General features: G+C 50.7%; 4 protein-coding genes, 1 long non-coding RNA gene, 2 other non-coding genes and 1 pseudogene across 20 annotated transcripts; 2 read left to right on the top strand and 6 right to left on the bottom strand.

The window, feature by feature from the left end:
- Positions 1 to 73: 73 nt before the first annotated feature.
- On the bottom strand, positions 74 to 9,649 carry LOC101604918 (annotated as a pseudogene).
- Dipk1b (divergent protein kinase domain 1B) lies at positions 9,623 to 18,670 on the top strand. Of its 4 annotated transcripts, none has more exons than XM_045161097.1 (5): positions 9,623 to 9,710; positions 13,620 to 13,757; positions 16,719 to 16,826; positions 16,916 to 17,092; positions 17,757 to 18,670. In XM_045161097.1, exons 1-5 carry the CDS (start codon positions 9,648 to 9,650, stop codon positions 18,405 to 18,407), a joined length of 1,137 nt encoding a protein of 378 aa, XP_045017032.1. In that variant the 5' UTR covers positions 9,623 to 9,647; the 3' UTR covers positions 18,408 to 18,670. The 4 variants fall into 4 exon arrangements, with proteins under 4 accessions (XP_045017032.1, XP_045017019.1, XP_045017030.1 ...); XM_045161084.1 differs by having other exon boundaries at positions 17,601 to 18,670; XM_045161095.1 differs by having other exon boundaries at positions 9,624 to 9,710; positions 13,607 to 13,757; positions 17,601 to 18,670.
- Positions 18,671 to 19,631: 961 nt separating this feature from the next.
- LOC123463461 lies at positions 19,632 to 22,933 on the bottom strand. The gene is made up of 4 exons (XR_006638954.1): positions 22,736 to 22,933; positions 22,160 to 22,213; positions 20,719 to 20,789; positions 19,632 to 20,050 (listed from the first exon to the last, which is right to left on the bottom strand). It is a non-coding gene; the product is annotated as an uncharacterized LOC123463461 (long non-coding RNA).
- Positions 20,496 to 20,633, bottom strand: LOC123457857. Its single transcript, XR_006635217.1, has one exon. It is a non-coding gene; the product is annotated as a small nucleolar RNA SNORA43 (small nucleolar RNA).
- On the bottom strand, positions 21,973 to 22,103 carry LOC123457907. Its single transcript, XR_006635260.1, has one exon. It is a non-coding gene; the product is annotated as a small nucleolar RNA SNORA17 (small nucleolar RNA).
- A 5,961-nt stretch (positions 22,934 to 28,894) lies between the features above and the next one.
- On the bottom strand, positions 28,895 to 33,065 carry Mrps2 (mitochondrial ribosomal protein S2). Its single transcript, XM_045142217.1, has 4 exons — positions 32,976 to 33,065; positions 32,786 to 32,896; positions 31,340 to 31,469; positions 28,895 to 30,042 (listed from the first exon to the last, which is right to left on the bottom strand). The coding sequence occupies exons 1-4, from the start codon at positions 33,016 to 33,018 to the stop codon at positions 29,448 to 29,450; spliced, it is 879 nt and encodes a 292-aa protein (XP_044998152.1). The 5' UTR covers positions 33,019 to 33,065; the 3' UTR covers positions 28,895 to 29,447.
- A 4,399-nt stretch (positions 33,066 to 37,464) lies between these two features.
- C1H9orf116 (chromosome 1 C9orf116 homolog) lies at positions 37,465 to 42,213 on the top strand. Of its 2 annotated transcripts, none has more exons than XM_045141636.1 (3): positions 37,465 to 37,611; positions 38,868 to 38,946; positions 41,830 to 42,213. In XM_045141636.1, the coding sequence occupies exons 1-3, from the start codon at positions 37,502 to 37,504 to the stop codon at positions 42,016 to 42,018; spliced, it is 378 nt and encodes a 125-aa protein (XP_044997571.1). In that variant the 5' UTR covers positions 37,465 to 37,501; the 3' UTR covers positions 42,019 to 42,213. The 2 variants fall into 2 exon arrangements, with proteins under 2 accessions (XP_044997571.1, XP_004654126.1); XM_004654069.2 differs by having other exon boundaries at positions 37,465 to 37,644.
- Positions 42,214 to 52,001: 9,788 nt separating this feature from the next.
- Positions 52,002 to 62,319, bottom strand: Ppp1r26 (protein phosphatase 1 regulatory subunit 26). Of its 10 annotated transcripts, none has more exons than XM_045151192.1 (5): positions 62,194 to 62,319; positions 60,700 to 60,783; positions 60,303 to 60,423; positions 59,469 to 59,626; positions 52,002 to 57,523 (listed from the first exon to the last, which is right to left on the bottom strand). In XM_045151192.1, exon 5 carries the CDS (start codon positions 57,058 to 57,060, stop codon positions 53,485 to 53,487), a length of 3,576 nt encoding a protein of 1,191 aa, XP_045007127.1. In that variant the 5' UTR covers positions 57,061 to 57,523; positions 59,469 to 59,626; positions 60,303 to 60,423; positions 60,700 to 60,783; positions 62,194 to 62,319; the 3' UTR covers positions 52,002 to 53,484. The 10 variants fall into 10 exon arrangements, with proteins under 10 accessions (XP_045007127.1, XP_045007124.1, XP_045007122.1 ...); XM_045151189.1 differs by lacking the exon at positions 62,194 to 62,319 and adding an exon at positions 61,517 to 61,577; XM_045151187.1 differs by lacking the exon at positions 62,194 to 62,319 and adding an exon at positions 61,176 to 61,278.
- Positions 62,320 to 67,805: the final 5,486 nt, after the last annotated feature.

Genomic DNA, 67,805 nt, shown 5'->3' with positions numbered 1-67,805 from the left:
AACAGAATAAGAACAAAATAAAAAGGAAAGGCAGAGCAAAATTTAAAAAAAGAAAGGAATAGGAGATTATTACTCATTGTTTCTCTTTGGAGTTCTCTTCAGCCTTGTCTCCAGCCTCCACAGAAAGAGCTTCCAGCTTTTCAGCCACATTTTCAGCATTGTTGTTTTTGCCAGGTTGTCCCTGCCCCTTCTACTTCTTTCCTGCATTTTTCAAACTTTGTTTTGAACTTTTGTGCGTCGGCCTTTAGGAAGCAGATGGCTGGGACTTAGGACACGCATCAATGAGGTCAGCATGGGCGTCCCAGACCCCGGCACAGTCACTCCCAGCACTTGGATTCAGCTCCATCATCGTGGGATAGAGTGGTTGGTTGGTACATTTCTTCAAGTTCTCGTCCCTCCTCATGAGAAGGCTTGCCATTCCTTTCTCCTTATGCCTCAGGAGCTTGACGTCACCAGTGCCTCCCTCCTTCCACTCTGGAAGGTCATTCTCTGAAGCAAATCTTGGTCTTGCCCACATTATTAAAAGTTCCTCGCCTACTGTGGTGACACACGCCTTAACTCCCAGCACTCAGGAGGCAGAGGTAGAGGGATCTCCATGAGTTCAAGGCCACCCTGAGACTACATAGTGAATTCCAGATTCCAGGTCAGCCAGGGCTAAACAGAGAGACCCTCCTCAAAAAAAAACAAACAAAACAAAACAAAACAAAAGTTCCTTTTCATCTTCCTCCAGTGTTTTAATTTCTTTTCTTATCCCCGCCCCCCCCACCCCCCCGTAGGGTGTCTAGCTCAGGCTGACCTGGAATTCACTATGTCATCTCAGGTTGGCCTTGAACTCTCAGCGATCCTCCTATCTCTGCCTCCTGAGTGCTGGGATTAAAGGCATGCGCCACCACTCCCAGCTAATTTCTTTTCTTTTCTTTAATATTTTTATTTTTATTTATTTATTTGAGAGTGACAGACAGAGAAAGAGGCAGAGAGAGAGAGAGAGAGAGAATGGGCGCGCCAGGGCCTCCAACCACTGCAAACGAACTCCAGATGCGTGCACCCCCTTGTGCATCTGGCTAAAGAGGTCCTAGGGAGCTGAGCCTCGAACCAGGGTCCTTAGGCTTCACAGGCAAGCACTTAACCGCTAAGCCATCTCTCCAGCCCACTGGCTAATTTCTTGAACAGGAAATGAAACTATTGGCTCAAACTGGGGGGTCATGGTTGGATTCATCTGGATTCTCTGTGGAAGTATCATGGTCCTCATGACTAGAGGCTCAGCAGACTCCTGTGTCAGTGGGTCCACAGCCTCTAAACGACTAATTGTAGCCATTTTCCTCTGCATCTGGCACCAGTACCTCCAGCCTGCTCGCTCTTCCCACTGCAAAATATTTTATTTTTATTTATGAGAGGTAGAGAGAATGGGCACTTCAGGGCTCCTAGTCACTGCAAACGAACTCCAGATGCATGTGCCACCATGTGCAGCTGGCTTACGTGGTGTGGTGGTTTGATTCAGGTGTCCCCCATAAACTTAGGTGTTCTGAATGCTAGGTTGTTCATAGCTGATGGAAATTTGGGAATTAACACCTCCCGGAGGCAGTGTATTGTTGGGGGCAGGCTTATGGGTGTTATAGCCAGTGTCCTCTTGACAGTGTTTGGCATAGTTTCCTATTGCTGCTGTCCACCTGATGTTGGCCAGGAGGCGATGTCCACCGTCTGCTCATGCTGCTGTTTTCCCCTGCCATCATGGAGCTTCCCCTTGAGTCTGTAAACCAAAATAAACCCTTTTTTCTCACAAGCAGTTTTTGGTAGGGTGTTTTCTGCCATCAATGGGAACCTGACTGCAACAGATGCAGAAAAGGCATTTGAGCTGGGCATGGTGGTGCACGCCTTTAATCCCAGCACGGGGAGGCGGAGGTAGGAGGATCACCATGAGTTCGAGGCCACCATGAGACTACATAGTAAATTCCAGGTCAGCCTGGGCTAAAATGAGACTCTACCTTGAAAAACAAAAACAAAAACAAAATCCAGCATCTCTTCATGATAAAAGTCCTACAGAAACTGGGAATAATAGGAACATATCTAAACATAATAAAGGCTATTTATGACAAACCTACAGCAAACATAATACTAAATGGAGAAAAACTTGAAACTTTTCCACTAAAATCGGGAACAAGGGCTGGAGGGATGGCTTTGCGGTTAAGGCCTTTGCCAGCAAAGCCAAAGGACCCAGGTTCAATTTCCCAAGACACATGTTAGCCAGATGCACAAGGGGGCGCACGTGTCTGGAGTTCGTTTGCAGTGGCTGGAGTCTATGTCATACCCATTCTCTCTCTCCCTCTTTATCTGTCATATAAATAAATAAAAGTAAAATTCTAAAATCAAGAATAAGACAAGGGTGTTCACTGTCCACACTTTTATATAAGATAGTACTGGAAGCCTTAGCCATAGCAATAAGGCAAGAGACACACATAAAAGGGATACAAATTGGAAAGGAAGAGATCAAATTATAATTATGTGCATATGATATGATTCTATACATAAAGGACCCTGAAGACTTTACTAGCAAACTGGTAGAGCTGATAAACACTTTTAGCAATGTAGCAGGATACAAAATAGACACAGTAGCCTTCATATATACTAACAACAAAGACGCTGAGGATGAAATCAGCCAATCACTCCCACTCAATATTGCCTCAAAAAAAAAAAAAAAAAAGAGTTGGAGAGATGGCTTAGCAGTTAAGCGCTTGCCTGTGAAGCCTAAGGACCCCGGTTTGAAGCTTGATTCCCCAGTACCCATGTAAGCCAGATGCACAAGGTGGCACATGCATCTGGAGTTCATTTGCAGTGGCTGGAGGCACTGGTGTGCCCATTGTCTCTCTCTCTCAAATAAATAAGAAAAATTAAAATAAATAAATAAAATAAAGTACCTTGGAATAAACATAACTAAGGAAGTAAAGGATCTCTACAAGGAAAACTTTAAAACACTTAAGAAGACACTAGGAAATGGAAAGACATCCCATGTTCTTGAGTCAATATTGTGAAACTGTCAATTTTACCAAAAGCAATCTACACGTTTAATGCAATCCCCATCAAAATTCCAATGGCATTCTTCACAGAAATAGAAAAAACAATCCTAAAATTCATTTGGAAGCACAAAGATCCTTGAATATCTAAAACAATTTTGAGTAACAAAAATAAGGTTGGTGATATCACCATACCTTATTTTAACCTATATTACAGAGCCATAGTAACAAAAAACAGCAAGGTACTGCCACAAAAACAAATGTATAGATCACCGTCACAGAATAGAGGACCCAGATGTAAGTCAGAGTAGCGATAGCTACCTGATCTTAGACAAAATGCCAAAAATGCTCTTTGGAGAAAAGATAATCTCTTTCAACAAATGGTGCTGGGGAAACTGGGTATCTATATGTAGAAGAATCAAAATAGATCCTTATTTCTCTGCATGCATAAGAATTAAGTCCAAATTGATCAAAGAACTTAACATCAGACCAGAAACTCTGAAACTGCTAGAGGAAATAGCTAGGAAACTCTTCAACATATTAGGATAGGCAGCAACTTTCTGAACATAAAAGTTGCTCATGAAACAAAATCACTGATCAATCACTGGGACATCATGAAATTGCATTTTGTACAGTAAATGGACATTGTGAATAGAGTAAAGAGACAACCTACAAAATGGAAGAAAAATCTTTGGTAGCTGTATATCTGACAGGATTATATCCAGGATATACAAAGAATTCAAAAAATGGAATAATAAGAAATCAAACAACTCAAATAAAAAATGGGCAATGGTAAGCCAGGCATGGTGGTGCACGTCTTTAATCCCAGCCCTTGGGAGGCAGAGGTAGGAGGATCACTGTGAGTTCGAGGCCACCCTGAGACTCCATAGTGAATTCCAGGTCAGCCTGGGCTAGAGTGAGACCTTACCTTGAAAAACAAGACAAAACAAAACAAACAACAAAAAAAAAGGGAAATGGAACTAAATAGAGAGTTCTCAAATGAAGAAATACAGATGACATATAGACATCTAAGAAAATGTTCTACATCCTTAGCTATCAGGGAAATGCAGATTAAAAGTACTTTGAGACTCTATTTTACCCTTGTCAGAATGGCTACCATCATGAAAACAAATGACAATAAATGCTGGCGAGGATGCAGAAAAAGAGGAATCCTTCTACACCGTTGGTGGAAATGCAATCTGATCCAGCTGTTGTGGAAATCAGTGTGGAGGATCCTGAGGCAGATGAAAATAGATTTACCATATGACCCAGCTATTCCACTCCTAAGTATATATTCCAAGGACTTGTTTCACTGCCTTAGAGATACTTGCTTAACCATGTTTACTGCCATTCTAGTCACAAATGTTAGGAAATGCAACCAGCCTAGATGTACCTCAACTAATGAATAGATAATGAAGATGTGACACATTTAAAAAATGGAGTTCTATTCAGTGGTAAAGAAAAATGAAATTATGATATTTGCAGGGAAATGAGTGGACCTGGAAATGATTATACTTAGTGAGGTGACCCAGGCCCAGAAATCCAGATGTTGCATGTTCTCTCTCATATGTAGATCCTAGCTACAAATATTTGGACTTGTGTGTGAGTTGGAATAAAACTAAGTAACAAAGGCCAGTAAGCTAGAAAGGGGCTATAAGGGAGGGAGAAGAGGGGAGGACTTAAGGGGATGGTTTTGTAGATAAGTAAGTAGAAGAACTGATTACTGGGGGTGGAAAGGCCTAAGTGAGGTCAGGGGAAGAGATTGAGTAAAGGAAGGGTGGAAGAGGGTTCATCAAAATCTAAGATGGTATGAATAAATCATATGGGAACCTACTTTTTTGGACAATGGTGCATCCAGAAGCCATAGATTTTACTAGAAAATTTCAGTATCAGTGATGGGATACCTTCCAGTGAGTTGTTGGCCAAAGAGGTCCCTGATGCTCCCAAAACATTATAGGCCATTGACAAGGCTCTTGGTTTCCCACCAGGAATAGATGGTAAGACCTTATTGCTGAAGACTCCACATGCTTGGACTACAAGGTCTCTGAACAAGGAAACTGGAACTGAGCTGAGGACTTCCTGTAGACCAACTGACAGAAAGCTGGAAAAAACTATGCTACATGCAGCTCCATGGGAGAGAGAGAAGTCGTCAATGGACATAAACAAGAGTGGACACTGCAAGCCTCAAGTTGGGCCAGCCAGGCCAAATAAGCCAACAGGTGCAATAGTGGCATGTCTGTTATGGGGGAATCCAACTGCTCTCTAATTGGACTGCTCCATGGGAGGTAATACATGCCTGATACTGAAAACCTATGATGGGGGAAGTCATGAGCACTAGGGGTGTAATACCTGGTGGTAAATACACACATTATGCTTGCCAAACTTCCTGGTGAGCACTTTTCTAAATGTTCATATTCTACTCTCATTTTTGGTTAGAGAAGCTTCTCTTTTCAGATGATGGTGACCTCTGGGATGACTCAGAAGTCACCATAGTGCTAAGAAGTGACAAAGTGCTCAGGACTGAAACATCTCTATCACACCTTCCAAGGCTCAGAGTCCATTGAGGAAGAGGCGGAAGAAAGAATGTAAGAGCCAAAGGAAGGGTAGGACTGCTTACAAAGCACTCTTCCAGACATAAAGTGGCCTGGATATCCATGATCTCCCAGTACCTGGCACAATATACACAAGACCATTGTAATAGGAGGAAAAGATGATGACATCAAAATAAAAGAGAGACTGATGGAGGGGACATGTTGGAGAGTGGAGCTGTGAAGGGCAAAGTGGTGGTTGGGGGGGAGGGAATTATCATGGTTTACTGTCTATAAGTATGGAAATTGTCCATAATAAAATATAAAAATTAAAAAAATAATAAAAACATAAAAGAATCAAGGAAGATAAATAATTACAGGAGGGCACTGTAGCATAGCAGCCCAGATTGAAAAATAAAAATTAAGTTGTCCACGCTATTTAGCTGACATAAGAAGTCCTCCTCCATTGCTCTTGCACCTTATTTTTCTTTTCTTTTATTTATTTATTTAAGAGCGACAGACAGAGCGAGAAAGAGGCGGGGGGGGGGGGGAGAGAGAGAGAGAGAGAGAGAGAGAGAGAGAGAGGGAGAGAGAATGGATGCGCCAGGGCCTCCAGCCACTGCAAACAAACTCCAGACACGTGCACCCCTTGTGCATCAGGCTAATGTGGGTCCCGGGGAATCGAGCCTTGAACCAGGGTCCTTAGGCTTCACAGGCAAGCGCTTAACCTTGTTTTCCTCCTCCCACTCCTGCTGACCCTCTTTTCCCCATTATTCCTCTTCCTTCTTTCATATCTCTTTTTGTGACTCAGCATTAAATTAGGGTTGCTTGCATGAGCGTGAGTGCAGAGTTGGTCAACTAACCAGTGATATGCCATTGAATAAAATGACTTCCCTTTCACTGGCAATCATTAACAGCCAATAGGTCCTCTAGGAGAGTCTGGTGTGGGAGAGGGGCACAAGGGATCATCTCTCTCTCTCTCTCTCTCTCTCTCTCTCTTTTTTTTTTTTTTTTTGGTTTTCCAAGGTAGGGTCTCGCTCTAGCCCAGGCTGACCTGGAATTCCCTATGTAGTCTCAGGTGGCCTCGAGCTCATGGTGATCCACCTACCTCTGCCTCCAGAGTGCTGGGGATTAAAGGCGTGCGCCACCACACGCCTGGCTTGACCCAGTCGTGTATAGGTAAATCCTAACTGTTGTGAGCTCGTGAGCGAAGTGGCAGGTGTCATTTGCAGAAAAGACAGAATTCCCCAGCACTCTTCCTCATCCTCCGGCTCTTATACTTACCACCGCCTCTTCTCCAGTATTCCCTCGGCCTTGGAGCAGGTTGCATAGACATCTTGGTTAAGGCTGAACACTTAAATTCTGGGCTGGGAAAGGGCCCTGGTGAGCTCATTCTCTCTTTCTCAGCTGGTCTACATGGAGGAGGTTATCAGCTCAGTTCCAGCAGGATTTCTTAATGGCCTTGCAGCCCAAGTATGTGGAGTCTCCAGCAATAGGGTCTTACCATCTATTCCTGGTGTGAAACCAAGGGCCTCGGCAATGGCCTATAATGTTTTGGGGGCATCAGGGACCTCCTTGGCCAACAACTCACTGGAAGGTATCCCATCCCTGGCACTGAAAATCTTCTAGCAACAATCTAGGCCATTCTCTCTTTCTCTTTGCCTCTTCCTCTGCCTGTCTCTCAAATAAATAAATAAAATATCTTAAAAATATCACTTATTCTTAGTACTTTGGCCAGTTGAGTCTGCAATAGCCTCTCTGCTCACTGTAAAAAGAAGCTTCTTAGCCCAGGCATGGTGGTACATGCCTTTAGTCCCAGCACTTGGGAGGCATAGGTAGGAGGATCGCTGAGAGTTTGAGGCCACCCTGAGACTACATAGTGAATTACAGGTCAGCCTGGGCTAGAGTGAGACCCAACCTTGAAAAACAAAAACAAAAACAAAAACAAAAATAAATAAATAAAAATAAATTAAAAAAAATAAAATTAATAACTTAATTAAATTTTAAAAAATAAACAAGCTTCTTAGCTGAGATGTGGTGCACATGCCTTTAATCCCAGCACTCAGGAGACAGAGGTAGAAGAAATTGAACAAAGAAACCAGGCCCAGGTAATACTCTAAAACAGATTTTAAGCTTTACCAGGGAGACAGCATGCCCTGAGCCTCCTCCCTATGTATGCAGCTAGACCATTTGCATGTTGTTACCTGGTTAGTGCAGCCATGGGCAGAAACACCCTGGAACAAACAGCTTTCTGTTCTATATTGGTACTTTCTCATCACTGACTTATTGCTAAGGAATTTTCTGCTTGTACTCCCAAATCGTGTAATCTTAGAAACTTGCAACCCACCAATAGTGTAAGGAATTCAAGATTATACCACACTGCCTGCCATACTGTCTATAAAACCCCTGAACTATCAGATCTCAGTACTCAGGCTTTGGAAGTTATTCCCCTGAGTCCATATTGGCATGAATAAATTTTCTATCTCTGGTGCTGACTCTATGTGCCTCAGTTTCCCTTATCAGGAGGATCACTGTGTGTTCGAGGCCAGCCTGAGACTACATCATGAATTCCAGGTCAGCCTGGGCTAGAGTGATACCCTACCTCAAAAGCAAAAACAAAATTTAAAAAAAAACAAAAAAAAACTTTTCTGGGGCTGGAGATGGCTCAGTGGTTAAAGGTGCTTGCAATGTCTGCCTGCTCCTGTCCCATTCCTCAGTACTCACATAAAGCCAGACATACAAAGTGGAGCTTGTGTCTAGAGTTTGCAGCATCAAGAAGCCCTAGTTTGGCCAAATACACTCTCTGTGCTTGCAAATAAACTAGTATTTGCAAGCTGGGCGTGGTGGCGTATGCCTTTAATCCCAGCACTCAGGAGGCACAGCTAGGAGGATCACCATGAGTTCGAGGCCACCCTCAGACTACATAATGAATTACAGGTCAGCCTGAGCTAGAGCGAGACCCTACCCCGAAAAAAAAAAAAAAAAATTAGTATTTGCATTTTTTTTTGTTTTGTTTTTCGAGGTAGGGTCTCGCTCTAGCCCAGGCTGACCTGGAATTCACTATGTAGTTTCAGGGTGGCCTTGAACTCACAGCGATCCTCTTACCTTGGCCTTCCAAGTGCTGGGATTAAAGGCGTGCGCCACCACGCCCCAGTATTTGTGGTTTGGACCTACTTTGCAAAGCGGGTATGTGGGTGGCATCTGAGCACAGGGGAAGGTGCTGAACATCGGTATTCATAGTGCAACTGACTCCCTGTGGACACCCTGTCCTCCCCTTGCTAAAATTTAACCCAACAGCACCACGTCAGGATAAGGATGTGTGGGTCGTCCTATGCCTATGTCGTGGCACAGCTGCCTGAGAGGGTACAAAAACCTTCGCCATGGGTCTGCAGAGCCCTTCAGGGCTTTGGCCAAGGGAAACGGAAAGTTGTTGGCTGCCTCATTCCTAATCACCTCAAATGGGTACTCAAACGTCCTGCGGAGGGAGAGAGGCGTGTCCACCCATGGGTCCCAAGGGACTGACAAGTGCAGTTGCTGAACCCCGAGGACCAGGCATCCTTCCACGAGGCCGCTGGGCTGCAACCCGCAGCGCTGCCAGGGAGATGCTCGGTGCTGTACACAATGCCACTTGAACCCGGCAGGGCTGCAGGGTAAAACTGGCGCCTTTTACCGAAAGGGGAAAAAAGGTGGAAGAAACAACGCAAGCGCGCTCTTGGCGCCGCGACAGGTCCTCAGCTTGGTACCTGCACGCCACGGTCCCAGCAGCCGAGACGATCGCGATCTTGGCTGAGCTGAGCTCTGCAAGGCCGAGGCGAGACCAGAGGCGGGACTGGGGGGCGCCCCTTCTTCCCCGCGCGCCCACTTTCCTCCCTCCCTCCCTCCTTCCCTCCCTCCCTCCCTCCCTCCCTCCCTCCCTCCCTCCCTCCCTCCCTCCCTCCGTCCCGCGCGCGCCGCGGTCGGCCGTCAGAAAGACGCGCGCCCTCGCCTTTAACGCGGGCCGGGGGCGCGCAGCCCGCATGGCGTGTCAGCAGAGGCTGATGCGGGCCAGGCCGGGCCGGGGCTGAGGCCGAGCCAGCCGCGGGGCCTCCCGCAGCCCCGGCCGGCGCCCATCATGCGGCGGCTGCGGCGCCTGGCGCACCTGGTGCTGCTCTGCCCGTTCTCCAAGGGCCTGCAGGTAAGCGGCGCGCGGACCCCGGCCCGCCCGGCGCGCGGAGGGCGGCGGCCAGCCCCGGCTGCGGAACGCGGGGAGGCTGGGGGGGGGTGGGTGGAGGGGAGCAGAGGCTGGGGTGCTGGGCCGTGGGAGCCGCCGATGGGGCGTGCAGCTTGTCCCCAAGACCCCCCCCCCCAGCCGTGCACAAGTCCCTCCCCCTGTTCACTATTTCAAAATAAGGCTTTTCTCCAGCCCCCCCCCCACCGCCCCCCCGAGAGCAAACTTGGGACATGTTGGAATGCCCCAGAAGAACGTATCCTCCCCGTGGTCATCCCATCAGCCAGTCAAGCCTGGGACCTTGTCCTGACCCCCGGTGACCTTGGATCGGACAGGAATTTCTCTTGTCTGCAGGAGAGGGCCCTCCCCTTCTGCTTTGGGGAGATTCAGGCCAGGCCTCTATCTTCAGGGCCCTAGCCTCTCTGGTGGCCCGAACCCCTCAGAGCCTGGCGGTAGGAGTCAGCCTTGCCCAGACCTCCCTGGCCCCCAAAGGGCCGGCCTGGGTCAGGGTTAGGGGATGGTGCCAGGGCTACATTCTTGGCCCAGTGCCTGGCCTGCCTTAGCCCTGTTCCAAGAAGAGAATAAGTACTGAAATCTATGTTGCAGGGACCCACTGTGTGCAGACACCCTTGCCTGTCCCCCCTTATCACCCCCAGGGGCCTCAGCCTATGCTGTGATCCCTGCCCAGCTCAGTGTCTGAAGACCCTACTTATGTTAGGAGATGGGGTGCGCTCTGACCCCTGGCTGTGAGGGATGGGCCTTGACACAAAACTGTGCCTGGGCTAGAAGTGCCAGTGAGGCTGGCTCAGGCTTACTGTGGCTTGCAATGCACCTCAACTTCCTTACCATGGAAATACCCTTCTGGGGTGGTGGTGAGGATCACTTGGCACATGGCCTGAGCTCCAAGTGACTCCCGAGGAATTGGACTCTGCAGCTCTATAAAGGGTGGGCCCAACACTTGCCAACCTGTCCCCCTTACTCCAGCCAGCTGTGGGATGCTGCTGTGGTGAGACCTGCCTTGTGCTGGGGACCTACAGGGATCCAAGGATGTCCCTGGGAAAACTTGTGCCAGACAGGCAGGGGCTATCAGAGATAAGCAGGTGGTGATGGCTGGGGAGGGCAGGGGGTCACCTGTGCAAAGGCCCAGCTCCTGGAGGGGACCTGACTGGAGTGGGCTGTGACAGGGTAGGCTCCTAATGTGTGTCCCGTGGTCCAGCCTGGGTCAGCCCCTGGCCCCAGCCCCAGTCCCTCCCCACTTGACATGGCTGGGAGTCCCCTGCAGTGTCTTGCAGCAGCCCTGTGCCTGACTGTGTCTTGGCTTCTGTTTTCATAATGGACAAATCTGACGGTAACTGCTGAGTGCCAGAGTCAAGTGGGGCCCAAGGACAAAAGTCCATAGAGCCACACCGCATCTCTCTGTTCAGATGTCCCAGGCCTCTGCTCCTTCAGGGAATCGGAAGGCTTTTCTCTCCTAGAACAACCTTAAGAAGGGTCGGGCCTTGTCCTGCCAAGGAGCCATGTCCTGGAGGAGACTTCTGTCTTAACCCTGAGCAAACCAGGGAAAATCATGGGCTTGAAGCCAACTGACTGCCAGGTCTTCAGAGGGGGATGCTGTCTGGTTCCAGTTGTCAGCGCACCTCCGGTGGCAGGTGGACAGGAGCCACCAGAGGCGCTTGGCATTGGCAATGGGCCTCCTCTAGTGGCTTCTGGCCCCCAAGCTAGACCCTCCCACATTCCCTGATGAGCCCATTCTGTGGCTGGTCCCTCTGCCCTCAGCTTTGTCTTGGGACATCCAGCCCCTGTATGGCACAGACTCCGTGGTAGCCCAGTCTCCTCCCTCAGGGGCTGCTGTTCGCCAGAGTAGATGGTGGGGAAGAGAGGTGGCATGCAGCTGTACCTGGTTGTCAACTTTGAAAACTGCTTGGAGTGTCCGGTGGGAGGTAGTATCCTTAACACTTAGACCGGCCCCCTCCCATGCCCTGTGCTAGGGCAACCAAAGCAGGGGGGTTGAGAATGACAAGGTGACCCGGAACCTCCATGGAAGCACACCTCCCACCCTCCCCCAGATACATGATCAGGGTTTTGGGCTGTGAGATTAGGTCTGCTTGCTCTACTCCCCCACCTAGTTTCTTGAGACAGGGTCTCACTCTGGAACCCAGGCTGGCTTTGAACTCAACATCCTCCTTCCTCATCTTCCTGAGTGCCAGGATTATAGGCATGTGCTTTAAAAAAAAATGTGGTAAAATACACATAGTAAGAGCTGGCTATGGTGGCACACACTGTGAATCCCAGCACTTGGGTGGCAGAGGTAGGAGGATTGCCATGAGTTCAAGGCCACCCTGAGACTACACCATGAATTCCATATCATCAGTCTGAGCTACAGTGAAACCCTACCTCAAAGAACCAGGTCATCCCATCATAATAGGAAGGAAAGATGATGACATCAAAATAAAAGAGAGACTGATTGAAAGGGGGAGGGGATATGATGGAGAGTGGAGTTTCAAAGGGGAAAGTGTGGGGGGGGAGGGAATTACCATGGGATGTTGTTTATAATTATAGAAGAAGTTGTCAAAAAAATATTTAAAAAAAACCCAGGTCATCCTGGGCTAGAGTGAGACCCTACCTCGGAAATACCAATGTGTGTGTATGTATGTGTTTGTGTGTGATAAAATATGCTATCTTACCCATTTCTAAGTATATACTTACTGCATAATCTGCTATTACACTGTGGTGCAGCCAGCTCTACATCCAGCCCCCAAACTCTTATCTTCCCAAACACCGGCTCCCCACTGAATCCCTGATCTGAGGAGGACTCTGGGGAACCACAATGGAGTGGATTCTTAAAGGGCATGTCCTGTAACTGGTTCATTTGTCAGCACTATGTCCTTCCCTGTGGTGGTCAGTGTCATACTTCCTCCCTGCACAAGCTGAGTGGTGTTCTGTGGTGCAGGCATCCATGGCTTACTGCCCTCTGCATGGATGCTGCTGTCCCACTCTTGTCCCCGCGGAAAGCTGCTGCTGGGAGCTCTGCTGCACAAGCCTACGTCCCTCACTGCCCCCCAGAGGGTGTGCTGGGGTCGGGGTGTTAGGGCCCTGCCCTGTACACATGCTTTTTCATAGTTGCTTCAGCTAGAGCCTTGTATATTATATAGTACAGTGAGAAAAATGAGGGTCACCTCCCTTGGGGGGGGGGGGCTGGAAAAAGTCCCTGCCCGGCAACTCAGCTGCTCGTGTGACTTTTTTTCAGAGTGGAAATATTATGAAATGAGGGCAGTTCAAGAGGCATGTGTAAAAAGTGTCTATTGATTGGGCGTGGTGGTGCATGCCGGAGGCAGAGGTAGGATTGCCATGAGTTCGAGGCGACCCTGAGACTCCATAGTGAATTCCAGGTCAGCCTGGGCTAGAGTGAGACTCTATCTCAACAAAAAACAAAAAGCAAAAAACAAGCTGGGCGTGGTGGCACACGCCTTTAATCCCAGCACTTGGGAGCCAGAGGTAGGTGGATCACTGTGAGTTCAAGGCCACCCTGAGACTATATAGTGAATTCCAGGTCAGCCTGGACTAGTGCGAAACCCTACCTCGAAAAACAAAACAAAGAAAACCAAACCCTGACCCCCAAAAGTGTTTATTCAGAAAAAAAAATGGTCTCTTCATTTTCTCCTCTTTTTGAAATGCCAATATGTGGTGTGGAGTCTTTGGTTGTAGGCCCCAGTGTGTCCTATGTGCCCTATAATAGTGGGGTACTGAGGGAGGTCATGCTTGATGTTGTGGGGGTCAGTCAGGCTATGAAAAGCCCAAAAGGGTGGAAGCTGCTCTTGGACATGGGGTGCAGGAGGGCCACAGTGGGGGTGTTTCTTTACCAGGTCTCTCCCCCAGCAGGGCCGGCTCCCTGGCCTCAGAGTCAAGTATGCCCTGCTGGTCTGGCTGGGCATCTTCGCGGGCAGCTGGATGGTGTACGTGCGCTACTCAACCTACTCGGAACTCTGTCGTGGTCACGTCTGCCAGATGGTGATCGTAAGTCCTCATGGGCCACCAGGGGACCTTGCTCTTGTCGGGCCCCTTGGCAGGGTGGGCCTGCAGGGGGCGGTAGAGGACTGGGGGCGGGGTCAAGGGAAGGAAGTGGAGTGACCATGGCAGTGCTGTTACAGTGAGCAGAGTTGTATGGGCCAAGGGGTAGACTTAGGTGTTGGGGAGCAAGGATGGTTCATCTATTGTCACTGCCCCACTCGGGAGAGGGCTTCTTCCTGGCCTATTCCCCAAAACAGGCCTTTGATGCCCTCTGAAGATGGCACGGCTATCTGGTGAGGGTGTACATGTGAGCACATATGTGTGGCAGTGCTTATGTGGACATGCACGTGAGCCACATGAAGTTGACACCCTGGTTTTTTGGTGCCCTGTAAATGGTGAGTGAGACATCCCGGAAGTTAATTCCAGCTGTCCTGCAACCTGTCCCCAGGGAGGGCACATCACCTCCTTTCCAAGGGTTCTTTCTTTCGTTTTGTTTTGTTTTTTCAAGGTAGGGTCTCACTCTAGCCCAGGCTGACCTGGAATTCACTCTGCAGTTCCAGGCTGGCCTCAAAGTCCTCCTACCTCTGCCTCCTGAGTGCTGGGATTAAAGGCGTGCGCCACCACGCCGGGCCCAGGGGTTTTTTCTACCACCTGCTGCCTCAGGCAGTGCCAGAGGTCATTCAGTCTTGGGTACTAGAGGGGCTCTCAGCATGCTGGGATCCTCAGTGTGGTCTGCAGATGGGGAAACTGAGGCTGGGAGATGAGAAGAGTTGCCCAGGGAACCTGAGGGGCAGCAGCAGGAGTCGTGAGGAAGCTGAACACAGAACTCCCCTCAGTCTCTGTGGAACCCCCACAAGTCTGCTGTTCCCTCTGCTGGCCTAAAGTCCTTGCCCCCAAGGCTCCTCGCCTGCTGTGTGTGATGAGCCAAGAACAAAACTTTGTATAATGTATTTAAAAATTTTTTTTTCTTCATTTTTATTTATTTGAGAGTGACAGAGACAGAAAGAAGGAGATAGAGAGAGAGAGAGGGAGAGAATGGGTGCGCCAGGGCTTCCAGCCACTGCAAACGAACTCCAGACGCGTGCGCCCCCTTGTGCATCTGGCTAACGTGGGTCCTGGAGAATTGAGCCTCGAACCGGGGTCCTTAGGCTTCACAGGCAAGCGCTTAACCGCTAAGCCATCTCTCCAGCCCACAAAACCCTTCCCCCATTCCTTCCACCTCTCTGCTAAGGCCCTGCATGTCACAATTCTGTGACTGGTGGTGTTGGTCGGGTCAGAGCCCTGTGGAGAAAGGCCTGTCCACAAGGTGGTGCAGCGGCATGTGTGTCTTTTCCATTTTCTATCTGATGAAGAGCCTGTTTCATGTGGCCACAGGACAGACCCTGCCTCTGTGGCGCACGTGGCCGAATCAGTGATTTGGGTTGGCTCAGCTTCTTGCGTGGTGGGGTGTTGAACACCTCCCTTCCCCCTTTCCTCTGGGTCTGGCTCTGGCCGGCACCAGGCTCCATGGCAACTGATGATGTACATCCAGGAATCCACCCAAGTCAGAGCCAGCAGGCCCCTTACTCTTGGGGGCCTGCCAGGCCCCATTCAGGAATGGGTTGTGCATGTTGATTCAGGTACTGCTGAGAGGATCTCCCTGGGCCGCTGCCTAATGAGGGCAGGCCTGGCAGGAAGGGCAGGCCAGAGACATGGTGGGGTGCTCTTTTTCTTAGGGCTGGTGCACACAGGTCCTAACGTTGGCCAGCAACTGGTGCACCAAGAGGCTGAGCAACCTTGCTGTGCCCTGGGGTGGACAGCAAGGCCAGGCCCTCACTATGGGACTGGTCTCTTGTGTCAGCCCCCAGAACCGGCTGGACCAGGAGAGAGGTTCCTGTGGATGGAAAGGGGTGGTTGGTTGAGAGCTCCCAGCCATGCTAGGCTACAGAGCCTCGAGCTGTTGGCAGCCTTGTCCTATGGGAGAGGTGGCCTGGGCACCCAGAGGGTATTACTTGACAACATATCTCTTTTTTCTCTCACTCTTTTTCTTTCTCACCCCCCCTTTTTTTTTAAAGAGAGAGGCAAATAGAGAGAGAGAGAGAGAGAGAGAATGGGCATGCCAGGGCCTCCAGCCACTGCAAATGAACTCTAGACGCATGCGCCCCCTTGTGCATCTGGTTTACATGGGTCCTGGGGAATTGAGCCTGGGTCCTTAGGCTTCACAGGCAAGTGCCTTAACTGCTAAGCCATCTCTCCAGATTTTTTTTTTCCTTTGTTCTTTCTTTTTTTGGGGGGTGGCGTGGGGGCAAGAAGATAGATAGAGAATAGGTGATACCAGGTCTTGATGCCTAGTTGTCCAACCATGATTAAGGCTTCTTCTCACAAGAACTTGTATTGGCAGGGATGCCATTGTGGCTCTTGTCCGACCTGGATCTAGGACTGTCTGCCTGACCACAGCTCTGCTGCTGGGGGCTCAGCTGGGGCAGCTGTGAGAGGGCCTTGCCAGGAGGGATATGCCTCTGGCTCTCTGTGCTGTCTGGCTGTGGAGTTCTGGTTCCAGTGCCCAGCAGCTGCCTGGAGGTGTCTATCCCTTAGGAGCCAAGACAGTGGGATGGGTGGGGTGGGGAGGGGAGTTGGGAACAGAGGGGTTGCTGCTAGAGATAGGCCCATCGGTAGCAGCCTCTGTGTGGGCCAAGGCTTGGGTGCTGCTTCTGGGAGGGGCTGGTGGACAGCCAGAGTGCTTGGTTACTGGCTCCAGCAGCTTGGGTGTCTGACAGCAATGCTAAGGCACAGCAGGTCCTGGAGCACAAGGGCAGATGTGGCTTTGGGCCTCAGCACCCATGCTCACACCTATTTTGGCGACCACCTCGCTTTTCCTTTCTCCTTGGTGGAGTGGGTGCGGCTGGGCCGTGGTTCCGTGGGAGCAAGCAGGGGTTGTAGCCACCTAGCCCCGCAGCCCAGGCCACACCCTAGCACTTTTCTCCTCAGTGTGACCAGTATCGCAAGGGCATCATCTCAGGCTCCGTGTGCCAGGACCTGTGTGAACTGCACAAGGTGGAGTGGAGGACCTGCCTGTCTTCAGCCCCAGGCCAGCAGGTGCGCTGCTAGGCAGGCTGGGTGGGCCTGGGCTGCTGCTGGCGGGAGGCCATGGCATCCACATGTAGGATCCCTGTGGCCTTGTCCAGGTGTACAGTGGACTCTGGCAGGACAAAGAGGTGACCATCAAATGTGGCATTCAGGAGGCCCTGAGCTCCAAGGCCCGACCGGATGTAGCCCCTCGGCGGGAGCTGGTATTATTCGACAAGCCCACCCGAGGCACCTCCATCAAGGAGTTCCGCGAAATGACCCTCAGTTTCCTCAAGGTCAGTGGCTCTCCTGGGGGGTGCTCAGACTGCCTGCTGTTGTCCACAGCTGGATATGCTTGCAAAGGCCTGGGAAGGAGGCTGGCAGGAAAAGGGGGGGGGATAAGGTGGGATCTCTCCATGGTTGGTAGGACCAGACTGGCAGAGCCTGAAGTAGGGTGAGGGGGGTGGAGGACCCTGTGTGTCCAGAGTGGCAGAAGTAGGCACAGAGGCTGTGACTCACTCTTAAGGACTCCAGCCTCTACTCCAGACCCCTAGCAGCTGCTCTGCTAGCCTCAGGCCTGTGTGTCCCATGCAGGGACGTGGCATGAGCTGACAGTAGGGACATTGGTGGCAGTGAAGACTAGGGAACACCCACGGCTCGCCTGCCAGGCACCACAGGCATTCTGAAAGACCAAGACCAAGACCAGGGCGGGGCCCACATTCTACCAGCTAGAGGTACACACAAGGACATACTCCCTTGGCTCCAACTGACTCCATTTGCCTTCCTTTTGGTCCCAAATGCCAGACAAACTTGGGCGACCTGCCCTCCCTGCCAGCGCTGGTTGACCAGATCCTGCTCATGGCTGACTTCAACAAGGACAGCAGGGTGTCCCTGGCCGAGGCCAAGACCGTGTGGGCCTTGCTGCAGCGTAACGAGTTTCTGCTGCTGCTGTCCCTGCAGGAGAAGGAGCACGCCTCCCGCCTGCTGGGCTTCTGCGGGGACCTCTACCTCACTGAGGTTGTTCCCCGTGGCCGTGGAGCCGCGCTGCCATCCATCCTGCGCCCGCTGCTGCCCCCTGCACTGCACAGGGCCCTCCAGCAGTGGTTCGGGCCTGCATGGCCCTGGCGCGCCAAGATCGCCATCGGCCTGCTGGAGTTCGTGGAGGACCTCTTCCATGGATCCTACGGGACCTTCTACATGTGTGAAACCACGTTGGCCAATGTGGGCTACACGGCCACCTACGACTTCAAGATGGCCGACCTGCAGCAGGTGGCACCCGAGGCCACTGTGCGCCGCTTCCTGCAGGGCCGCCACTGTGAGCAGAGCTCTGACTGCACCTTTGGGCGTGACTGCAGGGCTCCCTGCGACCGACTCATGCGGCAGTGCAAGGGTGATCTCATCCAGCCCAACCTGGCCAAGGTGTGTGAGCTGCTGCGGGACTATCTGCTGCCTGGCGCCCCCGCCGACCTCCGTGAGGAGCTGGGCAGGCAGCTGCGCACCTGCACCACGCTGAGTGGACTGGCCAGCCAGGTGGAGGCCCACCACTCGCTGGTGCTCAGCCACCTCAAGACCTTGCTTTGGAGGGAGATCTCCAACACCAAGTACTCCTAATGCCACAGGCCCATGCCACTGCAGCCTGTGCCCTTCTTCCTCAGCATCTGCCTGGAGCTGGCAGCGCAGCAGGTTCCAGCCAGCAGCCATGGGTGGGGCAGTGTTACCGGTTATCCCGCTGCAAACACCCTCCCCTGAGAGTCCGAGAGTCCAGGTTTCTGGATCCCAGCAAACCAGCAGGAAGAGAGGGGCCTGGAGTCCCCATTAGGGGCTGGCCCACTATGGTTACTCTAACAGGTTGTAAATAAATGGCTTTTATGTGACATCTAGGCATGCAGAGTAGTTAAGCTGCCAGTGCAGCTCAGCTGGGCTGACTTCCCTGCTGTCTAAGCACTTGAGTCCAGGAGCAGCGGGTCCTTCTTCCTAGGGCTGATGCCCCCTCATACACCTGCCCTCCCAGGTCTAAGGAGGCCCTCCAGCAGGGCCTGTTCTAGAGCACCTATCCATGAAACACTTGGACACCAGGCAAATTGAAGACATGGGTCATGCACCTAGACACTTTTTACCTTTGGCTTTTAGTGATTGCACTGGTTAAGATCCAACTCAGGATTTTGCATGCTGTCACTGAGCCTCCTTTCATCTGGCTCTAGAGCAGCCAGTGACAAGCTGACCAAAAGGTAGGACGATCACTCTGAACCCAAGGCCTATATGCTAAGAAAATACTTTTATTACTGAGCTACAGTCTAAGGCGCCATCTTCCCCTAGAATTATAGGTGTCCTAAACAGACTTTGATCAAATTTCAGTTAAGAGGGAATAAGTTTCCAATAACGCTCCAAACTTCAAGACCCAATATTCTTTGCATTTTTTAAACATTTTGAGACAGAGGGAGAGAATGTGCGCCCCAGGGCCTCCAGCCACTGCAAATGAACTCTAGATGCATGCATCACCATGGCTTATGTGATACCTGGAGAATCTGGGTCCCTAGGCTTCACCATCTTTCCAATCCTCTTTTTAAATTTTAAGTATTTATATATTTGAGAAAGACACACAGAATGAATCTGGGCACACTAGGGCCTCCAGCTACATGTGCCACTTTGTGTATCTGGCTTTTCATGAATACCAGGGTATTGAACCCAGATCATTAGGCTTTGCAAGCAAGTACCTTAACCATTGAGCAACTTCTCCAATCCACATTTCTGGGGAAACAAACAAAATCAAAGATGGGCTTTTCATCCTAAACAGGAAGGGAACAGACACCCAAGAAAGATTCCATTAAGTCCAGCTTGGAGAATAAGCAAGTTTATTTGTGCTCCTTCTGCAGCACCTGGAATTCCCCTACCTAATTATCACTTCTAAGGCCACGAACGCTGGGGCAGGAGGGAATGTTGGCAGCAATCTCAAGAAGTGGCTGCACTGCCCCAGAACTGCTATGTTGTTCTGTTAGTCATCACAAGACTGGAGGAAGTGGCCTTATTCCATCCCTCTTGGGCAAAGTAGTTTAATCTTAACCAATGCAAGTATGGTTCGAAGCATGATTGCTGGCTGCTCGGATGAGAGGCGTGCATTTGGCAGAGCCCAGCCTTCTAGCAGAGGAAGGCTGTGTGGGTGGCTCAGCAGGTCCCTGGCAGCAGTTAACTCAGGCCCTCCCTGACCAGGTGATGGTGGTTGCACCTGTGGGCTTCATTCTTCCTGGCTTTTGAATCTGTAAGATAAAAGCAGATAGTGGGCCACACCAGGCTTCTTGCTTTTCCTGGATTCTCCAAAGGACCTTCAGGGAGTCCAGTGTGTGAACCCCTTCCCAGACAGCTGCTATAGCAACAAGCAAGCCTGAGGGGCCCTGCCACTGGTCTGGCCAAGAGCACAAAGACCAGAGTTATCGGACAGTCCGTCTCTGCAGCTTCTACTCAAGGGTCCTCACAGCAAGTACTCAATCCCAGACAAGCTCTCCTCAACCCCAACGGTGCCAGGCAGTACACATGTAGTGCTCACTGGCTTGGTGGTGCTGGGTCCTCTTCAAACAAGCCCTGCCCCACTTCACCCCACAGCACTAAAGAGGCCTCCCATGCCCCACACCACTTTGGCAGCCTCCAGGGCACATGTCTCCACCCCTATAGAACAAAGACTCAGTGGCCCCTCGTGGCCCTGCAGAATGTCAGGCTATACACCATTCTTAGTGCTCACTGGCTTCTGAACACTGAGCGTAGAAATAGCCGCTTGCTCTTTGCCCTGATGTCACCAGCACAGCAGAAAGGCTGTGCCTGTGGTGCTGGCAGGTCCAGGACAGCATCGACAGGGCAGCTGCTTACACCGTGCTGCAGGCAGGGCTTGGGGAGACCAGTGCTTTTGAGGGCCCAGTATGTCTCTTCTTACCTCAACTGGGCTGTACCCAGTCAGTCATCTTGGCCAATGACTGGACTGAGTTGCTTCTGTCACCTTCCTTCCTGTATTGGAGAACAATGAGTAAGCCCTCTTATCCAAGAGGATGCAATTCAAGACCCCCCCTCCACCGAGATATGAAGCCACAGGCAGTACTAATTCCTGCACACACTGATAGTTTCACCCAGTGTACATCAAGGAAGCACTTTAGAGCTCCCTGGCATCTCTGCTTCCAGCATCTAACTACTTCCCTTACACAAGAGCTAAACATGGCACTGTGGCACCACGACAGTTATCTGCCAGCTGTGACAGTGAGAGAAAAAAACACGGGCACACCAGGTCCTCCTGCCACTGCAAACAAATTCCAGAGATTTCACTTTGTGAGTCTGGCTTTATGTGACTACTAGGGAATCAAACCTGGATAATCGGGCTTTGCAAGTACGTGCCTTTTACCACGAAGCCATCTCCCTAGCCTGCCAACTATATTTTGTGGGGCTGGGGTTAGAGCTCAAGGCTTTGTGCACGCTCAGCAAACACTCTACCACCGAGTCACTCCTGTGCTCCATTAGTGTTTAAATGCCCAAGCCAGGCGTGGTGGTGCACGCCTTTAATCTCAGCACTTGGGATGCAGAGGTAGAGGATCGCTGTGAGCCCCAGCAGGTGAGGGTTACAGAGCATATAGCTTGCCTTACTGACCAGAGCTGCTGAAATCAGGACCACTGCCATGCCATCTGAGGACCCCAAGACACTCCTGTATCCATATTCTCTCCTAGAGCTACTAATGAGGAACTGAGTAGGAGCTGAAAAGAGAACACACAGGAAGCCAGATGCTCTGAAGAGTTTAAAAGCCATACCCCTTTCTTTCTGGACCTAGAAGAACTTTGGTGCTTATTCACTTCCTAGGACCCCCTCCCCTTTTTGAGGGACGCTCTCACTCTGGCCCAGGCTGACCTGGCACTCTGTAGTCTCACGCTGGCCTTGAACTCACAGCGACCCTCCTACCTCTGGACTGCAGGGATTAAAGGCATGAACTGCCACACCCAGCACCTTTTGGGTTTTTTGGGCCACTCACTGTCTCACCCTAGAGTCCAGATCGCCCTCAAGTTTCCAATCCTGCCTCAGCCTCTGGAATAGCCACGGTCCTTCTCCACACAATGGCTTCTCTCCTATCTCCTACCTCATGTTGGATGTGTGGTCCCAGAGCTAGGCTTCAGGGGGCTGGCAAGACCCACCGCCAGAGGAACATGGGGTGTCAGGCTACTAATCATTCAGATGTTCACAGGTCAGAACACTGAGCGTAGACATAGCCTCTTCCTCTCTGCCACCTACTGACGCAGGTGTGACACAGCAGCCACACTTGCAACGCCTCTAGGGGCAGTGGGGATGAGATAAATGCCCTGCCCCCACTCCTGGCAGGATGGATGGGTCTACCTACCCACGAGACGCCAGCATCTCTTCACAGAGGCTTCATTTCCAGCAGGAATACTCCCTAAAGCAAACAACAACAATAAAAAACCCAACATTCTTTACACGCCATTCCAGTGGAGCACTGCACAAGGACTGTGTCTAGTTTCATCTGGTTTCCTGGCTACAGGAGATTTTCTAGAAAGACCCAACGCATGTTACTCCCTCCACTTTCTCCCTACTTATTAATTCAGGTCGCAGTATGTTGACCCTACGATACCGGGTGCGGTACCCCACCATGACCACCCAAGAGCACGAGGGTAAGTGAGACACCCCACCCCGTGTCAGGTCTGGCTCATTTTGGCTTAGCTATTAGGGACTGGCTCACTAAATAGTCAAAAACTGACCCTTTCGAAAAGACACTCTATCTCCTTCATGGACAGACAGCAAAACGTTTCTCCTGGCTCCGCTTTCTGTCTCAGGGACCCCAGGGAGACGCTAGCTGCATCAAAGCCTACCCAAATGCCCAACACATCCCCTAAAGACCCCTCGGGCTCAGCCGCCCGTCCCTAGAGGAGGCCGGAATGGACTGTGTGGTCCTTCTTACCACCATCGGTTTGCTGCACAGACGAAGGTGACCGAGCCTCTGGAGGGAAAAGGCAGACCTACAGATTTCTCACAAATGGCAGGCACAAAGCCGAGGACACGAAGCCTCTCATCCCGGCTGGCCGAGGCCTCTGCGAGGCCCAAGGCGGTCGGCCCATGAAGACAAACCAGCAGGACATACGAAGCGCTGTATCGCCATGGCCGCCGAGAGCACGCGCAGGGCCTCGCTGCCTCTTTTATAGCAGTGCCTACGGAATCCCGCGAAGGACATCCTCCCGCCCGCCGCCGCGCTCTCTAGCGAGTCTTCTACGTCCGGCCCGCCAAATCCCCGCGCCTGCGCTCTGCGCGCCAGTTTAGCCGCTCAGCTTGGAATGTGGACTGCGTCTAGCATGCCTGGCTGTGATGCAGCTTTTCTTCCTAACCTTTTTTTTTTTTTTTTTTTTTTTTTTTGGCTTTTCGGCTTAGGGGCTCGCTCTAGCCCAGGCTGACCTGGAATTCACTATGTAGTCTCAGGGTGGTCTAGAACTCAGTGATCCTCCCACTTCTGCCTCCCGAGTGCTGGGATTAAAGGCGTGCGCCACCATGTCTGGCTTTCTTCCTTACTTCTAGTTGTTTTGTGTCTTAAGTTACGGTGCTACATCTTTTCAGTGTTTCTTGCAGATACAGGCCTCTCTTTAAATAATGTAGCCAGCCACTGCCCACCATCCCTGTTGATGTCAGGGCCCTGGCAGGTCAGGCTGAGGAAGCCACAGTAACTGAACTGCCTCTAGTAACTCCATTGTTGTGGGGCTCTCCCCATCAATGCATTCTTAACCAGTCACCTGCCGTACCGGGAAGTTTATGGCTTTTTGCAGTTCTGGGAGGTTCGTTATTTTTTGCTTAACTGTAACTTCCATGACCCTGGTATGATGTATTGGTGGGTTGATGTTATTAACCATAACTTCTATTATCTGGCCTGCACTTGGAATAACATAGTTGTGGGTTTTGGCTTAAAAAACCCTATCCCACCTTTTTTCAGGGTTGAGGGTCCCGAGCATTAGTTCACTCTCGGAGGCAAGCAATTTAGGACTCATAATTGGCTTAAGAAGTGTGGTGGTAATTCTCTCTTGCGGACTATAACAGAACCACCGTGGAGTACTGAATGAGTAGACAAGTAAGGGAATGAATGCTCCAAGGAGCAGGGGTCTGACAAATAGGAGCTTTTCATTCGGGTGGGGTTACCAGGCATCTCGGTCCAGGCACTGCATGGGCCACAGAGCTCATGTGCCCATAGAGCTCATGTGCCGGCCTTTTAGGTGCCGGGTCTCTTCACCTGCTGATGCTGTACTGCATCTCCTTGTTCTGAAACACTCCTGGGCCAGGCAACAGGGGGTGCCACTTGAGGATGGTCTTCCAGGTCCTGAGCCCTGGAGGTTCCCTGTGACAGGTGGCTTCATACAGGCAAGGGCCCCAAGACTCATTTTTTAAAATTAATTAATTAATTTTTTTGGGGGGGGGTCGAAGTAGGGTCTCACTCTAGTCCAGGCTGACCTGGAATTCACTATGGAGTCTCAGGGTGGCCTCGAACTCACAGAGATCCTCCTACCTCTGCCTCCCAAGTGCTTGGATTAAAGGCGTGTGCCACCACACCCGGCTTAATTTAATTTATTTGCAAGCACACAGAGAGAAAGAGATAGAGAAAAGAGACAGAGAGAGTGGGTGGGCCAGAGCCTCCAGCCTCTGCAAATGAACTCCAGACGCATGCACCCCCTTGTGCATCTGGCTAACGTGAGTCTGGGGAGTTGAGCCTCAAACCGGGGTCCTTCGGCTTCACAGGCAAGCGCTTAGCCGCTAAGCCATCTCTCCAGCCCCCAAGGCTCATTTTTTAAAAAAACATTTTTACTTATTTGTGAGATAGAGAAAGGCAGAGAGAGGGACAGTGAAAGACAGAATGGGTACAACAGGGCCTCCAGGCACTGCCAATGATCTCCAGACACATGTGCCACCTTGTGCCTCTAGGTTCTGGGGAATCGAACCTGGGTCCTTTGGCTTTGCAAGCAAGTGCCTTAACTGCTAAACTATCTTTCCAGCCTCAACTCATTAAAAAAAACAAAAAACCACCTTATTATTTATTCACAAGCAGAGAGAGGTAAGGGAGAGAATAGCACGCCAGGGCCTCCAGCCGCTACAAACTCCAAATGCACGTACTACTGTGCATTTGGCTTCATGTGGGTACTGGGGAATCGAACCAGGGTCCTTAGGCTTTGCAGGCAAGTGCCTTAATCACTGAGCAATCTCTCCAGCCCCTGCCCCTCCTCCACCTCATTTTTGAGGCAATTCACACAATCCACCTGGCTGACATAGTTATAAGCCATTTCAAGATGGTGAAACTGAGACTTATCTGGGTTCATCAGCTAGAATCGGGCTGAACAGGACCAGGGTCCTCACATCTGGCACTGGCCTCCTGGTTCCTGCTGACCTCTCTGGGGCTTTTCCAGGACTGAACTTGCCTATTTGTTGGCAGCAGGGACAAGGGCTCATGGAACTGCAGAGCCTAGTGGTCCCTCCTGTGGGGCTTGGGTGCAGCCTCCTCTGGTGGGCCTCAGGTTCTAGGTTTAAATCCCGCTCTGCCATTCTGGAGGACAGAGGGGCATGTCTTTAAGAGCTGTTTCCGCATCAATGCACTGTGTGTGTTTACTGCAGACCCTTGGAGAGAGGTCACAGGACCATTTGACAATTCACATGGAGGAGGAACTCGGTGACCCTCAGCTCTTCAGGCTGACGTCACCCCACTATCAACCCACTGTTGTCTTTCCCCTCCTCCCAGAGAGGGTCAATCAATGTGCTGGGATTCCATTATCCTCTAGCAAGCCTGTCTCCACCTGTACTGGGATGAGGCATCTTTTAGCTGGTTTCCTGAAGCTCTGGGGCTCCTATGTCAGGTCTCCTCCTACTTCTGGGGCTGGACATGTCTCCTTTTGTGGTCTTGCGTCACCCAGAATCCCCTCTCTCAATTGCTCTTACAAATGTCATTTGTTCTAGGTCCAATGGCAGGGCAACCTACAAGTGAAGGTTCCCTACTTTCCAAGTAGCCATATTGAGCTGCCCTGAGACCTTGACCCCCACCCCAGGCAGATAGCTCCTTGGGTCCTAAGGGCCCATTTGAGATGGCTCAAGTTGCTTCTGGCTCATCTCTCCCAAGATGGTCCACGAGGACCCCTCACAGGCCATGGACTCTGCAGGGGCCGTGGCCTGCATCATGGGGAGTAGACTTAGTGCCTGTGATGGGTGATTTTTCTTATTTGTGGGGAAGAGAGGTAGATATGAAGAGTACACCAGGGCCGCTTGCCACTGCAAACTCAACAGGAGTCACTTTGTATGTCTGGCCTTAGGTGGGTACTGGGGAATCAAACAGGGTGGCAGACTTTGCAAGCAAGCACCTTAAACTGCTGAGCCATCTCCCTAGCCCCCCTGTGATGAGTTATACTGTCAATTTGAGAGGGTCTAGAATAACCTGAGGGATTACATAGATTAGGTTAGCCTCTAGACACGCCTGTGAGTGTTTATCTTGATTGCTAACTACCACTGCATGGGCTGGGGTCCTGGACTCTAAGGAAAGCTGGGCTGGAGATGCTCAGTGGTCAAAGGTACCTGCTTGTAAAACCTGACAGCCTGGGTTCAATTCCCCAATGCCCACATAGAACTAGATGCACAAAGTGACTCATGCATCTGGAATACATTTGCAGTGGCTATAGGCCTTGGCTTGCCCATTGTCTCTCTAATAAATAATTTATTTTTTTCTTAAAAGTTGGAGCTGGGTGTGGTGGTGCACAACTTTAATCCCAGCACTCTGGAGGTAGAGGTAGGATGATCACCAGGAGTTTGAGATCACCTTGAGAAGACAGTAAATTCCAGGTTAGTCTGTAAGACCCTACCTAAAACAAACAAACAAAAAAAGTAGGATTGCTGTGAGTTCAAGGCCATCCTGGGACTACAAAGGAAGTTCCAGGTCAGCCTAGGCTAGTGTGAAACCCTACTTGGGCAGGTGGGAGGGAGGAGTGAGAAAATATACTTTCCCAGAGGGAAAGGACAGGATGCTTTGGCACTAGGAGGCATTGTTCTCCCATGGAGAGGGACAAGACTGGATGTGACTCCATTTGGACCTAGGTCCCCGGAGACCTACTCCGCCCCACTAGCTACTTCCTTCTCTCTGCACTCAGGATGGTTGACATATGACTGAGGCTGTTCCCCTGTGGTGTTGATCTCCCAATGGCTTCCCTTTTAGTGGTACCTAAGGGCCCAGATACTGGGTGTCTAAACCTGTAGCTCCCAGTCCTCAGAAGGATCTAACACACCACCTTGCTTTGAACCAAACAGGACAACAGTGAGAGTCACTTCTAAGATTATTATGGGAAGCCAGGGACTCTTGTCTAGCTCTTTCTCCCCAGCCTTCACTGTCTCAAAGAGCCCAGCTTAGACAAGCTTTCCTGTGGACAGGTCACCAGGACAAAGGTCTTACAGTCCCCACAGAAAAGCAGAGGCTCACCCATGTGGCATCCTGCAAATGGCAAGGAATGAGGTCTGTGGGGGGTCCTCCCACCAAGCCTCCAAGGAGCTGCAGCCCCAGCCTCCTGAGGCCTGACGGCAGAGCAGAGGCTGGATTCCTCCTGTGTTTTGTGTTGGTGCAAAGGTCCCACTTGGGGTGAGGTCCCCTGGCTGGACAGGCTCCTGGAAGCTGTTAGGTCATAGACACTTCCTTTAAGATGGTAGTCCTAAGGAGACAAAGTAGCCACACCCCCAATGCAGTTACTTCTGAAACCAGGTACAGTGAGAAAGAAAAGCTGCCAGCCCAGACAGGACATCAAGACCAAGTAATACTCACATATGTAACCTACTCTGTGCTTTTTCTCAGCCCAACACTAGTAACCCAAGTCACATCCACCCTGTACTTAGGCCTCATCTCAAGAGACTCCTCACATTAAAAGTTGTAGAGTAGGGGCTGGAGAGATGGCTTAGCAGTTAAAGTGCTTGCTTGCAAAGCCTAAGAACTCATGTTGGAATCTCCAGGTCCCACGTACATCACATGCACAGTGACGCAATCGCGTAATGGCGCACGTGTCTGGAGTTCGTTTGCAGTGGCTGAAGGCCCTGGCACGCCCATTCACTCTCTGCTTTTCTCTCTCTCACTCAAATAAATTAAACAACAAAGAAGTTATAAAGTAGGGCTAGAGAGATGGCTGGGCAGTTTAAAAGGCTTGCAAAGCTGGATGGCCTGGGTACAATTCCCCAGTACCCACAAGAAGCCAGATGTACAAAGTGGCACATACATCTGTAGCTGGTTTACAGTGGAAGGCCCTGTGGCAAGTCCATCTGCTCTCTCTCTCTCTGCTGGCAAGTAAATACTTAAAATGAATTCCACTTAAGAATCCATTTCAGTGTCTCTCCATCTAAAACAGGTGAGAATCTGTACAAGAGTCCAGTTCTGTTCTGGAAGGTTCTGCCAGGGATACTTCCTTGACTCCTGCTGGTCTAATTTCCAGGCCCTGGTTCTCTGGCACATAACCTAGCTTAAGGGACTTCACTTGCTCATGCCAAGAGGAGCTCTGGCATGACCCTCAACTGCCTTGTTCACGCTGGCTCCTCTAGGTCAGACTTTAGCTTTGTGAGTGAAAGCTGTATTGGTTACTAAGCCCATCCCGGTACCTTCTGAACTCTGAGAATAGGCTTTTAGGTACCCAGGAGGAGCAAAAATCCCAAGAATCGGGGCTAGGAATACAGCACTGTTGGGAGAATGCCTGCCTAGCATGTGCAGAGCCCTGGGTTTGATCCCCAGCACTGCATACATTGAGCATGGCGCTGCTCACCTGTAATCCCAACTCTTGGGAGGTAGAGCTAGAAGGATCAGAAATTCAAGGTTACATTAATATACACTATGGGGCTTGGAAGGATGCTAGCTTATATTCCAGACCCAGAGCTGTGAACCTATCCAGCCATTCCTCAGTGCTCTGTCCACACTCAGCTTGTGCAGGACAAAAGCCAGGATGCTGTCTCCCCAGCTCTGACCACCGAAGAGGACCCCATCAGTCCCTGGCATACACAAGCTGTGGCACCAGCTGTGGTAGGGACACTTGTAATGTGCTTCACGGGCTTGGTGAAAAACTCCACAGGAACACAAACTGGCTCCCAGTCTCACTGTGCCCACAGGAGGCTTTATTTCTGCAGAAGCTGTCACCCGTTTTTGCCTGTCCTGTCCCAGCTGAGCTTTCCCGGGGTTCCAGCATGACAAAACAGCTCTGATGTGGCTTCTCTTCTGGTGGTGTAAATCACCTTTTGCAAAATAGAAGAGCAGGGGGAAAATAAAAAGGTCTCACATATCCCAGGCTGGCCCCAAACCTCCCTATCCTCCTGATCGTTCTGCTTCTACCTTGAGTACTGGGATTACAGGCAAAAACATTTTAACTGAGAGAAACCGAGCTGAGCTGAGCTGAGCCCTCCTGGCACGGGCCTGATGCTGAAGTGGAAGCAATGGCTGCTCAGGCAGACAGAACCCATCTTTCGGCAGCGGCAGTCTTGTTGGCTCTTCAGGTCCATGTCCCCATGGCAGTGAGAATCCCCAAAGAAGAGGCAGGCAGTCTCCCGCTGCATAGGCCCTGGGAATAAGGGACCCCAATGCCAAGGACAGGGGTGAACACAGGAGCCAGGGCCATCTGGTAGAGGAGCAGCAAGGTGGCCCATCAAGAGGAGCAGCTCGAGTCTGCTCTGGAAGAAGTGTCGCCTGTCCCGCTGCCCTCAGCACCCTGGGGACCTTGCAGCCGGTATAAAGCCTCCATTTGCCTCCGCTTTTCCTTGGCCCGGTTGATGGTGATCTGGAAGAGCCTGCAGAAGAGATGAACGGCAGGGGGTGAGTCATCGTTGCCAGGGATGGGGTAGGTGATGAGGCACGGGTTGCAGTTGGTGTCCACGATGCCAACCGTGGGGATGTTCATCTTGGCTGCATCCCTCACTGCCACGTGGGGCTCGAAGACGTTGTTGAGAGTATGAAGGAAGATGATAAGGTCTGGCAGGCGTACTGTGGGTCCAAAGAGGAGTGGCGCGTTGGTCAGCAGGCCACCCTTGAAGTAGCGAGTATGAGCATATTCGCCACAGTCCCGGGCCGTGTTCTCAATCAGGTGAGTGAACTGCCGGTTGCGGCTCACAAACAGGATGATGCCTTTGCGGTAGGCCACGTGTGCAGTGAAGTTCAAGGCCAGCTGGAGGTGTCTGACTGTCTGCTCCAGGTCGATGATATCTTGGTCCAGGCGGCACCCGAAGATGTATGGCTCCATAAACCTGCCATAAACCCCAAGGTGAGTTTGACCAGTGCTCATGGGGTCAACCTGGTTGGCTCCTTTCTTGTTCAAGATACCCACCAGCTACTCCAAGTTCCTGTGTGTGTTGGGGGGCATGGCAGGCTGGGGGAGCAAGACTTATACTCACTTCCTACAGACAGTTAAAGGCCCTGTCCATTGAATAACAGGCTTGGGAAACAGGGCTTCAGAGATGGGCAGCTAGCCCTGGGTGTGTGGCTCAACTCGTTCCACCGTCTCCTGCTTTCTGTGGGGAACCCAAGACTGACTGCATGCTCAACATGAACTCAGGCTGGAGTGATGGCTCAGTGGTTAAGGGTGCTTGCTTGCAAAGCCTGCCAATCTGGGTTCAATTCCACTGGAAAGCCAGACACAAAGTGGGGCTGGCATCAGGAGTTCATTTGCAGTGGCAAGAAGCCCTGGCGCAACTATGTCTTTTTTTTTTTTTCCCCCAAAATAAAACAAAACCAAAAAACCATGAACTCCAATGGGGCACTCTGCATAGAGCTGTTCTAAGCAGCTACTTCTGTTACTCTATTGTGTGACCTCTCCAGCAGGGTGGCCGAACCTCAGCAGGCCCAAATTCTTGATGTCTCCTAGGGCTCTGTGGTGGTTTGATTCAGGTGTCCCCCATAAACTTAGGTGTTGTGAATGCTAGCTCCCCAGCTGATGGAGATTTGGGAATTAATGCCTCCTGGAGGGAGTGTATTGTTGGGGGCGGGCTAATGGGCTTTATAGCCAGTTTCCCCATGCCAGTGTTTGGCACACCCTCCTGTTGCTGTGGTCCACCTTATGTTGGCTAGGGGGTGATGTCCACCCTCTGCTCATGCCATCAATCTCCCCTGCCATCGTGGAGCTTCCCCTCGAGCCTGTAAGCCAAAATAAATCTCTTTTTTCCAGAAGCTGCTCTTGGTTGGGTGATTTCTACCAGCAATGTGAACCGGACTGCAACAGGCTGCCTTCCCTTTTCCCACTTTAAAAAATTCCTTATTTATTTGACAGAAATAGAGGAAAAAGACAGGGAATGGCTATGCCAGGGCCTCTAGCCACTGCAGATGAGCTCCAGAAGCATGTGCCACCTTGTACATCAGCTTTACCAGGGTACTGGGGAAATCAAACCCCCCTTTGCAGGAAAACACCTTAAACTGCTAAGTTATCTCTCCAGCCCACTTTCCCCATCTTTGTGAATGGTGCTGATGGGCACTGTGCCTGGTGTTCTTGCTAATGCCCTAGCCCCGCCTCCCACCAGTTCTGCCCACAGCGCCTGTGTTATGGGATACCTGTGCCGACAACCAGCTTTATGTCCCAAGTGCACGCGGGCATCGAAGAGGGTCTTCATGGAAAACAGCTCCTTGATGTTGAAGAAATCAGGCTGCTGGAGTGGCAATTCCAGGAGTTTGCTCTGGAGATCTGGGTAGAGAGGAGAGGAGGAAGCTGTATGGTCTTCCACCACCCACCAGTCTCCTGGGAGAGGGGGGCCTCAAAAATCTGGAAGCCATAGAGACCTTTTACTGAGCACTGAAGGCCTGCAACAGAGGTCAGATGGGGGACTTGTGTGGTGAAAACCTGGTCCACCCTTTCCCTTGGTGTTTATGGAATGAAAAGGAGAGAGCAGCCGGGCGTGGTGGTGCGCGCCTTTAATCTCAGCACTCTGGGAGGCAGAGGTAGGAGGATCAACTGTGAGTTCGAGGCCACCCTGAGACTACATAGTGAATTCCAGGTCAGCCTGGGCTAGAGCAAGACCCTACCTCGAAAAAACAAACAAACAAATAAAAGGGCTGAAGAGATGGCTTAGAGGTTAAGGCATTTGCTTGCAAAGCCAAAGGACCTAGGTTTGATTCCCCAGTGAAGGACTCAGTAACCAGAGGGATGCCACGACAGGCTTCAGAGTGACAGTAGGCCTAAGTTTCTGTTTCCCGGGGTTTAAATAAGAATTTAAGAGTTACTGAAAAAAAGACCACAAATTGCTTATGCCATATATTTCTATGGTCACAAGTTGCTTAAGTTCCTGAAACACATAGTCAATCACAATAAAGGTTACCTAATCTGCTTGAATAGCCCCTGCCCACCAGCATGCTAAGCCTATCAGAATACAAGTGCAGATACTGCTTAAATCTACCAATCGTGTAACCATTCCCCTACTTCTTTGTTCAAATCCCTATAAAAATCCTGCCCCGCCCCCACTGCTGCTGGTGCAAGTCAAGAGTCCGAGCTTAAGCCCGAAATAAAGGTCCTTGGTTTTGCATACGTGTTTGGTTCTCCTTGGTGGTCACTGGGGATGCCGAAAACTGGGCATAGCATCAGGACCCACGTTAGCCAGATGCATAAGATGGTGCACGCGTCTGGAGTTAGTTTGCAGTGGCTAGAGACCCTGGCGCGCCCATTCTCTCTCCCCCTCTTTCTCTCTGCCAAATAAATAAATAAAAATTTAAAAAAATTAAAAAAAAAAGCAGAAAGCATCAGGGGTTTCATTGGCCTTCCCAGCCATCAAGCCTTGGACACTTGGGCTCAGATGCCCAGCCTTGAGTCCGGCAAGGCGGAGAGACCCAAGCTTGCTGATTTCAGGGTCTGGGGGCTACTTCCGGAGAATGGCTGGCCTGAGCCCGGCTTGAAGAGCTCGGGGTGACAGCTGCAAGAAGCCTGTGGGGGGGTCTGTGACCCGGTGCAGCGACCACTCCTCCCCGATCCGGGTCGCACCCCAGCCTGGCCTCAGTCCCCGCTTTTACCATCGCGGTCCTCGGGCTCGCTGACCTCGGGGGCCGGAGCTCTCCCCAGCGTTCTCCGGCTCTGCAGAGCCGGGCCTGGGGCCGCCTTGTGCAGGAAACTGGGCCGGACACCTGCGGACAGAAAGAGAGAGCCTTGGCACCGCGCCCTTCTCGCGCCCACATCCCTCCTCTCCCAGACTGCGACGCTCACCGGCACACAGTAGCCGGGGAAGCACGGACGCGAAGGGCGCCATGGCGGGCGCGTGGACGCGGACACCGCGGCGACTCCTCCGGCCAGGCAGAGCGTCTCCGTCTCCGCCGCCGCTGTGCGCGCGGGTTGCAGCGCCGCCTGCAGGCCGGAGGACTGCGCCCTGCTCCTCCCGCTCTAGCGCGCCCTCTGCCGGGGGCTGGCCTCGTTGGAAGACGCTGGGCTGGTGTAGCCAGGAGGGCGCTCCACCCGGATGGGAGTTTGTGCTTATGCTGCCCAAGATCCTTTGTTTGTTTGTTCGATACAGCGTCTGTAACCCAGGACGTCCTGAACTCACGATGTAGGTCAGTTTATGGAAATCCACTTGCCTCAGTCTCGTTATTATAGCGTGAGCCACCACCACGCCTGGCTGTTGAAGATTGTTTATAATGTTTCAAAAGTATTTCAAAAATTGGGAGGATACCCTACGTTTAGTGGGGGGAATGAGGCGACCCAGGGTCAAAGAACATCTCTGGGTTGCACGGTAAGCCATTTGCTGGTGAAGTTCGGGGGACTTTGGGTTCCACTTGTCTCGGATCTGCTTCCTCCAACATTACAAATAAATATTTTATTTTTATTTATTTTTTAGAGAGAGGGAGAGAGAGAGAATGGGCATGCCAGGGACTCTAGCCACTGCATACCAACTCCAGATGCATGCATCACCTTGTGCATCTGGCATATGTGGGTCCTGCAGAATTGAACCTGGATCCTTAGGCTTCACAGGCAGGCGCCTTAACTGCTAAGCCATCACTCCAGTCCCCTCCAACATTCTGTAAAATAAATAAATAAATAAATATAATTTAAGAGAGGAAGAGGTTGGTTGGTAGGTAGGAAGATAGATAATGAGAATGGGGTGCCAAGGCCTCTAGCCACTGCAAATGAACTCTGGACTAATGCACCACCTTATGCATCTGGCTTTATGTGGGTACAGGGGACTTGAACCTGAGTTTTTTACCTTTGCCAGCAAGTGCCTTAATCACTATGCCATCTTGCCAGCCCTCCTCCAACATTTTTTAAAATTTTAAAAAATTTAATTATTTTTTTATTAGCAACTTTCATGATTATAAACAATATCCCATGGTAAGTCCATCCCTCCCCCAACTTTACTCTTTGAAACTCCATTCTCCATCATATCCCCTCCTCCTCTCAATCAGTCGCTCTTTTATTTTGATATCATGATCTTTTCCTCTTCTTATGATGATGGTCTTGTGTAGGTAGTGTCAGGCACTGTGAGGTCATGGATATTCAGGCCATTTTGTGTCTGGAGGAGCATCTTGTAAGTACCGTTCTTTTGGCTCTTACAGTCTTTCCGCCACCTCTTCCGCAATAGACCCTGAGCCTTGGAAGGTATGATAGAGATATTGCAGTGCTGAGCATTTCTGTCACTTCTTCCCAGCACCATGATGCCTTCTGAGTCATCCCAAGGTCACTGCCATCTGAAAAGAGAAGGTTCTCTACCAAAAGAGAGAGTAGCAATAAAAGGGTATGACCATTAAGAGAAGTGCTTACTGGGCAGTTTGATGAGCATAGTATATACATTTAGCCAGACAGCAGCAGATGTTACACCCCTAGGGCTCATGCCTACCCCAGTTGTAGGTTTTCAGTATCAGGGATGTATTCCCTCCCATGGAGTGGGTCTCCAGTCCAATTAGAGGGCAGCTGGTTTCCAACATGACAAATGTGCCACTATTGCACCTGTTGGCTCATTTGGCCTGGCTGGCCAAATATAAGGCTTGCAGTGTCCACTGTTGAGTATCTTCACTGGTGATTTCTCTCTCTCCCATTGAACTGCATGCAGAATGGCTTCTTCCAGCTTTCTGTCAGCTGGTCTACATGGAGGAGGTTATCAGCTCGGTTCCAGCAGGATTTCTCAGTGGCCTTATAGCCCAAGTATGTGGAGTCTTCAGCAACAGGGTCTTACCTTCTATTCCTAGTGGGAAATCAAGGGCCTTGGCAGTGGCCTATAATGTTTTAGGGCATCAGGGACCTCCCTGGCCAACAACTCACCAGATGGTATCCCATCCCTGGCACTGAATATTTTTTAGTAACAATCTACAGCTCCTGAGTGTTCCATTGTCCAAAAAAGTAGGTTTCCATATGATTTACTTATAGCTTCTTAGATTTTGATTAGCCCTCCCTCCACCTTTCCTTACTACTCAATCTCTTCCCCTGACCTCACTTAGGCCTTTTCACCCCCATTAATCTGTTCTTCTACTTACATATATATACAATACCGTCCTATTAAGTACCTCCTCCCTTCCTTTCTCTTCCCTTTATATCTCCTTTCTAGCTTACTGGCCTTTGTTACTGAGTTTTTTCCTCACACAGAAGTCCAATCATCTGTAGCTAGGGTCCACGTATGAGAGAGAACATGTGACACTTGGCTTTCTGGGCCTCAGTTACTTCACTTAGTACAATCCTTTCCAGATCCATCCATTTTCCTACAAATCTCATAACTTCATTTTTCTTTACTGGTGAGTAGAACTCCATTGTATAAATGTGCCACATCTTCATTATCCACTCATCAGTTGAGGGACATCTAGGCTGGTTCCATTTCCCAGCTATTGTGAATTGAGCAGCAATAAACATGGTTGAGCAAGTTTATCTAAGGTAATGGGACAAGTCTTTAGGATATATGCCTAGTAGTGCTATAGCTGGGTCATATGGTAGATCTATTTTTAGCTGTCTCAGGAACCTCCACACTAATTTCCACAATGCCTGGGCCAGATTGCATTTCCACCAACAGTGTTAAGGGTTCCTCTTTTTCCACATCCTCGCCAGAATTTATGGTCATTTGTTTTCATGATGGTAGCCAATCTGTCGTGACAGGAGTGAGATGGAATCTCAATGTAGTTTTAATCTGCATGTCCCTGATGACTAGGGATGTAGAACATTTTTTTAGATGCTTATATGCCATCCATATTTCTTCTTTTGAGAACTCTCTATTTAGTTCCATAGCCCATTTTAATTGACTTGTTTAATTTCTTATTATTTAATATTTTGAGTTATTTGTCTATCCTACATATTAATCCTCTACCAGATGTATAGCTGGCAAAGATTTTTTCCCATTCTGCAGGTTGCCTCTTTGCTTTATTCTCAGTGTCCTTTGCTGTACAAAATCTTTGTAATTTCATGAGGTCTCATTAGTTAATCTGTGGTTTTATTGACTGAGCAAATGGAGTTATATTCAGAAAGTCTTTGCCAAGACCAATAAGTTGAAGGGTTTCCCTTACTTTTTCCTCTAGCAGTTTCAGAGTTTCTGGTTTGATGTTAAGGTCTTTAATCCATTTGGATTTAATTCTTGTGCATGGAGAGAAGGATCTATTTTCATCCTTCTACAGATACATATCCAATGTTCCCAGCACCATTTGCTGAAGAAGCTATCTTTTCTCCAATGAGTATTTTTGGCATTTTCATTGAATATCAGGTGGCTATAGCTACCTGGACTTAAATCTGGGTCCTCTATTCTGTTCCATTGATCTACATGTCTGCTTTTGTGCTAGTACCATGCTGTTTTTATTACTATGGCTCTGTAGTATAGGTTAAAATCAGGTGTGGTAATACCACTGGCCTTAAATTTGTTGCTCAGTATTATTTTAGATATTTGAGGTTTTTGTGATTCCAAATGAATTTTTGGATTTTTTTTTCTATTTCTGTGAAGAATGCTGTTGGAATTTTGATGGGGATTGCATTAAATGTGTAGATTGCTTTTGGTAAGATTGCCATTTTCACAATATTGATTCTTCTGATTCAAGAACAAGGGATATTTTTTCCATTTCCTAGTGTCTTCTGCAATTTCTCGCTCTCCTCCAACATTTTTGAAAAATATCCAGATGTTTCCAATAGTACCTGAAATATGTCCCGGGGGCTATCCTGGAGCAGCTGTGAGGAGCTTGGGGCTCCTTCCATCCCACAGTTCTATTTTTTGTTTTTGAGGTAGGGTCTCACTCTAGTCCAGGCTGACCTGGAATTAACTATGTAGTCTTAGGGTGGGTTCGAACTCACAGCAATCTACCTACCTCTGCCTCCTGAGTGCCAGGATTAAAGGTGTGCATCACCACACCCGGCTTCACAGTTCTATTTTTATAAAAAACATGTTTTATTTCTTTACGAGCAGAGAGAGAATGGCAAGCTTAGGCCTCTTGCCACTGTAAACAAGCTCCGAATGCATGTGCCACTTCGCGCAAGTGGCTTTTTGTGAAAGCTGGGTAATCGAACCAGGGCCTCCAGGCTTTGCAAGCAGTTGCCTTTAAGCACTGAGCCATATCTTCTGCCATTCCGCACGACAGCTGACAGCTGTAGAATGGAATTTCTCACCTTCGGGGACCTACTCAGCCCTTTGTTGGATTCGCCCTACGGAAGGTTCTAGACATGCCCACAGAACCTAGTTGCTGCGCCTTTAAGGACAGTACCCCTCCCTATCAGGAGACGCTGTCGCTTAGCAACAGGACTCCTGCCTCTGTACTGAGCCAGTTTCCCCTGAAGGACAAATGTCCCAGGAAAACCCCCAGGAGTGTGCGGAGCCTGTGGAGCCCAAGGCCGAGGCTGCCCCGGAGAAGACCAGCGATTACTACCGCGTGAGCGAGCAGCTGCCTGTCAGGTTCAACAACCCCGGGTGGTTTCAAGGCTATAGGTGAGGAAGATGGGGTGGTCAGGGGAGGTGGCCTCTTCCTGGCAGTGGGCCACCTCCTATCCCAGCTGGCCCTGCGTGTGAGAGCTCCTTGGACAACAATGTGCCTGCCACCATGAAGTCCCTCTGGAAATCACAGAGCCCACTTGTGGTCGGATCAGAGTGTGTCTCCTCCCTCTCAGACTCCTCTGCTGGCTGTGAGCCTGGCCTGCTAGAGGAAGCAAGAGAGAAGGTGCCTGCATCTCTCTGCGCTCTGCCTTTATTTATTTATTTAATTTATTGAGGCAGGGTCTCGCTCTAGCCCAGGCTGACCTGGAATTCACTGTGTAGTCTCAGGGTGGCCTTGAACTCATGGTGATCCTCCTACCTTTGCCTCCCAAGTGCTGGGATTAAAGGCGTGAGCCACCGTGTCCAGCATGATGCTCTCTGCCTTTTAGTCTCCCCGGCCCCAGTCCTGAAGCCCAGGGTCTTGGTATTTGAGGTCCCCATAGGAGAGTACTGCAGCATGGGAGTCAGCTGGCTAAAGCCTCCTAGTTTGAAGCACAGCTGACATTTGGCCAGTAGTGGCAGAATTACAGACCAGAGTCATCTTTCTTTCTTCATCTCCATTGGACAGAAGTCAGGCCCCAGGAGTGGAGGGACCTCTGGGTGGCAGGGTTTGGAAGCTGAGCTGCCATTCCCAAGATAGTTAACCTACCCTGGCGATGACTGTGTGCCAAGGTCCTGCCAGGGCTGGGATAGCGTCTGCTGGCTGGGTGCTCTGTAGAGATTTGCCTTGGGGTCCGTGGGCAGCCGACGAGGCAAAGGGAGGCAAGCCTAATAGGATAGTCTGCTGGGCATGCCATTCTCTTTGGGGTAGCAAAGCTTTATCAATCATGCACTTTATGAACTAGAAGTCCAATGTGCTATCCATTGCTCCACAGAGCCACCTGGCAATCAAGTACTTTAAAATATTTTAATTAATTTATTTAACAGTGAAAGAGGGAGAGAGAGAGAGAATGGGTGCACCAGGGCCTCCAGCCACTGCAAACAAACTCCAGATGCATGGCCCCCCTTGTGTATCTGGCTAATGTAGGTCCTGAGGAATCAAACCTGGGTCCTTTGGCTTTGCAGGCAAACACCTTAACAGCTAAGCCAGCCCTCCAGCCCCAATCAAGTACTTTAAAGCTGCAGCTTGGCTGAGGGATTAAAGGAGTGGGGAAACTGGGTGTATTTCTCCTTTGCAGGACCAAGGAGGTTGTGTCCATATATAGGACCAGTAACCAAACTTACGGAAGCAGAGCACCCACTGTGCATGAAATGCCGGTAAGTGCCAGCCTGCTGTGTGAGGGTGTGATGGTTGTCTCTAGAAGAGGAGGCTCTGAGGACGTTGGGGGACCCCTGAATTCCAGCATCACAAAGACGGGGCACTTGAAGTCACGTTGGAACAAGGTAGATAGAGAGATGATAGAATGCATTTAGGAGATAAATGTGCCAAAGAGAAAAGCGTTTGAACCATCACACGGGCATCCACACCTTAACATATACATGTTTACACACCCCTTCACACGTGCACACGACCTTCACACAGGCACACAACACCATCACCAAGGCACACAGCTCTGAGGCAAATAAACAAAGCCTTGTATTCCCCAGAATCCATTTCACATTACGAGACACACTTTGTGTCCCAGGGCCAGAGCCAGGGTCCTAGGAGGGTGCCGGTGCTGGGCTTCATGAGCAGCTGTTGACAAATACCTTCCCGTTGGGACCTGAAAATAAAGATGATTTAGGTCTTTCATGAGTGCCCAGGAGGGAGGCTCTTTACAGCACGGCAATAGCAGCATTTGTCATTATGCATTTGCCCAAATGCACAGAATAGGCCCGGCATGGTGGCGCACTCAGGAGGCAGAGGTAGGAGGATCGCCATGAGTTCAAGGCTACCCCTGAGACTCCATAGTGAATTCCAGGTCAGCCTGGGCTAGAGTGAGACCCTACCTCGAAAAACCAAAAAAAAAAAAAAAAAAAAAAAAAGCACAGAATGTGCACCTCTGAGGGGCCTAAGTGCATGGTGACATTGGTGACTGACTAGCAAGGGTCAGCTTTGGCTTTGGTGTAGCTGATACGCCTGTAGCGCCTGGTGCTGACAGAGGGGCACAGTGTCTGTTGGGGTGGGGTCTGGGAACTGTCTGTGCTTCGTAGAACTCAGACGTCTTTGTGTGTGTGACGTGTGCACGCGTGTGCTCCTGCGGCTCCCATGCGGTGTCGCCCGAGCTGTCCCTTCCATCACTCGCCCGCCTGTGTCTCTCGGTGATGGTGTCCCTTACCGATTCTGGAGCATGCCCTTTGTGAGCCCGTGAAGTCCGCTGCTCTCTGCTGCCCACAGGACTGGGGTTGCGGACGTGTGGCCACGCGCAGCTGTTTGTGTGGGTTGCACAGATTTGAGCTGGGGTGGCCTCAGACCTCCTCACGTCCTCATGCTTGTGCGGGAGGTGCACTTAACTGACGAGCTGTCTCTCCAGCCCCCAAGCATCTCTTAAAAATTACTTATTTACTTATTTCATACATAAAGAAAGAGGAAGGAAGGGAGGGAGGGAGGGGGGAGAGAAGGAGAGAATGGGAGCACCAGGGCCTTCTGCCACTGCAAACAAATTCCAGATGCATGCGCCACCTTGTGCATGGGGTTTATGTGGGTCCTGGAGAATCGAACCTGGGTCCTTTGGCTTTGCAGGCAAGTGCCTTAACTGCCGAGCCATCTCTCTAGCCCTCAAACATCTTTTTTTCCCCCTCTTTTTAATTTTTTTTTTATTTTTCAAACATCTTTTTTTAAAATTTTTTGTTCATTTTTATTTATTTATTTCAGAGTGAGAGAGAGAGAGAGGGAGAGAGCGCGCGCGCACCAGGGCCTCCAGGCACTGCGAACAAACTCCAGATGCATGCGCCCCCTTGTGCATCTGGCTAACATGGGTCCTGGGGAATCGAGCCTCGAACCGGGGTCCTTAGGCTTCACAGGCAAGTGCTTAACCGCTAAGCCATCTCTCCAGCCCTCAAACATCTTTTAAAAGAGGTCTTTAAAAGGCGCACTAGAGGCTGGAGAGATGGCTCGGCAGTTAAGACACTGGTTTGCAAAGTCTGATGTCCCCAGCACTCATGAAAACAGCTGGGTGTGGCCCCACACACCTGTAACCCCAGTCTTTTGGGGAGTAGAGACCAGAGAATCACTGGGGCTTGCCAATCTTGCCACCTCCCAAAGCAAACCAAAACAGTAGCTTCGGGTTCAGTGAGAGACTATCTCATGGAAACAGTGAAGTGATAGATCAATGTTCTTCTGTAGCCTCTGTACGCCTGTGCCTGGGTGCATGCATCTGCACACACACCACATCACACACATGCCCCACCATACATATCACACACATGCAAAAGGCAACAAGAAAAACATGTGTACTGAAGCATTTCTGTCCACACACAGTTCTCCTGCTAAAGAGACAGACGTCAGGTGACTTTGATACGGGGTGGCCGGGTCACCTCTCTGTGGTAATGCCTACAGAGGTAAGGTTGCACACATGAGATGTCTGCGTGTCACTTAATGTTGCTGTCTGGCTGGAATGATTCCCACCCTGGGGTCTTGCACCCATGGAGGCCTCACCATCCCCTTAGCAAGAGCTCTCCAGTCTGCCATACTGGTGGTGCAGGCTCTGAAGCCTTTACAAACTCTCTCCATACGATCTCAGTCACAGTCAGGACTGAAACCCTGTGCTGTGGCTTAGATCAGTGACCCAAAGATCAATGTGTTCCCAAGGATGTACTACTGGGAAGTAGGGCATCAGTAGAGGTCTTCAGGCCATTGGGAGGGTGCCCTTGAGAGAAATCATGGGCTCCAGCTGGTCCCCCTCTTTTCTCTCCTTCTTGGCTTTTAAAAAAGTTCTCCTTATTTGCAAGGAAAGAAGGGGGAGGGGCGGAGAGGGCCTCCAGTCACTGCAAACAAACTCCAGATGCACGTGCCACTTTGTGCATCAGGCTTTACATGGGTACTGGGGGAGTCAAACTGAGGTTCTTAGACTTCATAGGCAAGTACCTTAACCGCTGAGCTTTCGCTCCAGCCCAGAGACTGTATTTTCTCACAAATTCTTATTCTTCCTTCAACACATCCTACTGATTGCTCAGGTATCATCATGCATCATTAACCCTAGTGTTTCTTTCCACTTCCAGAAAGTATTTTATCCACATTCAAATAAATTTTCCAGACAACTTTCAGCTACTGGAATGTTCCGGAACAATACATTCAATGTCTTCATGGAGAGAAGCGTGGTGACAGGCCCTGATAACTACATCACCCACTGTGACCGCTTGAACTTCCACCCTAGTTACAATGTCAATAGGCCATCCATCTGTGACTAAGGGGTGTGGATGCCCCTCCTCATGTCGACATGGCAAGAACCAGAGCCCCCCCCCCCCGCCCAGTCCTTGACAAGTGCCCAGTTGTAAAGGTACAAACAGATCTCACTGCCCTGCTTTTTGAATTTCACACTATAAATGTGTATGGGAAAGGTGTGAATGATTTGACTTTCTATTAAAAAATTGCTATGGTCTGAATTTCTTTTTCTTTCTTTCTTTTTTTTTCTTGTTTGTGTTTTTGAGATAGGGTCTCATTCTAGTTCAGGCTAACCTGGAATTCATTCTGTCGTCTCAGGGTGGCCTTGAACTCTATGGCGATCCTCCTACCTCTGCCTCCCAAGTGCTGGGATTAAAGGTGTGCACGCCACCACGCCCGGCTCATGGTCTGAATTTCTGAGTAGTCTCACATTTGTAATGTAGAAGCAGAGCCCCAGGCATTTGGGACCCAAATCTATTTTTTTTTTTAACTTTTCAAATTGACAACTTATATGTTATATTATAGATATAAACCATGATAATTCTCTCCCCTCCTCTACTTTCTTCTTTACAAACCCACTTTCCATCATATCCCATGCTCCTCTCAATTAATCTCTATTTATTTTTATTTCTTGGTTTTTCAAGGCAGGGTCTCACTCTAGCCCAGGCTGACCTGGAATTCACTATGTAGTCTCAGGCTGGCCTCGAACTCATGGTGATCCTCCTACCTCTGCCTTCTGAGCACCGGAGTTAAAGGCGTGAGCCACCATGCTCGGGTCTCTTTTATTTTGATGTCATCATCTTTTCCACCTATTATGAGGGTCCTATGTAGGTAATACCAGACATTCTGAGGTCATGGATATCCAGGCCATTTTGTGTCTGAAAGAATGCATTGTAAGCAGTCCTATCCTTCCTTTGGCTCTTATAGTCTTTCTGCCACCTCTTCCGCAATGGACCCCGAGTCTTGGAAGGTGTGATAGAGATGGTTCAGTGCTGAGCACTCCTCTGTCACTTTTTCCTAGCACCATGGTGCCTTCTGAGTCATCCCAAGGTCACCACCATCTGAAGGGAGAAGCTTCTCTAACCAAAAGTGAGAGCAGAAGTTATATATAGATATGAACATTAAGAAAAGTGCTTACTGTGCAGTTTGGTGTGCATAGTATATACAGTTAGCCAGACACCAACAGGCATTACACCCCTAAGGTCTCATGACTTCCCCATCATAGGTTTTCAGTATCAGGGTTATATTCCCACCCATGGAGTGGGCCTCCAGTCCAATTAGAGGGCCATTGGTTTCCCCCATAACAGACATGCTACTATTGTACCCATTGGATCATTTGGCCTGGCTGGTCAAATTTAAGACTTGCAGTGTCCACTGTTGTTTATCTCCACTGATGACTTCTGTTTCCCGTAGAGCAGTATGCAGCATATCTTTATCCAGCTTTCTGTCAGTTGGTCTACTACATGGAAGAGGTTTTCAGCTCAGCTCCATCTTGATTTCTCAGTGACCTTGCAGCTCAAGTATGTGGAGTCTTCAGCAATAGGGTCTTACCATCTATGCCTGGTGGGAAACCAAGAGCCTTGACAATAGCTTGTAATGTTTTGGGGGCATCAGGGTCCTCTCTGGCCAACAAACCAGGTGTGGTGGCGCACGCCTTTAATCCCAGCACTTGGGAGGCTGAGGTAGGAGGAGCACTGTGTGTTCGAGGCCACCCTGAGACTACCTAGTGAGTTCCAGGTCAGTCAGCTACAGTGAGACCCTACTTGAAAAATGAAAACACAAAACCAAAATACAAAAATAAGACAAAACTTGAGAGAGAGAAGGGGGGGGGGACAGGGGAGAGACAGACAGAGAGAGCTAGAGGGAATACCAAAGCCACTCACTACTGTAAATGAACTCCAGATGCATGTTCCTCTCTGTGCATCTGGCTTTATATGGGTACTGGGGAATCGAACCTGTGCCGTTAGGCTTTGCAGGCAAGTGCCTTAAACACTGAACTGTCTTCCCAGCCCTACAAATATCTTTTAAAAATCTTTTGGGGCTGGAGATATGGCTTAGTGATTAAGGTGCTTGGCTGCAAAGCCAAAGGACCTAGGTTCAATTCCCCAAGACCCATGTAAAGCAAATGTACAAGGTAGTGCATGAGTCTGAGTTCATTTGTAGTGGTTGGAAGCTCTGGTGCATACTCTCTCTTCTCTGCCTGTCTCTCAAATAAATTAATAAATATTAATAATATATTTATTTGAGAGAGAGTATGGGTACACCAGGTCCTCTTACTACTGGGAATCAAACCTGGGCCATCAGGTTTTACAAGCCAGCCCTTTTAACCACTGATCCAAATCCCCAGTCTAAGGGTTCCAAATCTTGACTTAGGCATGGAAAATGCCAGGTAGCATTGCCAGTGTGTGACCTGTTGCCGTACATATGACCAGTTTTCCTGGGCTAAAATTTACACTGATCTTGGTGACCTCCCAGGGGGTGTGGGGTGTCCCTGCCTTGACTTGGTGTGACCCAGGCACCCTGCCAGCCAAGCTGGAGAGGCATCACGATCATTCATACAAGGCACAAGGAACAAGTGAGCGTCCTCCAGCCACAGCGAGAGGTGAGGGTAGGACACACGTGATACACCCAAATTGGTCAATGCCATGGAGGTCTCCCATCTAAGTACCAACAGGCCTGACCGCCTTGGTTTCTGAGATCAGAGGAAATTGGGAACACCTCGTCTTACCCAGAGGTGGTAGTTATTTTATTTTTGCTTTTCGAGGTAGGGTCTCACTTTAGCCCATGCTGACCTGCAATTCACTCTGTAGCCGCAGGGTGGCCTCAAACTCATGGTGATCCTCCTATCTCTGCCTCCCGAGTGCTGGGATTAGAGACATGCGCCACTCCACCTGGCCTAAAAAGTTTTTGTTTGTTTGTTTGAATAAATTTATTTATTTATTAGAGACAGAATGAGGGAGAGAGAGAATGGGTGCACCAGGGCCTGTAGCCACTGCAAATGAACTCCAGATGCAAGTGCCACCTTGTGCATCTGGTTTACATGAGATCTGGAGAATTGAACCTGGGTCCTTAGGCTTCACAGGCAAGTCCCTTAACCACTAAGCAATCTCTCCAACCCTTAAAAGTTTTTTTGAGGTAAGGTTTTACTTTAGCCTAGGCTGACTTGTATTTCACTCTGTAGTCCCAGGCTAGCCTCAAACTCTTGGCAGTCTTCCTACCTCTGCCTACTGTCTGCTGGGATTAAAGGCATACACAACCACACCCAGCTTTGTTTTCTTTCTTTTTTTATTTAATTTTTTTTGTTTTTTTTATGTTTATTTATTTATTTGAAAGTGACAGACAGAAAAAGAGGGAGGGAGGGGGAGAGAGAGAGAGAGAGAGAGAATGGGCACACCAGGGCCTCCAGCCACTGCAAACGAACTCCAGATGCGTGCGCCCCCTTGTGCATCTGGCTAACATGGGTCCTGGGGAACTGAGCCTCGAACCGGGGTCCTTAGGCTTCACAGACAAGCGCTTAACCGCTAAGCCATCTCTCCAGCCCTGTTTTCTTTCTTTTTAAAAATATTTTATTTTATTTTTTTTTCATTTTTTTTTTCATTTTTTTTTATTTATTTATTTGAGAGCAACAGACACAGAGAGAAAGATAGATAGAGGGAGAGAGAGAGAATGGGCGCGCCAGGGCCTCCAGCCACTGCAAACGAACTCCAGACGCGTGCACCCCCTTGTGCATCTGGCTAACGTGGGACCTGGGAAACCGAGCCTCGAACCGGGGTCCTTAGGCTTCACAGGCAAGCGTTTAACCGCTAAGCCATCTCTCCAGCCCTGTTTTCTTTCTTTTAAAAAATATTTTATTTTGAGAGAGACAGAGAAGAAGAAGAAGAGGAGGAGGAAGAAGAAGGAGGAGGAGAAGAAGAGAGGATTGAGAATGGGCATGCCAGGGACTCTCTGGCCTCTGTAAATGAACTCTAGACTCATGCACCACCTTTTGCATCTGGCTTACTTAGGGACTGGGGGATCGAACCTGGGTCCTTAGGCTTCATAGGCAAGTGCCTTAACTGCTAAGCTATCTCTCCAGCCCTGTTTTCTTCTTTTAAAAATATTTTATTTATTTATTTGAGAGAAAGAGAGAAAGAGTCAGATAGAAAGAATGGGCAAGCCAGGCCCCTCTACGGCCACTGCAAACGAACTGCAGACACAGCTCACCTTGTTTATCTATCTGCCTTACACAGGTACTGGGTAATCAAACCTGGGTCCTTCGGCTGCACAGACAAGCATCTTAACCACTAAGCCATCCCTTAGCCCACTGTTTGATTATTACTATTCTTTATTATTATTATTTTTAATTAGAGAGAGAGAACTGGTGCCCCAGGGCCTCAGCCACTGCAATTGAACTCCAGACACTTGCACCACCAAATGGGCAGGTGCGACCTTATGCTTGCCTCACCTTTGTGCGTTTGGCTTATGTGGGTTCTGGGGAGTTGAGCCTTGGTCCTTAGGCTTTGCAGGCAAGTGCCTTAAATGCTAAGCCATCTCTCCGCCTATACTGTTTTCTTTTGGAAACTTTGTTCATGTGAGTGAGATGTGCTCACTATGGAAAAATAGGGAAAGTGTTGAAACCAGAAAGATGTCTTTACATGCTGCCAGAAATGTCTTGTTTATGGACATTAAACATCCTGACCGGTTATTTTTTACAGTACTATTATAAGTGCACAAAGTAAACATTTGGCAACAGTCTTCATATCTGATTTGGACTGGGAATGCTTTCCATAGACAAGCGATCTGCCTCATAGGAAAGCTATGGGCTGAGCCTAAAGCGAGAGTCTACAGACTGTCTTCCTTCTCAGCTAGAAAGCCAGCAGGCAGCACATCTGACTGAAAATAAGGGTCTTTTTTTTTTTTTTTGAGGGGAGGGAGGAGCTTTGAAGTAGGGTCTTGCTCTAGCCCAGGCTGACCTGGAATTCACTATGTAGTCTCAGGGTGGCCTCGAACTCAGTGATCCTCCTACCTCTTCCTCTCAAGTGCTGGTATTAAAGGTATGCACCATCATGCCTGGCTTCAGAATAATTTTTTTTTTTTTTTTTGAGGTAGGGTCTCACTCTAGCCCAGACTGACCTGGAATTCACTACATAGTTTCGGGCTGGCCTTGAACTCATGGTGATCCTCTTACCTCTGCCCTCCAGTTGCTGGGATTAAAGGCGCCTACCACCATGCCTGGCCAAAAGAAGTTTTTATTGAGGGCATGGAGATGGCTCAGTGGTTAAAGGTACTTGCCTTTAACCATAAAAAAAGCCTTCCAGTCTGGGTTCAATTTGCCCAGTCACATAAAGATGGTCATTTGTTTGCAGTGGCAAGAAACCCAGGTATGCATGTTCTCTCTCTCTCTCTCTCACACACACACACACAAATAAATTAAGAAAATAGATTTTTACAATCCTTAAGATAAAAATGTCAGTACCCCTTCTACACTTAGCCTCTGCTGAGAAAGAAGGCTCCATCAGCCAGCGAGAAGAAGGCGCCTCTTCCTCAGCAGGATCCTGAAGAGCAGGGCCCAAGCCCAGGGTAGGAGAAGCCAGCAGGCCGATCCCAGCCTGGAGCAGCTGACCCCTTGTCCTGCTCAGACAAGACAGTGTGATCTCAGCAAACGTGCATTGGTGGAAACCTCTGCACAGGGTAGTCCCCAGTTCCAGAGCCAGGGCAGCATGGGACCTGGGCCAGGAGTGTCAGCGAACAAGCAAGGTGTGTGCTGGCACAGCTGCCAAGTTGGCCCGAGGCTGTGTGGGCTCCCGTTCTGGTGCTAGTTAGGCACTGAATTGCCTTAATTGATCATGACCAATAAAATGCTAAAGTCCTAACAGCTGCTGCTCAGAGTGGAAAGGTAGATTCTGTACATTAAATGATGTGTCTGGAAAGACACCACCCTGCGGTGCTTTGAGTGTAAATGTCTCCGTAGCCTCATGTTTTTTTTTTTTTTTTTTTTTTGCTGTTGATTTTTGTTTTTCAAGGTAGAGTTTTGCTCTAGTTCAGCCTGACCTGGAATTTACTCTGTATTTTCAGGGTGACCTCGAACTCTCAGCAATTCTCCTACCTCTGCCTCCCAAGTGCTGGGATTAAAGGCGTGTACCACCATGCCCTGTGTTTTTTTTTCCTCCATGGCAGGGTCTCTCTCTATAGGACAGGCTGACCTGGAACTCACTGTGTAGTCTCAGAGTGGCCTTGGATCCTTCTACCTCTGCTTCCCAATTGCTGGGATTAAAGGCATGTGCTGGCTGTTGTCTCTCTGCTGTGGATGTGTGAAGAGGTGAGCCAGCTTCTCTGGCCATGATGAAGTGTCCCCTGAAATCTGTGAGCCCGGAGTAAACCCCTTCTTCCTCCTGTAAGTTGCTTTTGGTCGGGTGTTTGTTTCAGCAATGACAAGAACTACAACACCCAGCCTTCAAATACTTCCGATGCAACACACCTATCTATCCTCCTTTGTTTTCTGTTGCTACAACAAGGTAACAGGCTGGTAAGTTATAAGAAGGAAATCTGGTATCAAGGTGCTGGCATTTTCTTGGCAGGGGTGAGGGTTGGTGCATCATAGGAACATGTTCTGTGACACATCACACGGCTTTACTGTCATTACTGCCTCTGGTCTTCACTCCTGGGGCAGGTCCTGGCTTTCTTTGCCTCCACTTCTCAGATGGGAAAACTAAAGTGCCCAGTAGCAGGTCTTGGCTTTGAACCTACCTTGGGGATGTCCCGAGAGCCTTGGGCCTCCAGCACCTGACCCCACAGACCAGAACCTAACATGTGTATCTGCACATGTCACGGCGGAATATCTGTGATCACAGGTTTCAAAATCTTTGTCTTTGTAACATGTTTGCATACTTAAATGCATGGGTGGAGGAAAAATGGTTGAAGAGCACGTTCCTGCAAAACAAACAGGGTGGCGGGCATGGAAACAGGGAAGCCCAAGGCCGGTGTGGGCTACAGAGTGAGCCAGCTAGAGCAAGACCCTGTCTCAAAGACAACCAAAGCCACTTAGAAGAGTTTCAAGTACATAGTAAAGGGAGACATTAAGAAGAGCGTTCTTTCAATGTGAGCCTCAGTCTAGCCCAGGCTGACCTTGAACTCATGGTGATCCTCCTCAGCGTCCTGAGTACTGTGATTAAAGACGTGTGCTGGGCTGGAGAGATGGCTTAGCGGTTAAGTGCTTGCCTGTAAAACCTAAGGACCCTGGTTCAAGGCTCGATTCCCCAGGACCCACGTTAGCCAGATGCACAAGGGGGCACATATGTCTGGGGTTCGTTTGCAGTGGCTGAAAGCCCTGGCGCGCCCATTCTCTCCCTCTCTGTCTGTTGTTCTCAAATAAATAAGTAAAAATTTAAAAAAAGTTAAAAAAGATGTGTGCCACTATGCCTGATTCAGAATCTTTTTTCTCTTTTTCTTTTCTAAAACATTTTTTAAGATATATTTTTTATTTTAGAGAGAGAGAGAAATAGAGAGAGAATGGGCGCGCCAGGGCCTCCAGCCACTGCAAACAAACTCTAGACACATGCGCCACCATGTGCATCTGGCTTACGTGGGACCTGGAGAATAGAATCGGGGACCTTAGGCTTTGCAGGCATGCACCTTAACTGCTAAGCCATCTCACCAGCCCCCACCTTTTTTTCTTTTTCTTTTAGTTTTTTTTTTCAAGGCAGGGTCTCACTCTAGCCCAGGCTGGCCTGGAATTCACTATGGAGGCTCAGGGTGGCCTTGAACTCATGGCGATCCTCCTACCTCTGCCTCCCAAGTGCTGGGATTAAAGGCGTGTGCCACTACACCTGGGTTTTTCTTTCGTTCTTTCTTTCTTTCTTTCTTTCTTTTTTTTAAAGAAATATTTTGTTTTTATTTATTTATTAGAGAGAGGGAGAGAAACAGAACCCCAGGACCTCTTGCAACTGCAAACTCCAGATGTAAGGCACTGTTTCGTGTGCCTAGCTTTTGTAAGTACTAAGAAATGGAGCCTGAGCTGTTAGGTTTTGCAAAGCAAGCATCTTTAAGTGCAGAGCCATCTCCCCAGCCCCTCAGAATCTTTTGGTTTTCCAAGGCAGGGTTTCTCTCTAGCCCAGGCTGGCCTTAAACTCATCATGGTGATCCTTCTACCTCTGTCTCCTGAGTGCTGGGATTAAAGGCGTGCACCACCACGCTCTGCCCCCCTCAGAATCTTATAGTCTGTGCACAGCACATAAGTTTTGAAGATCACTGAGCATCAGCCTGGTTGTGCGTTGCTTTTGGCCCGCACTACAATAGTCCATCCCGTCACTTCCCTGAGCGAGCAGGCACGTCATGGGCACAGAGCACTCAGACTGCTGGATTTCCCTTTGCAAGTCCAGCTCCAGACAGGACGACTTGCTGGCTCCTCGTTTGCATCTGAGGCATGAAAGGTGACTTCTTCCAGGCAGGCCAAAGGACTACACGGCAGCACAAAGACGTGTCTTTGCCTAGTCTTTACACGACATGAAAGGGATCCTGGTCCTGGGGAGGACATGGTGCTAGGTTTTCCTCACAGACTTGCAAAAGGTGACTAGGGGCAGGAGGGACCCTGTGATAAAACTGCTTCCCTCTCCTGTCCGTAGCCAGTGGAGGCACCACAAGGAAACCCTTAACAACTCCTATGGGTGCTCCATTCCTCACAGGGAACTCTGCCAGCCAGGTGCAGGGCAACCACTGACTTAGGCCTCCGTCCTGGAAAGCAGGGCCCAGGATGTGAGGTACCAAAAAGAAAGCTTCTGGACCATGTGTTAAGATGGCCAACTCCAGGAATGGGCACATGGATGCAGTTGGGGTCATGTGAAAACTCAATGCCAACGCAGGGTGTGGTGGCCCATGCCTTAAATCCCAGTGCTTTGGAGGCAGAGGTAGGAGGATCACTGTTGAGTTCGAGGCCACCCCGAGGCTACATAATGAATTCCAGGTCAGCCTGAGCTAGAGCAAGACCCTGACTTGGAAATCCAAACTAAACCAAACCAACCAACCAACCAACCAACCAAACAAAAAACAAAAAACAAAACAAAACAAAACAACAAAAATAACCTCAATGCTCTCAGAGGGGTACCAAGTTTCTGCTGAGGGCAGAGAAAGAGAGAGAGAGGTAGTCTCAGGATAGTTCTGGATATCTTGAGAGAACAGAAACCTGGGAGGCCCTCGGCTCCCAAGTTAAGAAGCCCCAGTCACCTGTGGAATTCCCATCAGGAGAGCCACTGGCATTCAAGCAAGTCACTGCCTCAGGGTGGTGATGAAGTGCCACCACAGGCCTCTGTATAAAGAGTGACAGAATGTCGCTCCAGAGTGAACCATCAGGACACCCCAGTGACAACAAACTGAACAGGGCACTAGAATGCTCTAGGAGGAAAGCTTCCCAGAGTGCTCTTGGTAAGCAGATATCCCATGGAGGCTGTAAGTCAGTCTGCCACGTCTGTTAACAGAAAGAATGATGGGCCTGCATGTGCACACCTATAAGTATGGAACGCAGGTATGTGTGTGGAACATGCCCACCAGAGCCAACGGCACTGTCTACGGGTGCCACAACCCTTGGCCTGGGACGCTGTTTTTCCCAGGGGTGGGGATCACTTCAGCCTGCATGCTGCATGGAGATTCCAGGCAGACGACTTGGGAGGAAAGCCTCACTGGACCCTGGGTTTGAGGGACTGGAGAAGCAACCTCCCTGGTAAGGGGCTAGGGGATTGGGACAGGAAGGAGGGCTACTCAGTGTGACACGCTATTCAGGGTTATGGCTCCCTCCATTTGTAGAGGGAAGGTCACCCTGGCCAGGCCAGGTTTGGCTCACAGATTCTTCTTCTTCTTCTTTTTTTCCCGAGGTATTGTCTCACTCTGGGCCAGACTGACCTGGAATTCACTCTGTAGTCTCAGGGTGGCCGCGAACTCACGGCGATCCTCCTACCCCTGCCTCCTGAGTGCTGGGCTTAAAGGCCTGTGTCACCACGCCCGGCTTGGCTCACAGATTCTAAGAACCAACTACATAAACTCGTTTGCGGGTAGTGCTTGATTTACTCGTTAAAAATCCCCAACAGCTCTTACATATAAAACAAGATGGATTTTTGTTTCCAAGGGTTAAAAGCACTCTTTAAAAAATTAAAGTTGGAGTACGGATGACACAGAGCTGCTTCTCCAGAACGGCAGCACTCGGGTGAACGAATATGCGCGCAGACGCTGTTACACTGGCGCCAGGACCACTCAGGCCAGTCACAGGACCCTGGGGTCTGTGTCCCAGCTCTGACACAACACTCATCAAAGGGGGGGGGGCAGCGTGTGTTTGTGCACAGAAGTGACTGTTAAGACTCAGGCGCACGTGGTAGGAAGCTCACTTCCACATTAGAATACCAACAGAATTCAGCCACCAAAACAGACCCTGAGTCACAGCTTAACAAGGACACTGACTTGCAAAACTCAGGGTGACAAGCAGACAATCTCACAATGCAGATGTTATGATTCTTAGGGCTCAGCATGGCTTCTGTCCGAACAGGAGCCGTGGCGCCAAGGTAGCATCACTTGGCCAAACCCCTGGGGCCAGTGCTTGCAGCCTGGGCTCAGTCCTAGCCAGGCCCTTCTCCTTCTTCTCAGCGAGGCAAAGGCTGCAGAAAGCCAAGAGGAGTGCTGGCATTGTTGGTTACACCCAACTGGGTTCTGGGTCTTTCAGAGCAGGTATAGGGCAGGCTCATTCCCAGTATCTCCATGGCTGGGCTTCTCCATCACAGATGGCCAAGGTGTTTGTGGGACTAAGCTACCTCACGGTGACACTACTCACTTGTGCACACAGTAAGAACAGGACAGTCAAAACGTACACACGGTTACCTCTTCGAGCCAGGACTGAAAACCAAAGTGAATGGCTCTCACACGGAAGGAGGCTGATTTAGGTGCTAGAGCCCTCCAGTGACTCGACGAGATTGGACACTGGATGATCCAGGCTCTGCTGAGCCGCAGAGCTAGCGGCAGGGGTTCCGCAGGCGACAGGGGATGATTGGTCAGCTGCTCGCTGGCCGTTGTGCTTTGGAGTGTTTTGAAGGCTGGGACTGCAGCCATCAGAGGTCAGGCACTGGGTCCTTTATAAAAAGTACTGTCCCAGAGGTGTCCTGACACACCTCTGCCATTTAGTGCTTCTGAGGTGGGCCGCTGTCACCGTCCCCAGGCCTGAACATCTCTGCACCGGCAAGAGGCCAAAGGTACTGGCCTCAGACTTTGACCCTTAAGGGGACGGTGAGAACCAAGTTTTCTAATCTACCACACGCACGCGGATCACAGAAAGCTGCAGTTAGGAATGCCCTGCAAAATTGACGTTTCCCAAAAATATTTCTTACAGCACTTTAAATAATTTACAAAAAGCTACAAAACTGTATTGACTAGGACACATCTGTTAAATAAAAATGTCACTTGAGGTCAGTGTACCTATTATACAAGGCTCTGTGGAAGGGACCCTCCATACCAACATGGCGAGAAGCCAGGACGCTGGGTCACAGCTTGAGGACTCTGCCCTTCTTTGCGCTGCTGCCTCCCTCCTCTACGGAGGCGTCACTGAATTCACTGGCGTCACTGCCCAGTGCTTCCCGGTCCTGGTTGTCCCTGTCAGCCCTGTGTCCATACCTCAGGTCTAGGATGCTGTCCTCGGAGCCCGAGTTCCGCCTGTCACGTACACTGACGCTGCACTGAGCCTTCCCGGTCGGCCAGTGGCCACTGTCCTTCTTCACGAGCAGATGTGGGTTTCCAAACACAGGGCCTCGGCCGGGCTGGCTCTCCCTGAAGGCGGAGAAGGCGGGGCCCTGCAGAGGGAGGCTCAGATGGGGACTGAAGAGGCTGGACTGTTTGCTCCCCCAGGAGAAGCTTTTCCCAAAGTGGAAGAGCTGGGTGGAGAGCAGGGGAGAGAAGCCCGAGGAGGGAAGGTTCTTCCTGGGGCTCGAGGTGAGGCTGGGTGGGCCCCTGGCCTGTGAAGTGGTACCTTTCTCTTTCTCACCCCCAAAGACGCCTGTCCATGCTGTGCCTTGACTTGAGTTCAGGGCCCACGGGTTGGGCAGCCTGCTCTGGTGGGTGAAGTCGTTCCAGGGGAGGGTGAGGTTTGCCTGAGGCCCCGGGCTGGGGGTCAGCAAGCTCTGGTTGCCGTAGTTCACGTGAAAGGTCCCCCTGGCGCTCCCAGCTTCGGTGGTGCCCGCTTTAGAACCTCTGGGCAGCTGGGTGAAAGCACTTTCCGCCACGCTGGGCTCAGCACCTTGTAGACTCTGGTCTTTGTGAGCGCAGACATTTCTCCTGCATGCCGGAGGTCCTTTGGCAGAGCTGCCGCCGCTGGCACCCCTGGGCAGCGATGGCTCACACCTGCCTGGAGCGGCAGGGAGGCGAGGAGTCTGCTCGGAGCGAGGGGTACTCTTCCCAGTATGGCTCAAGAAGCTGGCCACCTGAGCCCTAACTCTCTCTGAGCCTCTTCCTCCTTCAGCCAGCTGGGGGGCTGCCCTGGCCCTCTGGCTTCGCGTGCACACACCGGGCTGTGGTCCCGGAGTTGGCTCTTTCCTGCAGGGCGCCTCTGGCCTGGCAGGGCCGCCCAGTTGGAGAGGGGCAGGGCTCTCTCCTCGAGGTTCTGAACCGCGCACAGACTCCTTGGCTTTTTCTGCCAAAAACCTCCTGATTTCCAGTTCAATGCTGTCATCGCTGTCCACAGAGCTGTCCTCGGACACGGGCTGGGGGGCCAACGCAGGACATTCACTGCCTCCCTGGTCCCTCAAGAGAAGAGTTGCTCCTGGGCTTCTACTCCTGGGCAGGAAGGTCAGGGGCGCATCCTCTCCTCCCGCACCACCTGGCTTCGTTTTCTCTGCCACATTGCTGAAGACGTGGCCTCTCCCTGGGCCATCCCTGCTGTCCCTTCTGCACTTGGACAAACAGCTCCGCAGCACCTGCGGGCCACCATGGTCTTTCCAGTCTCCTGCGAGGCTGCCTGGTTTCTCGCCGAACCGCATCTCTGTGGTGCCGAACCTGACCTTCTTCTTGCACGTAGCCCTGGGGTCCCGGCACCTCTTCTTGAGCTTCCTCTTGGATCTTAGCAAGTCCTTGATGGCCGTGTCAAGGTCCTCGTCGCTGTCCAGTGAGCTGCTCTTGTCCTCAGAGCTCTCTTTCTCACCAGCACCTCTCCCTTCACTGGCCCTCGTATGACTCCCATGGCCTTGAGACACTTGTCCGTCACTAAGCCCAACTGTGTTGAGAGGCAAAAGCTGTCTTCTGGCCTCACTCTCCCCTCCTGGGGCCTCGCTGGGTTTGGCCTGGCCGGGTGGATCTCTTCCATCGTGGCTCGGCTGGGCCTTGTGGTCAATGTCCTGGGCTCTTTCTCTCACACCTCTTGTTTTCTTGGGCATGGCAGTGCTGCCTCTACCTCTTCGCTTCCGCTTACAGCTCAGAGGCAGATCTGGTGTTTTGGAGAGAGGGGCCTTGAGGATGCCAGGCTGGCTATTGGGGCCGGGCGGGGACGCCGGGCCCTGGGAAGGCTGCGGACTCCCTACCTGTGCCTTGAGAGCCAGAAACGTCCTGATCTCCTGCTCTATGCTGTCATCGCTGTCGATGGCACTGCTGTCACCATCAGAGGGGGGAGCCACGCCCGGGGGAGAGAGAAGCGGGCTGGCAGAAGGAGGCCTGTCACTTCCTTCGGCGGGGGCCGGTAGGATGGTTTTAGAAATGTCCAGGATGGCTTCGGCACACATCAGCTCTGCAGAGGTGTCTGCTCGGCAGGTGGCTCGGTGAGCAGGCTCACTCCTGGCCGCTGCGTGCACCGGGGGTGCAGAGGCCTTGACATCCTTCTGGAGCTTGGAGGGCTGGTCAGGGTGGAGGCACCCTTGGGTGGAGTCCACAACCTTCAGGGCCACTGGCTTCTTCTTGTTTGGGGGTCTCCTGTGGACTTCGGGCAAGGCACTCTGTAGGGTGCTGCTGGGGCTGGTGGCAGGAGGGTCGGGCCCTCTCTCCTCTTGGAGCTGGGCTCTGGGTGGCACATCTCCGCCGGCCTCCTTCCTGGTTTTCTCCAGCTGGTACAGCTGGATGGCCTCCTCAATGCCATCGTCGCTACTGGAGTCAGACGCCGGCTGCACCAGGGCTGAGCTCCTGACGCGTGGGCTGCGCCTGGCGGCCGTGCTCCTCCTCGCCCCACCCCGGCTCTGCGTAGCCTCTGGCCTGGGGGCGGCTGGCCGTGTGCTGACCGGGTCCTTGGGCTGCCCGCTCATCTTCGCTAGCCTGGGAGGTTTGCGGAAGACGAATTCCTTACAGGTACCCGTTGGAGCAGGCTGAGGTGCTGCCCGGGCTGGGGGCTCTCTGTTCACTTTCAGTCGGACCGAGCTTTGGTTCTGGTCTGACTTTTTCTCCAGAGACTCTTCACCTTTGGGGGGCTCATGCTGTCTCTTCTCACTCAGAAACTGCTCTATTTCTGCCCGGATGCTCTGTTCGAAGGAGTCCTCACTGCTCACGCTCACAGGAGAAGTAGAACCCTGGCCCGCACTGGCTCCCACAGAATCACCAGGGACACTGCCTGAGCTAAGGGCAAGTTTTGGGGGACCCAAGGTGAGTATGGTGCTGCTGTGGGCAGGCTCTGTGGGGATAGGGGCTCCTTGAGACAAAGGCCCGGAAGCGACCCCCCTGGCCCTCAGATACTCTTGGATGGCTTCCTCGATGTCCCGGTCCACGGAGTCATCGCTGTCAGAATCCGGCTCCGAGGAACCGAGGCTGGCAACTTGGTCCTTCCCCAGGAGGTCGCAGTGGGCAGGCAGGCCGCAGGCGGGGAAGGCAGGCTGCTCCCTGCGCGCCGCGGGGCTGGCGGCTGGTCTGGTGCCCCGGCACCTCTCCGCACGCTGGCCTCTCTGCACCGGGCGCTCATTGCTCATGCCCAGCACAGCCTTGTCCCGCTGCAGCGTGCTGATGATCATCTGCACTCTGGCACTCACTGAGGCCCTGGCCACGTCCTCTTTGGACTCTGAGAAGCAGTCAGGAAGGTGGAAGCTTCTGGGCTGGCCAAAGGCCTCCCATCTGGACTGGAGGGCCACCACTGGCGGGGCATTCATGAGGAACATTCTAGCAGGTAGGCAGGGCACTGCTTGGCTCGGCTTGTCTCTCAGCCAGTCTCACATCCTGGGAGGAGAGAAGGGACAGTGGCGGATATGGTGAAGGTGCTTGTCACGTCAGTGAATGCCGCAGGCAGCCACCACGAACAGCACGCCCGGGCTACAATCCAGTGTCCAGTTGGCTGGGGTGTCCTGGGGCAGCTTACGCCAGCTTCCTGGGTCCTGTTTATGCCAGCCGTACGAGGAGGATTTTCTTCTACCTTCTGGGTGGAGTCAGTGAGAGTCTGCCTGCCAATTCCAGCCGCCCCTATCGCTTGCCTCAGCGCTCGCATCTTCTCTGTAAGGGGACAACGGAAGTCATTTACCTCCGAGGAGTTGTCCAGGCCAGCCACAGCGGCACTCAGTAAGTGCTTCTCTCTTTGTCAGAACAAGCGTCAAGATGGATTTCCTTCCAGACATGACCAACATGCTCCTGAAACAAAGTTGTACGATGTGAGTGACTCAAAAAGCATTTCCCTAAGTATCTTGCATGCCATTGCTGTTCTTTCTTTTTTTAAAAAAGTATTTTTTATTTGGAAGCAGAAGGGGAGAGAGGAAGAGAGGTAGGGAATGGGTGCACCAGGGCCTCTTGCTACTGCAAATGAACTTCAGATGCATGTGCCATTTTGTGCATCTGGCTTTATGTGGGTACTGGGGAATCAAAGCCTTTCAAATCAGGCTTTGTAAGCAACTACCTTTAACTGCTGAGGCATCTCTTCAGCTCTCTTAAAAAAGTTTTTTTTTGTTTGTATGTATGTTTGTGTGTGTATGCATGTACACCAGTCTTTTGCCACTGCAAATAAAGGTCAGATGCTTACACCACTTTTTAAAAAAATTATTTATTTATTATAAAGGAAGGGAGAGGGAGAGAGAATATGAACAGGTGCTGCCAGGGCCTCTAGCCACTGCAAATGAACTCCAGAGGCATGCACCATCATGAGCACCTGGATTTCATTGGTATTGGGAAATCTAACTGGGCCCTTAGGCTTTGCAGGCAAGTGCCTTAACCACTCAGTCATCTCTCCAGCCCTGCACCATTTTTTTTTTCATCCGGCTTTATGTGGGTGCTGGGGAATTGAACCTGGGCTGGCAGGCTTTGTAAGCAAGTACCTTTGAGCACTGAGCTCTCTCTCTAGGAGCTTTTCTTTCTTCCTTTCTTTCCTGTTTTCTTTTCTTTTCTTTTTGAGGTGGGTTTCACTCTAGCCAAGCTGACCTGGAATTCACTATGTAGTCTCAGGGTGGCCTCGAGCTCATGGCGATCCTCCTACATCTGCCTCCCGAGTGCTGGGATTAAAAGCATACGCCACCACGTCCCACCCCTTTCTTTCTTCTTTTGAGGCAGGGTCTTACTCTAGCCTAGGTTGACCTGGAACTCACTCTAACCCAAGCTGGCCTTGAGCTCATAGTGATCCTCCTACCTCAGCCTCCCTATCCTCCCACTTCAGCCTCCCGAGTGCTGGGATGTGCTACCACACCCAGCTTTCAAGTCACTTTTACTGCATGAAAACGTCAGATGTGGACCTGTCAGATTGTTTTCATGCCCCTAATCAACACAGAAACGTCCCAAGCACAACTACTAGTCACACACTGGGGAAGGTCTAGATTTAGTGGCTGGAGTGTAGCGTGTGGACATCAGATCATGGGCTCGTCAGGAAGGCAAACAATGGTTAAACAGCTGGAAAAGCAGCGTGAACACAGGCCTGGGGGTTAGCGCGGGGTTTCTGCATCTCAGTTGCGCTGGCCTCTGAAGACAGGTTCACTGAATGCAGAAGGCTGACTGTACAGCTCCTAATTAGTTATTTTCTTTTTTTAAAATTTTTATTAGCATTTTCCATGATTATAAAAACAAATCCCATGGCAATTCCCTCCCTCCCCCCTTTATTTTCTTTTTCGGGTTTTCAAGGTAGGGTTTCACTCTATCCCAGGCTGACCTGGAATTCACTATGGAGTCTCAGGGTGGCCTCGAACTCATGGCGATCCTCCTACCTCTGCCTCCCGAGTGCTGGGATTAAAGGCGTGTGCCACCACGGCCCTCATGCCTCCCCAAGATTGGAGTACAGTGGGCTCAGAGGTTAGAGTGCCCACCAGCTGACAGAGGAGTGAGCTCGTCTTCGGATGGCATACTGCTCCCGTGTCTAACCGTGGCAGCTGGTGGGACCCAGCCTGTGTTTGCTTTGCTTTCCATCCTGTGTCCTCTCCGCCAGCTGTTTAACCAGGGCCTGCTTTCCTGACAGCAAACGAGCTGCTGTTTACATAAGACAGACACTCCCTTCCCAGAGAGGTGCAGCTGGGCCACCTATACCCGGACCCACCCAAGTGTGACCGGCAATTCCCACAGGCTGCCACACATTCAGAAGCAGCAACTCATTACATATTACCAATTTGTGCTCCAAGAGTGAAACAAAATTGCAAGAATCCCTTGCAATTGAAATTCTCTTCAAGTTCAGGCGGATGTCCTAAGGCTTTTGGATGTGGTCTTCACTGCTCTATTCATTCCGGACAGCATCCTCCACCAGCTTGTCAAATTGGCTTCTGACTATCAGAATTAAAGGGATTTGGAGACAGCTAATTCAGAGATCAAGTGACCACTTATAAGTATGTTGATCATTAACTTAAGGGCTCAACATGAAATTCTAGAAAGTTTGTCCTGAGGCCAAACACATTATAATTGCAGCTAATGTACCAACACTCCTGGGTGAAGGCAGCAGGGAAGGGAGCGTCTGATTGAGCAAGCTACCCTATTTCACATTTGGCACCCACCACAGCCCTCCTCCCCTATAACAGTATCTTCCTGATACCCCCACAAGCACAGGGCACTTGGGACCATCAGGAAGATGGGCTCTTTCACTGGTTAGAGGCCCTGTACCCTCCTTGCTATGGGCATTATTTAAACTGTCAGTGCAAAACCACAGAAATCACAAAACAGTTCCATAGCCTTGGGCTATGAGGACTCTAAGCCAAGAACATCAAACACTCGAGCAGGCAGGGTGGCACACACCGGTGATGCCAACTCTCCAAGAGGTGGAGGCAAAAGGACCAGGAATTCAAGGCTAACCTCAGCTATATAACGAGTTCAAGGCCAGCCTGGGATACTTGAGACCCTCTGTGAGGGAAGAAGAAGGAGGGAACATTAACCATTAACTCCTTAATAAACAGGCCACCTTTTACACGCCCGAAGTGCAGAGCTGGGAAAAGGCCTTATCTTCACTCACTTGTTTGCAGTTCGTAAGGGCCTGAAGCAGAGCTGGGCTCCTAGGGCAGTCTTCTGAGGTTTCCGCCTGACCATCGGGGTCTAAGTCAACCTTGAGAGCCAGCATTCTGGAGAAGCCTGAACTATATAACAAGAGAGAAATGGGAGCCCAAGCCAGGGCCTAGGGGGCAGCGCGGTGAAAGGGTGGGGGCTAGAGCTGGAATCAGGCTTCTTGGATGGCTGTGGGGGCAACCGACCCCTTCACAACAAAGTCAGTCTCACAGTTTAAAGCACAATACATTGCTCTGGGTTCCCACCCTCAGCTCCAGGCCTGACAACTAACAAGCCAGCCTGCCTTCCAGAAGCGTCCCAGTCCATTGCTCAAGTGACCGCCAACTGGGTTCAGCTGAGATTCTTACCTCGAAGTGGGGTAGAGGAAGGCGTCATCTGCACGCCATGGAGGAGCCCAGTCTGCGAGGGCTCCAGGAGCAGCCCCAGCCGACCTGAAGTGGGGGTGGGCTAGATTCAGTTCCTAGCAGCTGTAAGTGCTGACAAGACCGCACCCCCACCCCCCAACACAGCCAGACTGCTGTGTCTGCCATCCTTGTGCAGAGGGGAGGGAAGGAGAGACAGCCCCTCCCACCCCACGGCAGTCTTGGGGGAGTAGCTGTCTGTCCTCACCAGGCTAATGCCAACCCTTGGTGGTGGGGGGAGGTTACAGGCCGGGTCTCCCGCAAGTCTGTACCCCCCGAAATCATTTTCTGGGATCCGATCCCAGATCTGGGAGCTCAGCCACTCCCGGAAGCAGAGCCTGGTAGGGCCGAGGACGCAGCCCAGAAGGCCCGCCAGGCCTCGGCGGTTCCCCGGCATCGGCGGCCTCACCTGCCGCTCTCACCTGGGCAGGGCTGGCGCCCACCAGCTCTAGAGGAATGCGGGGCGCGGAGGGCGCAGGAGATGTCTCCGGGTGCCGTGACCCCCCCGCCCAGGGAAGGACCGACCAGTGCGCGCCCGCCGCGCCCCTTCCTCAGAACCCCGCGCCGCGGCCTGCACGGTGCGCCCGGCCCCTCCGCCCGGCGCCCGCGTCCCGGGAGGCGGCAGTCCGCTCCGGCAGGGCGGCGCGGGGTCCCGCGGAGGGCGCCCCGGTCCCGGCGCGCCGTGGGAAGCGCGAGGGGGGCGGGGCTCGGGGAAGGGGTCCCCCCCTCCCTCCCTCCCAGCCCATCCTCTCCCGCCACCTACCCGCGGGGCGGCGGCCGCGCTCCGGAAGCCGTGCCCGGTGGCTGGGCATCATGGGAATGGCACGGCCGAGTTCCGGGGGAGGCGCGCGGCCCGGCCGGACCCCCCGCCCGCGAGAGCGCGCCCACCTGCCGCCGTGCCCGGACACGCACGGGCGGCGGGGATCCGCGGGGCGCTGAGGCTGTCCGTGCCCGGGGTCGCAGGCTGCAGCCCGAGCAGCTCCGCACGGGGACCCGGGGACCCTCCTGGCGCGCTCCTCGCCGGGTCTCCAAGGCCCCCCGCGCCGAGTGCGCGCCGAGCGGACGGTGTCCGAGGTCGCGCGCTGGCAAGTTGGCCACGGCCTGGGGCGTGGCCGTGGGAGAGCGCGTGGGTGTCCGCCTGACTCGCCGGTACGGTCTCAAGCTGTGGGTTACTAGCAGCTTCAGCAGGTCGAGTGGTCCTGCGTGCAGGGCACCTACCCACGGTGGCTCTGCCCATCCTCGGGCTAGCAGAGGTGCGCTTTCCGCCCTGCTCGCGTTTGCACGGAACTCGGGTTGAGCCTGGCCTTTCCCGCAAGATGCAGCCGGGCTCTGCAGGCACTCAGGCCCCCAGCTGCCTTTGCCTTCGTTCTGCTGAATGCTACTGTATGTCTGTGTACAACACTTCCCTGCCCCCTCCCACACCTCTTAGCCTTCACTTACGTATAGAGACCCTGAGGCTGAGAAGGGATAAATCACTCAGGGTCATGCAACGAGCTCCAGTAACCGGCTCCAAGGCACGTCTGGTGGAACAGGTGGCTTCTGTCAGCGCAGTGGACTCCACAGTACAGTTCCCCCTTGACTCACCTGTTCACTCACCACGTGACTTTGGAAGTCTTGTTAGTTCTGTTTTGATTTGAGGCAGGGAGGCTGGTCGCATTTAACCCAGGCTGACCTCGAACTCACTCTGTAGCTCAGACTGGCTTTGAACCTGCCTGTGTGAGTGCTGGCATTAGAGGTGTGAGTCATCACAACTGGCTTTGGTTTTCATTTTTTTTTTTAAATGGTTGGGTGGAGGGTAGCTGGAGAGATGGCTCAGCAGTTAAAAGCGCTTGCTTGCAAAGCCTGACAGCCTGGATTCAGTTCCCCAGCACCCATGTAAAGCCAGATGCACAATGTGGGGCATATATCTATAGTTCATTTGCAACAGCAAGAGATCCTGGCACGCCCACTCATTATCTCTCCCTTTCTACTTACAAACAAATAAATAAAATATTTAAAAAATGGTTATAGGCACTGGCTTGCAAAGCCTAATGGCGTGTGTCCAATTCCCCAATACTTATGTAAAACCAGATGCACAAAGTGGCACATGTGCCTGGAGTTTGTTTGCAGGGGTAGAAGCTGGGGTGTACCAGTGTTCCCTCTCATTCTCTGTCTCTCTCTCCTCACAGATAAATGATTAAATAAAAATGGCTCCGGGGGGGGGATGGCTTAGTGGTTAAGGTGTTTGCCTGCAAAGCCAAAGGATCCTGGTTCGAGTCTCCAGGACCCACATAAGCCAGATGCACAAGGGGGTGTATGCATCTGGAGTTCGTTTGTAGTGCCCATTCTGGCGTGCCCATTCTCTCTTTCTTTCTCTCTGCCTCTTTCTCTCCCTCTGATAAATAAATAAAATAAAATATTTTAAAAAATGGTTCATGGGCTGGAGAGATGGCTTAGCGGTTAAGCGCTTGCCTGTGAAGCCTAAGGACCCCGGTTCGAGGCTCGGTTCCCCAGGTCCCACGTTAGCCAGATGTACAAGGGGGCACACGTGTCTGGAGTTCGTTTGCAGAGGCTGGAAGCCCTGGCGCGCCATTCTCTCTCTCTCTCTCTATCTGTCTTTCTCTCTGTGTCTGTCGCTATCAAATAAATAAATAAAAAATTAAAAAAAATGGTTCAGAGGGACTCGGGGAATGACTCAGTTGTGAGAGGCAGATGCTTGTAAAACTTGCTGACCTGGGTTCATTCAATTTCTCAGCACCCACAAAAAGTTGCACAAACATCTGACATTCCATTTGTGTGCACGGGCACACACACTCATACTTGCAAATCAATAGTTCATTGATGTTAGTGATGCTGGCCCTTTCAGGGTGCAAGCCAGGCCCACTCTGGCTCTACTCCACTGGTTAGCCAGCAGATGGACTGACTAGTGTGTGCCAGAGGTAATATTCTTGGACACGTGATACATTCACCAAAATTACTGCTCAGAAATTTGCCAAACTTAACTGTTCATAACTTTGGGCAGTGATATCATTAATTAGATCATGGCATCCCATTGAGGTTTTTGGCAGTCTGACGGGTAAAATGTACCTTTTTTGCTACTTTACTTATGTATTTTTATTTTGTTTTTTCAAGGTAGGATCTCACTCTAGCTCAGGCTGACCTGGAATTCACTGTGTAGTCTCAGGGTGGCCTCAAACTCATGGTGATCCTCCTACCTCTGCCTCCCAAGTGCTGGGATTAAAGGCATGCGCCACCACGCCAAGCTTTATTTATTCTTTGCTACTTTCATTTTCATCTCTTTAACTGTTAGTGATGTTAATTGTCTTTTCACTTTATTATTGGCTATTTAGAAAATTGCCTGTGCGTGTGGTCTGTCCTTTTAAAGCTTTCTTTGATGTGTGAACTTGTGAGTGTGGACATGTGTGTGCTGTAATGAATGCATCATGGAGGTGAAGACAACTTTACTGTTAGTGCTCACCTTCTACCCCATTCCTTTACAAAGTTTTAAAAAATATTTACTTAAGAGAGAGGGAGGGAGAGAGAGAGAGAGCGTGCGAGCGAGCATGCTGGGGCCTCCTGCCACTGCAAACACGAATTCCAGATGTATGTGCCACTTTGTGCATCTGACTTTATGTGGATACTGGGGAACAGAGCCCAGGCTGTCAAGCTTTGCAAACAAGAGCCTTTAACTGCCAAGCCATCTCTCCAGTCCCTCTACCTCCTTTTTTTTTGAGGTAGGGTTTCACTCTAGCTCAGGCTGCCCTGGAATTCACTATGGAGTCTTAGTCTGCCCTCGAACTGAGCAATCCTTCTACCTCTGCCTCCCGAGTGCTGGGATTAAAGGCGTGCGCCACTACAGCTGGCTTTTATTTTGGCTTATAGTCTCTAGGGGAATCTTTGTATGGTGGGGGAAGCATAGCATGAGCAGAGCCTGGACAGTGCCTCTGACACAGCTGGTGGAAAGCAGCAGTTGGAGAGTGAGCCAGATGACCACTGGCAAGCCAGGGGCTAGTTAACCTCAAAGTTGGCAGCCCAGCGACACCCCTCCTCCAGCAAGGCTCCACCTTCTGAATTGCCACAAGCTGGGAATATTCAGAACACATGAGTTTACGACTGCCATCCGGTGCAAACCACCACACTTAGCTTCCCAAGTTCTGGGGGTACAGGAGCTTTCATCTTTATTCTGACTTTGAAGTTTCTAGTTTTGAATGTTTCATTTGCTATTCATACTTTTTTTGTTTGTTTTGTTTTTCTGTAGTGAAATCTGTCAGGTGTTCCTGGATGGCATCTGACCTTGGGGTAAAGTCAAAATAGATTTTGCCATGCTCAGTCAATCAGCTTTCTGTTGCAGTGAGAAAATATCCAAGCTAAACAATTTGTAAGGGGGAAAAGATTCATTTTGCTCATGATTTCAGAGGTTGCAGCCTGTGGTTTCTTGGCTCCATCATTTGGGCCTGTGGTGAAGAAAACATGGTGGGAATATGGGGTGGAGCCAAGCTGCTTACCTCATGGCAGCTGGGAGAAGAGAGAGAGAGAGAGAGAGAGAGAGAGAGAGAGAGAGAGAGAGAGAGAGAGAGAGATGAATGATTATAAACATGGGTGTGTGCTGGGGTCTGTAGCTATTGCAAATGAACTCCAGATGCCTGCACCACTTTGTGCATCTGGCTTTAAGTGGGTACTGGGGAGTTGAACCCTGGTTGTCAGGCTTTGCAAGCAAGCACCTTTAACTGCTGATCCATCTCTCCGGCCCCTAATATATAGCTTTCAAGAGCACACCCTGATGACCTAATTTCCTTCTGCTTAGCCCCACTCCCCAGGCCCCGTACTGGGGCTTGAATCTAGAGCCTCCCACTGGCTAGGCAAGTACATTCCCACCCAGCTATGTCTCTCCCCATATATATATATATACTTTTTTTTTTGCATGTGTATGAGTGGTGTGTGTGTATGTGTGTGTGTGTATGTGTGTGTGTAAAATGCATGTTTGTATGTGTGGGTGAGTGTGTGTGCATGTACTTGCAGTGGCTAGGGGCTGATGTAGATACCCTTAGTTGCTCTCCATTAAGTCATTAATTCAAGGTAGGATCTTGCTGTAGCCCAGGCTGGCCTGGAATTCACAATGTAGTGTCAGGCTGGTCTTGAACTAGCAGTGATCTTCCTACTTTGGCCTCCTGAGTGCTGTGATTAAAGACATGCATCACCATGCCCAACAACCACTTACTTTTTAAAAATTTATTTATCATTATTTGTGAGCAGGGGAGAGAGAGAATATGAATGGCACTCCAGGGTCTCTTGCTACTGCAAAAAACTCCAGATGCATGTGCCACTTTGCATCTGGATTTATGTGGGTACAGGTGATTTGAACCTGAGCTGTTAGGCTTACAAGCAAGTACCATAACCTATAAGCAGCTGTTTTAGAGTCACCCACACTGCTATTAAATAAATAAATAAATAAAAATATTTATTTATTTGAGAGAGATAGAGAGAATGAAGCAGACAGAAAGAGAGTGAGAATGGGTATGCCAGGGCCTCTGTCACTGCAAATGAACTCCAAGCACATGTGCCACTTTGTGCATCTGGCTTTACATGGGTACTGGGGAATTGAACCTGGGCTGTCAGGTTTTCAGGCTTCACAAGGAAGCACCTTAACTGCTGAGCCATCTCTCCAGTACAGCTTCAAGTATTTTTATTTTTTATTTATTTTGAGAGAGAGAAAGAGGCAGAGAGAGAGAGAGAGAGAGAGAGAGAGAGAGAGAGAGAGAGAGAGAGAGAGAGAAGAGAGAGAATGGGCACGCCAGGGCCTCCAGCCACTGCAAATGAACTCCAGACACATGCACCACCTTGTGCATCTGGCTTACGTGGGTCCTGGGGAATTGAACCAAGGCCCTTTGGCTTTGCAGGCAAGTGCCTTAACCGCTAAGCCATCTCTCCAGCCCCAAGTAGTTTTTTTTTTTTGCTAGACCCTCCTACCTTGTCCCCAGCTAGTGGAGTTTTTGGGAGGTGGAGTCTGGCTGTAGGTGGTGTATTGCTGGTTGTGGGTGGAGCTTGGGTTGATTAGTCTAGCCTACTGTGTGTTGTTCAGAGCCAGCCAGCATTCGCTGTTCTCTCTCTGCTGGGGATGTGTGATGGATGAAGTGATCCAGTTTCCTCTGCCACAGTGAAGCTTCCCTTTGAAACTGTGAGCCCCTGACAAACCCTTTCCTCCTATAAGCTGCTTCTGGTCAGGTGTTTTGTCCCAGCAAGGGGAAGCTCCACGCTCTAGTCACCCTCCCAGGGCCCTTTCAGCTCCTTCCACTCAGAAGTAGGACACCTCGCATCTCCTCAGCCTCAGGGTCCCCCCCCCCCCAGAGTCTGTCTGCAGGGGACAGGGACAGGCTTAGGGTGTGGACATCCCACACGGAAGGGTCTGGGCAGCTCTGGGAACTATGGGGGCCAATGTGCCACTTAGAGTCTTTGCCTCGACATTTTGTTTTGTTTTGCTTTATGGGTTGTTTTTTTACGCAGGGTCTCACTCTGGTCTAAGCTGACCTGAACTCATTCTGTAGCTTAGAGTGACATCTAACTTATGGTGATCCTCCTGTCTCATCCTCCTGAGTGCTGGGTTAAAGAACAAGAACAGGGATGGAGAGATGGCTCAGCAGTCAAGGTGCTTGCCTGTGAAGCCTAAGAAGCCATGTTTGACTCTCCAGGCCCCACATAAGCCAGATGCACAGTGGCAGAGGCATGCAATGTCACACAAGGGGTACATGCATCTGGGGTGCGTTCACAGCGGCTGAAGGCCCTGGCATACCCCCCCCCCCCAAAGAAGAACAAGAATGCTTGCTCTCTGCCTAATCTTTTATGGAGAAAACATACACTCTTGGAACCTTCTTTTTTTAATTTTTAAAAATTAAAAAAATTTATAATTAACATCTTTCATGATTGTAAACAATACCCCGTGGTAATTCCCTCCCCCCCCCTTCCCCTTTGAAACTCCATTCTCCATCATATCCCCTCACCCTCTCAATCAGTCTCTCTTTTATTTTGATGTCATGGTCTTTTCCTCCTCTTATGATGGTCTTGTGTAGGTAGTGTCA

This window comes from Jaculus jaculus, chromosome 1 (assembly GCF_020740685.1).
Source record: "Jaculus jaculus isolate mJacJac1 chromosome 1, mJacJac1.mat.Y.cur, whole genome shotgun sequence".
In the NCBI taxonomy this organism is placed as follows: domain Eukaryota; kingdom Metazoa; phylum Chordata; class Mammalia; order Rodentia; family Dipodidae; genus Jaculus; species Jaculus jaculus.
Note: the sequence above shows the minus strand (reverse complement) of the source record. Positions and strands in the feature narration are given on the sequence as shown.

What these genes read in the sequence shown, in the direction of transcription:
- Dipk1b (XM_045161084.1), top strand. Translation starts at nt 9,648, where the DNA reads ATGCGGCGGCTGCGGCGCCTGGCGCACCTGGTGCTGCTCTGCCCGTTC. An exon ending in ACGTCTGCCAGATGGTGATC is followed by an intron (nt 13,758 to 16,718) that starts GTAAGTCCTCAT and finishes TTTTCTCCTCAG; the next exon opens with TGTGACCAGTATCGCAAGGG. An exon ending in CTTCAGCCCCAGGCCAGCAG is followed by an intron (nt 16,827 to 16,915) that starts GTGCGCTGCTAG and finishes GGCCTTGTCCAG; the next exon opens with GTGTACAGTGGACTCTGGCA.
- Mrps2 (XM_045142217.1), bottom strand. Translation starts at nt 33,018, where the DNA reads ATGGCGCCCTTCGCGTCCGTGCTTCCCCGGCTACTGTGTGCCG. An exon ending in TCCCCGGCTACTGTGTGCCG is followed by an intron (nt 32,897 to 32,975) that starts GTGAGCGTCGCA and finishes TTCTGTCCGCAG; the next exon opens with GTGTCCGGCCCAGTTTCCTG. An exon ending in CGAGCCCGAGGACCGCGATG is followed by an intron (nt 31,470 to 32,785) that starts GTAAAAGCGGGG and finishes CTCTCTACCCAG; the next exon opens with ATCTCCAGAGCAAACTCCTG.
- C1H9orf116 (XM_004654069.2), top strand. Translation starts at nt 37,502, where the DNA reads ATGTCCCAGGAAAACCCCCAGGAGTGTGCGGAGCCTGTGGAGCCCAAG. An exon ending in GGGTGGTTTCAAGGCTATAG is followed by an intron (nt 37,645 to 38,867) that starts GTGAGGAAGATG and finishes TCTCCTTTGCAG; the next exon opens with GACCAAGGAGGTTGTGTCCA. An exon ending in CCACTGTGCATGAAATGCCG is followed by an intron (nt 38,947 to 41,829) that starts GTAAGTGCCAGC and finishes TTCCACTTCCAG; the next exon opens with AAAGTATTTTATCCACATTC.
- Ppp1r26 (XM_045151192.1), bottom strand. Translation starts at nt 57,060, where the DNA reads ATGTTCCTCATGAATGCCCCGCCAGTGGTGGCCCTCCAGTCCAGATGG.